Below are 72,089 nucleotides of genomic sequence, written 5' to 3'. Positions count from 1 at the left end.
AGTCTTCAGTTTTGATTATATCTCGATGAAACTTGTACAGTATCTAGATATCCATTAGAGCTTGGTTCCTTTCGAAAACCAGCAAGATCCGCCCATGAATGCCTAGATTATGGGCCATGAAAGTTTTAAAGAAATGCTTTCTATTTTTAGCCAGGTCTGCATGAGCGAATTCTATTTTTAGCCAAGTTTACATGTATATGTTAATTCAAGTCTAGAGTTAAGGGAGACAATTTGCAAGTCTAGGATTTTGAGAGACAATTTGCTTTTTGCTTCTGCAGTTGATTTTGTGAATTACTTTGCCTTGTTCTTGTTGAAAGCCCAAAGGCCATTTTTTAGCTTTAAGTTCTGTAGTTTGCGCATTCATCTTAACAAAATTGGTTGTGAATGTTTAAGTTATGCACCTGGTGTCATTACTGGCCACACCCAGGGTTCACAGGTTTGGTAAACATAAATCTAGAAAGGTTTGAAAATCTTTTTGTGTGTTCGTGCATCCATCTCAGCACAATTGATTGTGAATGTTTGTTCAAATTGATCAATGTTGTCCTAGGATGCCCTTGACTTTGACCTTTTGACCAACTTTTTTTAACTTTTAAAACTACAGAAAATTTTACTATGAGTACAGTTTTGAAAGCATTTTTTTTTGTCAGATGACTTTTACTTGGCACATATTAAAGTAGTTCATGCAACTAATCTGCTTACAATACTTTCTGGGCTCAGATGTTGAACGTGCTACGTTTTCAGGTAACCCAAACACAAAACATAAACTATATGTCTGTTGCCTTTTACCCATACATACATGCTCTGGATTGATATGACCACAAAAGCCATGCCAGTAGAGCATAGGCCCATTTGGGCCTCTTGTTTCATGAATGCCGGAGCCTGGATTAAGGTAAATTAAACAGAAAATAAAATACTTTATCTTTACTATTGAAATATTGTGCATTGAAAGATAGGAAGAATTATATGGATAGTGATGTCTTCTCATAAAAAAATAACTTCAATTTTATTTTGGCCAGGGTTTTTAGGGTCAGAAATAACTATTTCTCCCTCAAGGATTAGATGAAGGCCCTGAATTATAGTTATCTGGTTTTGACTTTACAAAACGAACAATGTTTTATCATAGATTATCTTTTTGTTTCCTATAAAAAGATGATATCTGTTGTACTTGTATTTGTAGCATGAATAAAGCTTAAAGTAGTTTATTTCAATCCCTGATGTCTTATTTACTACAATAGTGATAATCATTGTATGTAGTTATTTTTTTCAGACTTGAAGATCAGAACAGATGATGCATTTTTACTCAGATTCCTGCGTGCAAAAAAGTTTGACTACGACCGAGCATTCAACCTGATTGTGCGCCACTATGAAATGAAGGCAGATGAGCGCAACAAACAGTTATTCACGAATCTTCGTCCAGCCAGCGTCAAGCACGTCCTAGAAGCAGGAGTCACAGGGGTGTTACCTCACAGGGACAAACTGGGCCGCAGAGTTATCATGTTCAGGCCAGGTCAGTGATAGGGTTAGCTGGGGTATTCCAGTACCCTTGGGTGTCTTTGTTGGTATTGTCAGTAGTGAGCTAAATTCAAAAGAAACTTTGTGTTATATATATTTATTAAGAAAATATGCAAATGCCAATCAAGTTCCATAGCCTTGTTCTTTATAATTGTTGAGTTATACTACTCGGTAAAGAAACGAACAAACAGACGAGCCTTTGTGTTCACTTTGAGGGGCTCTTGTTAAAGCGCAAGAGATTGGTAGTCATCATTCAGGATTCTCACTTTAATTTCAAAGAGTGAGGCCCCATAGAACACTTTAGAAAAATAATGAGTCCTGTCTGCTAGACTATGTTCTTTGTAACATATTCAAACAATGGGAGTCTCAACACACAACAATGCGAACTGTGACTTGAACCAACAGTTATTAGATAAGAAGTATCTTCCATGGCCGAGAGTGTAAGATAGGTTCATCCTAACCTGACTGTAGCGTGTTTTGTGAAAACAAGGTTTACTTTAGTGAGTAGTGAAAATAAATTTAAATGGATATGTGATAATTCGTTGTTGTCATGGATATGCGCGTAGTGATTCAGATTATGTTAATTGTCAAAGCGGTCTTTAAATAGTTCTGAGGAGAGTGCAGCATTATTTCTTGAGAGTTGTGTGAAAACTTTTTTATGGTCACTTTTTAAGCGAGAAATAATTCATTAGCATTCTAAATATTGCTACAAGACAAGGTTTCTATGATGCTACAAACAACAAGGGAGGTCATTACAATGGGATGACAATTAAAAAGGAGTTCCATACGGTTACTTGTTTTATCTTTGCCTGTGAGCAAGATAAGAATTTCTAGCATGGTTAAATTTATGGATCAACTTATCTGAGGTGGGAGAAAAATATATCTGGGGGCCATATTTAAGTTGCATATATCCTGTCCTGTCCTGTCCTGTCATGTCACAAAGTATTGTGTTGCATGTAGATAAAAAAGTATTGCTCCTACAAACAGGAAACTTCATACAGATGTTGGCCAAACAGGGAAATCATACACCTGCAATTTGTGTAATATTTTACTCTGTCAAACAGGAGTAATGGCCCTTGACTTAGTAAACTTTATGTAGTAAGTGAATAGTAATTACGTGAAAAATAATGAATTTCAGGACGCTGGGACCCATCAAAATATCCCCTTGATGATATCTTCAAAACCAACTTCTTGACACTATCAAAACTGGTCGAGGTGAGATGATCTTTAATTAAACAATAATTACATAAATGCTCAGATTCAAAATATATAATCACTGCAAGAAAGTAGAACCAATTTTGCTCTATGATAATTAGTGCTATATGTTTTTAATTCAAATTTAAGTTAAATTTCTAACAGGAAATGTTTTATATCATTGTTTTATTGTTTTTACAAAATTTTATTTCAGTTGTTAAGATATATGTTCTTTATATGAAATTAATTCTCAAGTGTAGAAAGGGTGAATTCTTACATGTTTTGATGTGGCGCTAAACAGATGGATAGAAACATGGTGTTACTTACAATATGTAGTTTTTTCACAAGTGAAAGACCTATAGAACGATATACAAATGGCAAAGGTCACTGACCACTACAACAGGAGCATCCACTAACAAGGCAATGATATGAAAAATGCCCACAGGGGAGTAGAGAGACTATGAAAATATTGATTATGGTATGGATATGTTTCAATTGAATATGAAAATTTTAGGAAATGGACTTAGTTAGGAAATGGCATAAACTGTTTAATGAATACTGGCCAACTGGAATTTAATATAATATTACCGGTACATTAAAATAAGACTTAAATATTGGCATCTTATTTTTATCTTACAGAAAGATGAAACTCAAATACTAGTATATGGCATCTTTCTTGTGGGCAGTTGATACCCAGATATCTTGAATCATATCTTATATTACAGAAAGATGAGACTCACATATCCAGCATCTTGCCTTATATGAGACTTAAATATCCAGCACATTATCTTACAGGAAGATGAGAGTTAACTATCTGGCATATTGATTATTTTACAGGAGGCGGAGACTCAGATATCTGGCATCACAATGTTCATTGACATGGCTGATGTCGGGTTGTGCCATGCTACTAACTTCTCACCATTTAATGCAAAAAAGATTGCTAGTCTTTTGCAGGTTAAATCTTTCGTCATGCTGTCGTTCTTTTATATTGTTTGATGAATGCATGAATGTTGTTTTTTGTATTTTAGTTAGATTCAAGAGTTTTATGTCCCTAAATGTGTCTATAGTTTCTCTATGAGGGCCAAGTGTAAGATTATAAGTATCTTCCATGGCCGAGAGTGTAAGATAGGTTCATTCCGACCTGAGCGAAGGGTGTTATGCGGAAACGAGGTTTACCGAGTTTCCACAAAACACCCTGCGCGAGAGTCGGGATGAACCTATCTTACACGAGCGGCTATGGTAGATGCTTTTTCTCCCACCTCAGTTAAACAAAATTAAGTAAAAATGTATTGTTTTTGCTGGAACTCAATAAACCTCGTTTTCGCAAAACACCCTACGCTCGGGTCGGGATGAACCTATCTTACACTCTCGGCCATGGAAGATACTTATAATCTTCATGTAGAAACAGAAGAACTTATGTTTGTCTTTCGCCCAACTGCTGTTCTTGTTTTGTATTTATATGGTTTCGCATGTTGTGAATAGATCATTTGATCTTTTCCTATATTGTTATTTTAAGTTTTAGCTTAACTATTCGCAGAATGAGGAGGGTTTTTCTACTTACTCTGGTGTCTGCGTCGTTCTATGGCAAGTTGTCATTTTCCTTAATACAAGTTATTGCCCCTATTTTTGCCATGCACATATTTGATCAATTAGTATGCTATTCAAGAAAAAAAAGGCATTTAGTTGAGGTTGCTGTCTTATGACAGCTCTTGTTTATTGTAGACGGAACATTGTTGTCCTTTTTATATTGTTGTTGTTTGTTTTCCAATGTAGATACTTGATGGATTGTATAAAGTCTGAATGGAACCTTTTTGTGTGTGTTTTTTTGAAGTCATCTGCCCTTGGTCACTCATGTGTTGTCCATCAAATATCTACTGATTTCATATTTCATTTAATATATTGATGTTGTTTTTTAGTGGAATCAGAAACATATTCCTGGTGTTGCTTCTTCAGTTTAAATACAGTTTCAGCTGGTATAAGCTGGTCTTTCCATGTGTTTAATTATATTCATAAGTTTTTAATTTTAAACAGGTTGTGTGTCTTGGCCAACCTAAATATTGTGTTCCATTTCTTTTCTGATTATTTGGCACTACTTTTCGTTAAAGTCCATGAGGCATATAATTCTTCCAAGTGGAATTGGCATTTTCAATGTGCAGTACAATATACAGCAGATCAACCTTGCCTAGTTTTTAAATGCTGTTGCTCTAAACACAATTTTGCTTTGGTATTTGTAGCTATTTTTTCACATGCACTTTTGTTCACTTAAAAGGGTTATTATGTTCCAACTAGATAGCATGCAGATATTTTGACTGTCTGCCAGTCCATTCAGCCTTCCATCTGTAATGTGGCTGCTGCTTACATATCTGCTACATTATCCCTTGAAGGATTGCAATGAAACTTTGTTCACAATGTTCCACATTATCCCCTGAAGGATTGCAATGAAACTTTGATCACAATGTTCTACATTATCCCTTGAAGGATTGCAATGAAACTTTGATCACAATGTTCCACATTATCCCTTGAAGGATTGCAATGAAACTTTGATCACAATGTTCCACATTATCCCTTGAAGGATTGCAATGAAACTTTGATCACAATGTTCCACATTATCCCTTGAAGAATTGCAAACTTTGATCACAACTGTCTACATTCTCCCTTGAAGGATTGCATTGAAACTTTGCTCACAAAGGTCTACATTATCCCTTGAAGGATTGCAATGAAACTTTGATCACAGTGTTCTACATTATCCCTTAAAGGATTGCATATATTTCTTCAACTCATACATTCTTGAATTGAGCTGACAACACATTGTCAATGCTAACTTGCACCAGACTAAATTGTATTCTAACAAAAACAATCACACAGTAAATTATCCTGAAAGACCGTAAATTAAATAACTACATAAAGGGTGATGAACATAACAAACGTTGCTATGGTATGTTGAACCCAAGCTGATCTAATTGCAGGTCAATGGTTTTGTCCTCATATCACCTACTTTATGACCTGTACTGACAAAACGAGGGTTACAAATTAAAAACACTAAGGAACTCACATTTGATTTTGCTGGGTCAAGGTCATTTTGAGTCTGCATTATGTCTGTTCAACATATCACCACACCAATTACGGTATATTGATCATATACATTGCTGGCCATCATATCAAGTTTTACACATCATCATGATCATGATGTGAATAATTATAAGATTTCATGACTCCTAAATGTACGGTTGTAAATGCATGGGTGGAAGATTTAAGTATTAATATTGAATATGGTATATCAGAAACTATATAGCCTGTATATTACATATTATAATGATGGTATTTCAGTCATGAAACTCGCTATTTGTAGTATTTCTTAATTAACAAACTGTATATGCAACTAAGATTGTGGTGCTTCTCCAAATTGTTGTATCTAGGAAACATAATGCCTTAACCTCCCGTGCAATATTGGGAACACCTTGGCCATTTTCCATTGAAAACAACCTTGGATGTATATGGATGGATTACAATTTAAAAAATCCTTACATTTAACTACGCTGCAAGTAGATTGCATATATCAGTTCCAATTTAGCGGTTAAACTTAAAGACTTCACTCTTGGGAATCTTAATTATTTATGCAATAATTCACTACACTGGCAATGAATTTAAAGTTGATAATTCAAAATACACCTTAAAACACTACAATTGATTAATACTATTATTTAAAATTTTATGAAGTTCTTCTACTGATGACTACCAGCATACATCTGAGGTTGTTTTTGATGGAAAATGGCTGACATGTTTCGAATGCCCGTGCAAATTTGCAAATAATGTGCTGGGAGTCATGGAGATTAAAGCCTGTTTTGCCTTTATTACAAGGCGATGGAATGACCGGCTCTAACATGGCACCTGGAAAGCAATACTTTATGTATATATGCCTTATTAAATGGCATGAACACTGCCCGTACATAAGTGTGTATCTGATGAATAAGCTAAATAATGTCTGTAGGAAGAACCTACCCAAGTGACCGGCATAGTCATGATGATGGACTTGAATGGTATGGGGTTTGCGCAGGCCAAAAACATCTCGCCCTTTTATGCTAAAAGGGTGGCTAGTCTTCTTCAGGTACATCATGTGTAGGTATATAGGTGTGTCTGTTTCCTGTAAGAAGACTTGAACTCTCAACATCTTTACGACATGAGGGATGTTAAATAAGTTAAGTTATATTTTAAAGGGGATATTTGGATAGTATGTTTTTAAATTGAGTGAAATTGTAACACTCACCAATAAAATCAAATCGATAATACAGCTATTAAGTGGCTTAAGTTTCCTACCTTGAAAATTTTATTACCCAGTTTTGGACATTGTTATTAAACAATTGGACTTCTGTTCAGATATATGTTTAAGTTAACAAGTTCGTTAACTTCATCATTGTTAACATTAAAAGCTTTACTGCTATGGCAGTTTAATGTATAAACTGGTGATCTACAGTATTTCGAACAAGAATTGAGATGTACTTGTTTCAATTAAATATTGGAGCTCATCATTATTTATTTCAACTTTAAAGTTAACAATGTTGCCGTTAACAATGTTGTTAACCTTCACAATGAGACCATTATGTTACTACTACATGTATTCTTATCATTGTTAACCATCAGTAAAGGTTACTAGTTATATGTATATTTGGTCGAGGTACAGGAAACAGACATACCTTGAGGCCTTAACAGAGACATATGTTTACATACATCAGGGGTTCTTAGTTCAGAATTGATACTGAAGTCACTGGATAAAGAGTTTTTAACTTCATACTATTTTACAATGGCAAAAATTGTGTTTTGCTTGGACATTTGCATCAAAATCAGTGGGAAGTATACCTTAAAATGAATATAAATTATTTTGGAAACAATTTCAAAAGGTCTAAATCCTGTAACCATGCTTTGGGGATGAATCCCTCATTCTCGAACAGACCTGCGGCAGTTATTCTGGGTTGACAAATATCAGATGTGAGAACCCCTGATGTCCCTGACCTTGGTTATCTTGCTGCTGGAGTGGGAATGTTTGAGGGGTGAATTATTGCAAATCATGAAACTACCATGCCTGATGATACTTAGTATAATTATCATGATTGTTGTCACTGAATAAATTGGTAGCTTGTTTTGTTTTATAATAGTTTACCCCTGTTCTGTTTGCTTGCTTGTGTTAATTCATTGATAATAATTATTTATGCTGGGGAAAAGTGGTTTTCAATGCGTAAACCTAACATTGTCTGCACCTTTTGTTTCTTACTCTAATGTTCTAATCTATAACATTATGCAATTCAAACGTCTTTGCACAATATCAACCAATTATGTAGGTGTTGCATACTGGGATTTTATGCTTTGGATGCCCTGGTAGTTAAAGCAAAGTCTTAATGTGGGGTCCTAGTTATCTTATACATTACACTTAGAGCACTGCACATATTTAATTATTTCTCGGTTCTTACCAGATGTAGCTCTACAAAACTCACCAACATGTTCAACTGGAACTTAGGTTTAATGTTGTTTGAACATACAGATTATGCAACAAGGTGGTGAAGATTATAAATTAGAAGATTTCTAGTGACCTTTATGATCCAACATGCTATTTCTTTATTCATATATGTAACAAACCTTCCTGCCAGAGAGTGTTCAGCTTCTAGGAGCCAGAAAGTTTGACAGAAAGCATTCTAGCTGTTTGTGTGATCTTTGTATGATAACTTTGCTAGACATGACTTATCTGCGTGCATGTTACTGAAATTTTTTTAACCATTATATTTTATATAATTCTTTTGATTTCATACGCCCATTCCAAGAACATGACAAATTATAGTTCACATCTGGGGTGTACAGGCAATAGGTGTCTAGTGCTTAATCATCATCAAATCTGGTCAGAATGTCTATAGGCATTATATCCCTAACAAATTTGTTAACCAGCCATTTCTCTCAAAGTCAATCAACAGTATTAACGGCCCTATAATTATAGAAATTACCTAAAATCAGTCTTGTCCGATCAATAACTTTAGAATCCTTTGTCCAATCATCACAAAATTTGGACAGAATCTGTATGGACAGAATATCTAGGGACAAGTTTGATAACCAGCCTCATTCACTCCAGAGTTATGACCCCTGAAATGTCAAAAACTGTATTTACCAGGTCCACTTTCTAAATTTTAGCTTCGTACAACCAGTAATCTCCAAACTTGGATGTCCTAAAAACAGGATGGCCATATTTAGTGACAGTTTGTCCCTTTTTATAGTAGAAAAGTATTAGTTAAGGTTCTTATTACACATAAACATTATTTTTCAGTCCGCCTGCATTTGTTGCATCCCTGATGTTTCAGATAGAAAGATAAACTGCTACGCTATAGTCTAGATGATAAACAAAACATACATACATAAAATACATGATCATGTTTTATACTTGAAGGAGCCAGAAGCACAAATAACAGGCATAGTTCTAGTCACAGATTTTAAAAGTTTTGGCTGGAAACATGCACGAAGATTGAAACCTTTATATGCAAAACGAATGATTAAAATTTTACAGGTATTTTCTTTCTTTGCTTCTATTGTTCTCTTTTCACTTGTTTAAAAATTTGGGTACATGATAATTATTCATGGAGTTAAAGCTAGAAGATACCAAGCGACATAACAATATTGAAAGTTTTGGTACCTTTTGGTATTAACCCCGCAAATTATATAAACCATTGGCTGATTGTTCAGAACTAATAGTTTAAAGTAGTGTCTGTGTTAAAGGGACTGAACATCAGATGGTTCCAAAATGGGCAAGTAAAATATATACTCAAAACAAGCATAGAATTGCTATTACAAGCTAGTATGAGGTTGATAATGCATCATTTTACATGATGAAAAGAATATTTTGTCACTGTCCCGCTGTCAGAGTTGGCCCAAAAATAGTGGTAATGGTTTCCCAATTTATAGTGTATATTTAGCATGTGAAACTCACATGGCGAGAACAGATACATTTACAGACGCTATATTTAAATTAACTTGGATTTACATTGTAGACAAACCCAGTAAATTTTCCAATTGATAGAATACACAAAATCTTTCAAATTGAAAGATACATTTGTTGTAAGTGATGTGATACATCAGTAATTATGATTCAATGTGTTGCAGTCATCGAAATTAGACTTTTGGATGAACAAGCCCGAATTCATATACTATTGCTTGGCATTAAATTTTTGAACAAGCCCTGCTATATAAAATTCAGAATTTGAGCAAGCCCGGAAGATATTTTACCAGTGCAGGGCTTGCGGGCTTGTGCTAATTTCGATCACTGGTGTTGTACACAACATTATCAATTTTATGTAAGTTTTGACAATTTCCTTTTTTCTTGCAGTTTTATTGGTGTCTAGTCCCTTTAATTACAATTTTGTTACTTTTTAAAATGGAAGTATTGTATCAGGAGATGCTGATATATTCAAACTAGAATACTGCTCATGGGATGTGTAGCCTACGTCATATGACACAAGATTAAGAATTTTGTATGAGTCTGCAACACAAATTAGTGTATTTTTTCTAGCACAGATGAAACAGTTGTCTCTTCATATTTATAAAAAGTAAAGATCACAAGGATGTGTCCATGGAAATGTCCTGGGTAGTAATGATTTGAAAGTCTGAATGATTAGGTCAACTTCAACAAGTTCTGAACAATCAGCTCTGTGTTTTATATTTGCTACACAAATATTTAGTAATGCTTATTAGCATCTTCAAAGATGAATGTATTCTTGCAGAAAAACAAACTCAGCATTACAAAAAAAAAAATCTGCTTTCTTTTGAAACATATTTAAATGATGTTAATAGTAAACTACATGTATGCAGATTGTGAGACATTTTGAATGCAAGACTGCCTTTTCTTTACTCTTATGTTGCTTCTACAAAATATATTTCATATCTTTTTCATGATGGCAACATCTCAATCCAGTAAATCTGGATATGAAGTTTGAAACCATTTAAAGCCCTAAATGGTGCCTCTTTCTGTCCCTATAGGTCAGCTAAGCTTTGCTAGTTTGTTCATAGACATTTCAGTGTTTACATATTTAAACGTCCGGTTCATTTTAGCATTTTCAGCATACGCTTTTTCAATACAATGTCATGTGTATTGCATAAAATACTAGTGAATTTTGGAAGTATTATTGCGAAACTTATATATTTGCTTACACAATGATAGATCAAACACTATCTTAATGTCTAACTGAATGTATAACAATTCACGTTAATGTAGTAAACTAAGCACGTTTTCACAATCCTAACTTGGTGGCAATTTTTACTGTGTCGTATTGATAAACATTCTTGAAAAAACAATGAAAAAAGATCAGTTTAAAATACTTAAGGCTGTTCAATAATAATGTAGAATAACTTATAGCTCAGAATAATTTGAGCCTTATTATAAAGTTTTTAATAAATTTGTATTATTGTTTGTAATGAACACAAATATAGCATCAAGTGTTGGTTTAGATGTCAGTCAGTGTTGCACGCAGAAAAATAATTAATTTGATTTTAAGAGAAACTATTGCTTAATTAATGACAATCAATTCAGTTATGTACAGAATATTTTGCACTATTTAAATTATTCATGTATTCATGAGTGTTTTGTGTTTCCAGGACTGCTTTCCTATGAGATTTAAAGGCATCCACTACCTGAATGAGCCGGCAATATTTGACTATATATTTGCTATTGTAAGGCCTTTCTTAAAGGAGAAGATATTAAGTAGGGTAAGAAATATTTCGCATTATTAGTTTGCACATTGAAAGGATAAAGAGAGCTATAACACTCACCCTAGCATCGGCGCAGGCGTCATCGTCATACCTTGGTTAAGGTTTTGCATGTAAGCACACACAGCTTAATATGTCAGCAACTACTTGATGTATTGCATTGAGATATTATGAAATAGTACTCAACCTTCCAACATACTTAAACAATCAAGTAACTATTTTGCATGTAATACAAATTATGACCCTTTTTAATACACTTAGACAATGTGATTAAAAGCGGGGAAATAGTCAACATAGTGTCTGTGACAACATGTTATGTCTGCTGTTGTGGATCAATTTGACACTATATAAGTTTTTCACATTATTTTTAAAATTATAGGTTTTTAATTTAATCAATTAAAAAAGGGTCAGGTGATGTGGCCTTAATCTTATTGAATGTGTTGTATTGATGCACAATTGTTAGGTAAAGCAGGGATTAGAAAATCCATTCAGCTTGTTTCAAGTGTAACAACTTTCAGGGGCTGATCCTGGATATGACGCAATAGGGGTTGTAACTAAAGGGACATAACCTTTTTTACTTTGCAGCTGTCCTCTGAACTGATATTTATGTGTTTTTAAGAGTTTGGATGGGTGGTTTTAAGAAAAAGGATCAAGTTTCAAACACACTACTGTACATGAAAACTAACTTCCACGCTAACTGATTCTCCTGAATGACAAATTTCATTTCCTTTCAGGTCCGTTTCCATGGCAACAAATATGAAGAATTATTAGAATTTCTGGAGCCTGAACATTTGCCTTCTGACTACGGTGGAAAAGCCCCTCCCTACACAAATGAGGTTCTTTTTTGTTTTTCTTAAAACATGTTCAATATTGATACTTAAATTAATGTTTTAACTAGAACTGTAAGCCAAAGGCTAACGAATACCCCCCAACCCTTCCCTGTCTAGGTTGTTTGCCCTGGCCTTAGTTATGGTATCATTAGAAAGCACAAGGCAATACATTTATTTAGTTTATTTAGAATACCTATTACTGAATCAGGGACTGCCATGGCACTGCAGCAGAGATCACAAAATGGTCACAAAAAATGACCAAGGATTAGGCTAGACAAAGCTGTATAATTTTTGCCTATTTTAACTTATTGAGGGGCCATAATTGGAGACATGATCATGTGATTCCAACCACAATCACAGGGGCAAATGTTCTCACCATGGCTAAAAGTTTGAAAAAGATTCATTCAAAAATGACGAAGGAGTAGGACGAACAAAACTAATTTTACCCAATTTAACTCATTAAGGGGCCACAACTCCACTCAGGATCATGTGACTCCCACCAAATTCATGGAGGCAAAGGTTTACATCATGGCCATTAATATTTGAAAGTTTGAAAAAGATTTGCTCAATAGCTTCAAAGAAGAATCCTGGACAAAGCTAATTTTGCCCAATTTAACTCATTAAGGGGCCACAACTCCACTCAGGATCATGCAACTCTGACCAAATCCACGGAGGCACAGGTTTACATCATGGTCATTAATATTTGAAAGTTTGAAAAAGATTTGTTCAATAACGACAAAGATGAATCCCGGACAAAAAAAAAACGGACAGACAGACGGACAGACAGACAGACAGACGGACAACCCGATTCCAGTATACCCCCCCCCCAAACTTTGTTTTGGGGGGTATAATTATTTGGATAAAAATTGTAACAACTGGTAAAGACAAAGTCATCCTCAAGATGTAAATATTTCACCTAAATTATGAAAATAGCAGTTTCTGCTTGAGACTCCTCACTGACTGTAATGATTACTACAAGGACTATTGCAATCTCCTATGCAGTGTTTTCCCTTGTCAAGCAGTGAAATCCCTCTAACCAAGTACAAAGATACAGCTTTATTTCACTCCTGGTCACAGGAAAATAATATTTTTCTGTGTCCACCCGTGAAATAAAATACGATCTTACACTGAATTCAACAATATCCTCTATATATATTTTTTGTCAAGCCTGCGTGCGGTGAGTGAGACATAGTTGTCACAATGGAGACTGTGTATGTGTGTGTGTGTCCATGCAGTCTGAATCATGTCCGGACTGTATCTTGACCATGCATTATAGGATTTTCAAAAAACTCGCCATGATGGTTCACCATGATGTACCTCTAAGGTCAAGGTCAGGCTTAGAGGTCAAAGGTTGAAATGATACCTGTTTATAGGACTGAAAGTTGTCTGGGCTGCCTCTTAACCTATCAAAATAGGATTTCCTTGAAACTTGAAATGAATGTTCATCAAGATAAGATCTAAGGTCTCATACAATTCTTAGGTGTGTTCCTTAAAGGTCAAGGTCACACTAAGAGGCTTAATGTAAAAAAAGTGTACTGTTGATAGAACTTGGATCAGGACTGAACCTTGCCTAGCCGCATCTTTACCATGAATTATAGGATTTTCAAAAAACTTGCCATGAATGTTCACCATGAGTAAGCATGTCGCACAGAGAACAATGTCTGTAACGTTATGCTTAGCGGTAAAAGTTTGAAATAAGTCTGTGTCAAAGGCTCTTTCGACAGGCTCTACATGAAATTGCCTTTTGGTGTCTAGTGTAAGAATTTCCTTTCTTCTAGTTTTGATTAATTCTTTAAACTAATAAATGTTCCATATATCCAAAAGCTAAACTAAATTTGAAATAATTAAATATAAGATTTTGAAGGTGGTTCCATGTTTTTGATCTTTACCATGTGAGATACATGACAACAGTGATTACTGTACAGTTATTGGAAAACCACTGTGTGGTGTTTGGGGAAAATTTCCTTAAGCTGTCATATCTTCCTTACTCATGCAAGTACCTGCTTAAGGGGTCTCCTGTTTACAGGAAATACTGACTTGTATTCCAATTTGTGGGCTCCTGAACAATGTTATTGCTTTCAATATCGGTAACATAGGTATTGAACATTATGGTACTATTTACAGGACTGGATGAAAACGCTGCTGGAGTCGGATGCCTACTTCGATTCCCAGGAGAAGTTTGGTCTGGCCACTGCGGCAGGAAAACCGGAAACCTCCCGGAAGGAAGATGCGCTTGACTGCCTTGCTGGATCATACAGAAAACTTGACATATAACCTGTTCATCATTATATTGCTTGTGGCCGTTTTTGTTTAATAGAGGGGTTCCGAAATATGGCGTGTGCTTGCTGGTTCATACTCACATAAATCACATTCCTCATGCTATGGCACATGTCATTCTACATTTGTGCAATATACACATATCTGGATGATGTAGTAAATTAGAAGAAGACCACATGTACATGACCAGTAAAACTTCTGTTTCCCAACCTCTCTGATTATTGGTAACATTGAAAGATGCGTTGTCTGTGTTTAATTTGCCTTGGAGTCAAATATTAACTACTAAGTTTAAGTAAGTTTTGCCTTGTAGACAAGTGCAGGAATGGATGGACGTTCGCTTACATGCATAGAGGCAGATACATGCAGTTATAGGATTTTTTTCAGGGTTTGTTTAGGGTCTAAGTTGTGTGGGACGTTTTATGTGAATAGTCGTAACATATCCATTTTTTTGTCCCCAATCACACCGTCCGGCTCAATAACTCGTGTCCGGGCACTAACTTTCCCTTGTATGGACAGATTTTAAAATAACTTGCCACATGTGTTCCACATACCAAGGTGACGTGTCACGTGCAAGACCCATGTCCCTACCTCTAAGGTCAAGGTCACACTTAGTGTTTATTCACAATGGAGTGCTGCATTTAAGGACATAGAGTATAAGTTGTCGTGTCCGGGCTGTAACTTATCCTTGTATGGACAGATTTTAAAATGACTTGCCACATTTGTTCCACATACCAAGACGATGTGTCCCATGCAAGACCCGTGTCCCTACCTCAAAGGTCAAGGTCACACTTAGGTGTTTATTCACAATGGAATGCTGCATATATAAGGACATAGAGTATAGGTTGTCGTGTCCGGGCTGTAATTTTCTTTTGTATGGGCAGATTTTAGAATGACTTGCCACATGTGTCCGACATTCCAAGAAGACATGTCACGTGCAAGACCCATGTCCCTACCTCTAAGTTCAAGGCCACACTTTGTGTTTATTCACAATGGAATGCTGCTTAAAAGGAAATAACAGTGTAGGTTGTCAAGTATGGGTAGGATTTTTTATGTCTAGAGGCAATTTAAAATAACTTGCCATATGTATTTGACACGTTAAGCAAGATCAAATTTTCATGTACTGACCTTGTTCATAGGTCAATGTCACATTCGGGGCATTCGTTACATACTGTGACAGCTCTTGTTTATTCAGAATTCTATGTCTTTTGCCAACAACATGATTTCGGATTCTTTTCACTCAGTTTGGGTATTTTTGAATTACCGTTCATGATGTTTGTATACAATGTTTTTATGGAGAATTTTTCCATATCATTTTGTATTAGAACACATTTATTGTTAAGAGTCAATACCATTCATTCAAGTTCTTGTTGGTGGGTTTTTAAGTAATTTTTAGCTGGTATGTTTTGTTGCTGTTGATATCATCATCATTGTAAAAACTTTTACCATGGCCATGACTTAAAAACCATTCAAGACATTAAAAATGAAACTTGATAGACATGCTTCCAGAGACAATCCACAGTGCATTACTCAGCCCATAATTCTGTCTTAAATTCCCTGTTGAGCTATGTCCCTTTAATTGGGGGCAGGGGAGAGGGCATTTTCCTTTTTTACATGTGAATATTAAATATTAACACCATAGGTATAAATAAACGCCATTCCCGGACAATACCAGACCGATATGCAAATACAGATACTTAGGCCGATACAATAGATTATATGTTTTTTTTTTTTTTAGATGACTGTTGCATGTGTTTTAGACGAAAAACGAACACGATCGTATTTAACACATAGACACCGTACGTATGAATAAACGCCATTCCCGGACAATACCGGACCGATACGCAAATACAGACCCTAGTTAAGCATTTTCATTTTTGTCAATAAAGTATAAGTGGTGGCGGAAAAATGAGGGCCAGGTGAGGATGAAAATTAAGCAATTAATTTATAGTAGCCTATGATATAAATTTTTGTGTTATGGTATTCCGGTAAAATACATATATACTCGTATATATCACGGATAAGTGGAAAAAACTAGGATATAAGGTTGTATTCTCCTTGTGAGTGCATTAGCACTCCGCAATATCATAGGCTTGTGTCTGTAGTTTCCAGATCTATCTGGTATATAGATGCATAAGCCCATTTGGTAACAACCGGTTGTGTATTGCATATTACCAGGCTTATGTTACATCACCATATATGAATAAATGCAAACAGGTCCATTATTCAAAGAAAAATGTCTTATGTGCTGCCATAGCCCGGGTGTCGATGGCTGCAGCAAAGTGCAAAACCTTTACAAGTTGGTCATTACCAAATTATTGTCAATCTATTTCTATGAAATACCATGATAAAGCTGTGCATATGAAAAGCAATCTCCACACTTATACCAAAACTACTTCTTAAGGTATGCCCCTTGACCACCTTCCAAGAACGACAGACGAGCGTAACATCCCTTTTGGACTCGTGTTATTGATTGGCTTCACTCATACTGTAGGATGTTATAACCATTATTTTAGTTGAGCAAGAAATGAGATTCAAAATTGATTTCGTATATTGTTTTCAATGACACACACCATGTTCTTCAAACACATAAAAAGTTATATATTCAGAATTATTATAATTATACATCTTTACTTTTATTTGGATTATTTCACCATGCATATTGTGATAAATACATATAATGTTAGGATGGCCTGTATTTACCTTGGTTGTGTTTTGATGTTAATTTTCAATGTCAGAATTTTGATAATTTATATTGATACATTGATTGCTTATTAAAGGGACTATAGACACCAGATGATACAATTGCATGAGAAAAGAAAATTGTCAAAAACTAACATAAAATTGACAATTTCATTTAGTAAGAATGAATGCTTTGTACACAATGATGTCAAATTTGATATCCAACGCTAAATACTTGAATTTACATGGTAGACAACCCTAGTAAAATTCGAATTGGAAAAAATGTGCAAAAAACTGCATAAAAACATTTGTCGTATATGCTTTTTTGCAGTTTTTTGCGCATTTTTTATCGTATCACCCTGCTTACGACATTTTTTGCTTTTGCTTTTTTGCGCATTTTTTCCAATTCGAATTTTACTAGGGTTGTCTACCATGTAAATTGAAGTATTTAGCGTTGGATATTTATCTGTACTCGTAAACAGATACGATTTAAACTAGGAAACCATTGTGTAGACGGCAATATGGCTGTTGCCTTAATCATTTAAACTATGTAAAGTGTGTATTATCAGCCTCCTACTAGCTCGTATAGACAATTCTAGGCTTGTTTTAAGGAAATACTGTTATTAACAATTTTTGGGCCATCTGGTGTCTAGCCCCTTTAATGGTCATTCGCTATTTTTGTATATTATATTTCTACATGAATCTCTTCTGTTTTTATATGTAATATTTATCACTGCTTTGTTGTTAAAGCGTGCATGTGATTACTTTTCACAAAAGGTGAACTGATAAAGATACATGCCAATAAACTTGTACTGCAGTATGCTTTCTGTACATGACAAGACAATAAGAAGTTTGTATGCATAAAGCAAACTGAATACGTTGGGCTAATAAGTTGCCCTGAAGTGTATCAACAATAGTAATGTAAAATGTAACTACAGCTGCAACTTACAGCCACAGCAGTCTTTCAAAGCACAGCTACAGAGGAAGTTGTATTTTTGGCATCAAAAGTCCTGCTACACGCTAGCCTACGATTGTATTTCAAAGTTGTATACTTTGAAGTAGAAGAAAAGCTATAAATAACATGTTTAGATATAAATTAACAGCTGTTGCTTTATTTGATTGGTCACTGTTGTAATATTGTAACTATTCAGCCACTTGGTATGCCATACTATACATGGTGTCACTACGCAAAATACATTGTAACACCATGCTACCTTGATTTTGTGTCATAATTGTAAAACTCAAAAGTTTGTTTTGCTTTTCTGTTTTTCAAAGAAAAAAATTGAGGCATTATCAAAGTCTTGTTAAGCAGAGTGAGTTTAGCGCTGCACATATTCTAAACTTTTAAAACCGAAGTCCTAAGCTATTTTCCTTATCTGCGCTAATGTTGGACTTGATATGTAACACATACATGGGACTCCTTCAAATATGGTACCACTTCTCTTGTAATCCTTTATATACTGGTACTTTTTGTCACGTAAAGTAAAGCGACCAGACATAATGCACGTGAATTCGGGTCAAAGACTTAAAATGTCAGATATTATATTCCTGAAATTGTTAGACATTCCCTGTCTTCAGGTATGTTTATGCTAGCGGTATGTTAATGTTGCACTGATGTACATTGTTTTTGTTATTATATCTCACAAGAATAGTTGAACATTGTTTTTAATTTATAACTATATATATACTGAGTAAGTACGTAAAGCTATACTTAAACCAACTTTTTTTTATCTTATTTTGGTTTGTTAATTTTAAAGACATCATTACACTTTGTTTAATTCCATGTTAACTTTTATTGCACAGAATCTTGCAAGTAGATACAATTGTTTTGTAATATGGTTTACAAGTATCGCATAGATCTGCTAATATGGGTGTGTCCGAGATGGCCAACTCTTTTGTAAATCATTTCGTAATAAACTTGTACCAAACTTTTGGTTTTATCTTATGGTCTTGCCGCTTGTGTAAGGTACATGTATACATATATGTTTCTAGAATTATAAGACTTATTTTGAGAGCAATTAATAATTAATAATAAAACTACAAAAATGGTCAGAGACGAAACAGAAATTCCATTTGTAAGTGATACAAGTGTAACTTGGGGAAAAATGAGAAAATTAAGTAAATAAATTAATTTCACAAATTCAATTGAAATATATGAATTTAACAAACAAGATTCCTGTTCTGTCACATACTGCTACAAAAATAATGAATATTGATGGTAGAAATTGGCAGGAAATATATCTGTGTATACAGTATATATAGGCTTGGAAAATATAATAGTGCTTTTTCTGTCCCCTGTGAATAACATGTGTGTATAGGTTTCAACTTCAAATGGTTACTGTTAACAAATGGAAACAAATTTCTGGCTTCTTAAAATAAATATATAATTAAGAAACTGCAGATGACCTCTTTATATTAATAAGATAAACAAATATTACAGTCGTTAGCACAAACTGGCTTCGCTCAATGTCCTCATCGGCTCCAACTGGATGTAAAGGCTTGATTTCTTTTCACTGAATGTTAGCAGTCAGGCTTGGCTCCAATTTCCCCAAGCTTGAATTAGTTTTGGCCGGTCCCCGAGAGTTCAAGCCAACAGGGTTTGACTTATTTGAAAATGTGGAAGATATAAAAAAAGTGAGATAGTAATATCTGTCTACCAAAGTGTTTCACAGTTTATCCACATCTTGGTATGAACAGGACAAAACAGAACTATATTTGACATATTTTTACTGCGCTTCAACTTTTATTTCATTTATATCCAAATGCTTGTTAGCTCCAACTTTTTTTGAATCAGTATCAACACTAGCTTTTACTTTTACCAATTTCTTTGTGCCTGCGTTACTCTTGACAAGTACTTGGTGAGTATATTCTCCAACGACTTCAGAATTTATGCATTTTCCTGTGTTCGTCTGGCATTTTAGACAGAAACATGACAGGTGACGTGTTTTCAATTCATATGTTTGCTTGGTATTTCTAACTTGATGAACATTTCTTATTCCTTTCATTGTCTGCACACATGTTTCATCCCAACTTCTGTTGACTTCATCAATATCTACTAGGTGAAAATGCCTCTTCACACCTGGTTCATCAATCCTTAAGTTGTCTTTTGAGTTACACCATTTTTGAAGGTCTTCTGCTCCCGAAACTATCACCTGTCTCCCTAAAATAGCTTTGTTCACTGCTCTATTTAGTGACCCTAGCTCGCCATCTGCCTCACTCTTTCCATGATCTGATCCAAAATAATTCCAGTCAATATCTGTTTCTAGAAGTGACAATGAAGCCATGGATTCTTTACCTTTGTATTGGGAAGCACAACCGTCTGAAAAAACAAACACTTTCATGACAGGAATATGTTCTCTCAGGTAACTTTCCGCCTTTTGAAAATAATGCTGAACAGCAAAATAATCCTGCTTCAGATCATCAGACACAAAAATCATTGTGTCTCGCACTATTAAACCGGGAACTGAGGGAGACTGGTAAAACATCACTACAGGATGCACAGTTACTTGTTTTGCCGAGAAGAAATCAGATTTGGCTTGGTCTTGATGCTGAATTGTCCGATTTTTCCAGTTGACAACCATTAACGCTGATTTAGGTGGAACATTTTTCTTCAACCTGGTGAATTGCATCTGTTGCCATTCTGCCTCAAAATGATGTTTTGGGAAAGAGGCTCCGTTAGCGGGGTTCTCAAAATCTTTTACCAGTTCCTGTACTGCTTGGTTAAGACTACCTTTCTTTGTCGTAAGACGCTTTCGGACAATTCCTCCCTCTTCTGTTCGCTTCCAATGATGCCAAACAACTTTCTGATGTGACTCCAGTTCAAATAGGCGCTTGTAATGCTCACGGATTGTCTGTCCGAATTCCCCACAAGCATTACATTGCTTATAAATGCAACTTATTGCATGGAATCGAGAGGTGTCTGATTTCGCACAAAGAACTATGTCCATAAAGCCAGATATTTCATTTTCTATTTTTGCTTCGGGAACAGAAACCTTCCATGCAAAAGCATTGAGTGCTGTGATTTTGAATTTCACATTTTGGCAGCTGACACAGACGCAGAATTGCCGGTGAGATTTGTTCAGAAGCCTTACATTTTTTGGACGAAGGAGGGTAAATTTCGTAAACCCAATGTTCATATTTGGATGCTCTGCTAGGAATTGTCTGTATGCAGACTTCAAAGTAAGCTGCATTAAATAGGCAGGTCCAAATTTTGTTGCATATCTTTTATTTGGAAGTGGTCTGCTTGTTGCCAGGTAGAATTCGGCTACATATCGTTGGATAGTTTGAGAAAGATATTTCACTTTGGAAATATTAATACTTCTTTTCTTAAGCTTTGATGAAAGCCGTATGCCGTAAGAGATGCTGCCAATGGTATTTTTTTCCTGAGCAGGGTACTTTTTTTGTTTCTGCGGAAGATGCTGTGCATGAAATTGCCTATATAAGGCTTTTTTTGGGGTAGGTGTTGCTATATGCTCTATTACTGTAGCAAATTTGGTTGGTGATTTTGGCAGAACCTTTTTAGCAGAAGAAGCATTGTTGAATAACGTGTTCTTACATCCATACACTGACAGTGCTTTCTGTAAGGAATTCTCACCAGTTGGATTCTTTTTTTTCATCTTAGCTTGTTTATCCTTTTCCCTTAGCCATCGCTTATGTGTATTAGAGAGTTTTGCTCGCCACTTTTGTTTCGCATGTGCCCATTTCTCTCGCTGGACTTTAACCTCTTTCCATGTTTTAGGTTTCTTCTCTGTTTTTTCTCTCACAGGAGTAGGTTCATTATTTGATTCCTTTTTACTTTTTCTGAATTTCTGTTGCCGTAATCTTGCATCTTCCTTATATTTATCTAACTTTTCTTTCTGACTGGGAGTCTGCGATTTACTAAGTTCTGCTCTATAATTTTTACTCCTTCGTTTTTGCTGATTTAAGTACTCTCTATATTTTTCCGGATTTTGTTCTTTAAGTTTTTGCCGATATGACAGTTTACTCTGAAAGAAGAAATAAAAAACCATTTCTTTTGTACTAAACTAAATTTCCTTAAAAGAAATTATAAAATTAGGGCCCTACTCCTATTTTTCATTGTTTCAGTGGAATATATACATGTCCTTGATTCAACACTAGCATTCAGTTACGTAAATCATATATATATACAAGATGCATAAAACAGTTAATTGTGTTTGTGCAAAGTAAGGTTTTCCAGTACAGAAATTTCTTGAAGCACTAAGAAGTGGCTAACATCAAAATATCATATATTAAAGAAAAAAACTCATGTTCTGTCCATGGTAACAATAGGGGGGATGTCCCATTGTAACATTAGCAATAAGAAAATATGTCTTATATGTAACACTAGCATTCAGATAATTCAATATTGTAGAGAAAATTAAAAAACTGTCAATTGTGATAGCAAAGTAAAGTTTTTCAGTAAAGAAATGTCTTGAAGCACAAAATGAGCACATAATAATGGCTTAGGCCACACCAAATTGATATTTCGTTCCTCTGATTTACCGCTCCTACTTTTTTGAAAATGTAAAAAAAATATTTTTATTTTTTTGCGCGCCCGCACCTCCATTTTGATCGCCAAACATATTTTTTTAAAGTAATAATTTATTAAAAGGCTAAAACTTATCAAGTATAATTTTTCTACGCTAGTTTTCGTGTTTTTTTAAAGGGAAGTTACCGATGCGTAGTGTTTTTATACTGTATCTTGATCGGTTTAGCATGGGTTTCAATAAATTCAATCAAAATGGCGGCTTCTGGTATAAACAATCTGGCTCGAAGTTTGGAAATTAAATCTTATTTTTGACAATAAATATATTTTGAGCATGCTTGAAGTCATTGTTGATCGTCTCATACACTAAAGGATCATTATTTAAAGCAATCATTATGCAATAAAGCACGTGTATCTGAGTCTGGTAGCGATTATATTGCATAATTAGTGACTCGTTTTGAATGGAAATTGGAATGATCAACTTAGTACTATTTTATTCAAGTCATAATACAAGGGACCAAAATTTTACCTCGTTACGAAGATGCTGAAGAAGAAAGATCATCTTAACTGGAAGATGAGTCATTGTTTGGTCCAAATTGATGTATGAAGCTCATTTTTGTCAATTGTAACCACTGCCCAGCCCACCCCTTGCTCCAGGGGTATACCGGGGACAGCAGAGGCAATGGGCTGTGTTTTTACCTTTCAGATGACCCCGCAGTGCCTAGTGAATGTGGTTTTGTCTTCATATTGAAAATAGTTGGGAATGGGCCTTACATAGCTATTCGGGTTGCGGGGCCATTTGGCAGGGTTTACCAGCAGTGTGTCCCTGCAGGTCGGGTATTTTACCCGGGTTTTGAGAGACCGGAAGTCAAAGTCCCCGCTATTCCGGACTTGGGGGGGGGGGGGGCATATACAATTGGCTGGTGCATAAAAACATCTAAATAACCAAAAAAAGTACTCTGAAAAATACCCTTGTTCTTTTTGGTTTTAATAAGCACATGTCATTGCATTTCCTGTGATAATAAAAACAAAATTTAGTCTATGTTATATGGAGTCTGATGTTTAATGATGCCTGTGTAAGTGATCATTTTTTACAAATCCAAAATCAATCCGAAGTTATGTCTAAATACAGTTGCATATGATGTTAAACTGATTCAGGTAGATTTATTTAAGTCGTTTCAAAATTTTTACGAAAAGCAGGGTTATTTATTATTATGATTATTATGAATGATCGTAATATTAAAGTACGTTTTAATTATATAAGAAATTAAGATTTATCCATATAATGTTTGTACTGAACACGGATGAATAAATAGTATGTATTCCGACATTTTCCCAATGTCCATTAGAGGTTCAGTTCAAGATGGCATTAAAATGGGTTTAAGGGCAATTATTTTGAACAATCTTTCTTATTCATATTGAATATAAGGAAAAATATATTTTTCACTCTTCGCTTGCTTCGGTTTTTATGAAAACTGACAAAATTTTATTTTTATTTTTTTTTGGCAAAAATCCGAGGAACTAAACATTAATTTGGTGTGGCCTTACATCAAAGACATCATTTATTGTAGAAACAAAACTCATTTTCTGTCCATTGTAACACTAGGGGAGATGTCCTTTTGTAATTGTTAACACTAATAATTCTGTCTAATATGTAACACTAGCATTCATTTAATTAAATTTTTTATAAAGGAAATGGGTAAAATAGTCAATTTTGGGAGCATAGTAAGGTTTTTCAGTTAATAAATGTCTTAAAGCGCCAAATTAGCACACAATATTAACACAAAACAATGACTTACATAAAAATATCAATTGTAGAATCAAAACTCATTTTCTGTCCATTGTAACACTAGGTGGAATGTCCTTTTGTAACATTAGCACTAATAATTCTGTCTAAGATGTTAACACTAGCATTCAGTTAATTAAATCACATTAAGAAAACGTCTAAACCATATTTTTTTAGTGTAAAACTAATATTCCCTGAGACATATGTTATGCAGATTAAAATGAGAACATAACAATGGCTCACATAACAAATAAATGTACCATCCTTATGTCAAACAAATGTCCTTTCTGTCCAATATAACACTAGAAGTGATGTATTTTTGTCACATTAGCACTTGAATATCGGTCTTAGCGTAACATTAGCATTCAGTTGATTCAAAAAAATAAAGATATAGCATAAAACAGTCAAGTTTGTTGGTAAAATTCAGAGTTTTTTGTCGAAAAACAGAAGGAATCACAAAATCAGTACAAAGCAATGATCTTTAACCAGAACAGATGATATATTTCAAACCAAAAATCACATTCTGTCCAACAGTAACACAAGGTGAGATGTCCTATTGTCACATTATGACTCATTTATCTGTCCAAGGTATAACACTAGCATTGGGCTAACTGAATCCCACCAAAGAGGCACATAAAACACACATGTTTGTGTCAAAAATAGGATTTATAAATTAAAGAACACAGTGTATCACAAAATGAAAATACAAATGTTTACTTTCATCCAAAGTTTTCACTCTTCTTGATGTCAAACCCTGTTTCGTCCAATGTAACATTAGGATGTGTGTCCTACCATCACATTAGCATACAAAATTCTGTCCTGATCATAAGACATAACATTAGCATTTAATTTACTCAATCCAATCAATATTTCGTAGTAAACAGTTAAGTATGAGTCTTAAATAATGATTTTCAATTAAAGAATACAGTTGACCATAACAATTAGCACTACTTATGGCTTTTATCAAACATGTGCTTAATTGCTGACAAAAAATCTGTTCCTGTCCAATGTAACATTTGCAATGACGTCCATTTGTCACATTAACATCTAAATTTCTGTCCAATTTGTCACGATTGCATTCTTAATTCTGTCCAATAAATAACGATCACAAAAACGATATAGGTTAAATATAAAGAAAATACTTCATTAATGAATATTTACAAACGATACTTTACAGACGAAAGTTTAATATCCGAATATTGGACTTCGAGAAAATCGACAAACTCACCTATTTTCTCACATTAACAGGCGTTTTGTCTTAATGCTAGCGTGAGTAAATGTTAACGTTAATATATCGAAGGACAGATTGAGCAAAACCTGGAATTGATAAATATCAAAAGTATTTACCACTTTCTTTTCCATCGTAACGTGAGTCTTCAGCTAGCCCGCCATATCAACTATCGTTGCCCGGATGTAAACACTGAGTCGGTATAAATTATTCACGAAAAGAAAAGCTGCTATCGTCACGCAAAAATTGGACAGAATCGATTTTGCGTAACGTTCACAAAAGTTCGGATCTAAAATACTTTAAGATCGAGAATGTCTGAGTTCTTGATACATGCACTACTTGTTTTATCCGACAAGTAGTCGTTGTTTTAAATTATTTTATTAAGGTGTGTTTACGCTAAAAACAATAAGCAGTGTATCATATCTGCTAATGTTACCAAGCCATAGGGAGACAGATCACAGTAACGTTATCACCATGCGCAATCACCGAATATTTATGTATTTTCACATAACAGCAATTATTTTAATTTGATAATTGTTTAAATTTACCTTTTATGCAGTCATTATTAAACTAGCAGCGCCGCAATGCGACGAAACCAGGTTTTTGTTATGGGCAATCAGAAATTATAGCCAATTAATTTGTTGTATGAGCAAGTTCAATCTGCAGCTTCATATAAGCTATATTCACACTAAGATGCATCACTATCCATCAATTCTAACTAAGTTGTTGGGCAGAAAATATATAAGCTACTAGTACCTACACACAAAATTTCGTCAATATCTATCAATCCTAACTAAAGTTATTGGGCAGAAAACATTTTTCTATTTTTAGTAACAGTGACCTTGACCTTAGCTCCACCCCCCTCAAAAGCAATCCCAAGCTAGCTCTTCCCATAAGCTACCTACACACCAAGTTTCATCAATATCTATCAATGCTAACTAAAGTTAATGAACAGAAACCAATGTTTGACGCCCGTACGCCCGCCCGCCCAACGACAACCTCATTCTTATAACCCGGTTTTCGTTGAAAACCTTGTTAAAAATAAACACATTCAAACGTACCAAATGTTACTGAAAAGCTTCATCAAAAAAGTGCTTTTTGGTAGCGAGAAGATTTTCTGTCTTCTCTGTCCAAAATATTGGCATATTCTAACCATTTTTTATTTAATTAAACACAATATCTACATAATTTAATACAAATCACTTCATCTAAGTGTTCTTTATCGGTAGGGAAAGGCAATTGCTAAATTTTTGACGTGCAGTAGAAACAAATTTATGGCCCACATAACTGCCTGTTTTGTGAAATATGCCATATACCCATAGAGTTCAAGGTAAAGATTGGTCAGATAATGTTCAAACTTGGTCGGAATGTTCCCCTGGATGAAATCACGACCATTTGTAATAGTTGGGGACATAGGGTCAAAACCTAGGTAAAATCTTTAAAAAAAATCTTAGGAACACACTAAAAACATTAAATTTTATCCAAAATTTATCATAAATTTATCAAACTTAATAAGAATGTTTTCCTTGTTGAACTCTTGCACAAAAATGGGTCACAGGAAATCAAAATTGATCATTAACTCAACCGCCTATAAAAGTCGGTCACATGGGGTTACAAGGAAAAGTCATTGGATACACTAGAAGCATATTTTTTTAATCAGAATGCGTATGTTTCTTTGATGAACTCTTGGACAAATTCAAAACAGATATGAATAAAAATTAGGTCACTTAATTGGTAAAACTTTAGACCTGTTTTGTCTGTTACCATATCATGAGATTGATTGAGATGTTCAAACTTGGACAAAATCAGAAAATGCTTTGATGATATTTAACTGCATGTTAAAGTGGGTCACCAGTCAAAACCTAAGTCAAATCTATTAAATTATCTTGGGAACATACTAGAGGCAATATATATGTGGTCCAATATATATAAGACTTACATCAGAATAATCCTTTTGATGAAATCATTGACTAGAATGAAACTGGGTCACATGAGGTCAGAAACTAGGTCACTGGAACAAATCTATCATGTGTTTCCGGTAAGGATAGAAAAATCCGACCCGAGGGCACGTGCGTAAGCCGGTAACGAGGCTTGCCGAGTTACCGGTCACGCAGTGTGCCCGAGGGTTGGATTTTTCTATCCGGAACGGAAAAACATGATTGATATTATTTTCTTGAATACCTAAAATTATGAATTTGTGGAAAAATGACGTAGAAAAAACGAACTTTTGTACGATTACACCAAAAAGCGCGTGTGACGTTGTTTTCTGACGTCATAGAGCGCAGTAATTTTAAATAACTAAAAATAGCGTTTTTTTACGATGAATTATTTTTGATTTTAATTAAAAGTCTTTCAAACATATACATTTGATTGCGCTTTTTTGAAATGGCATACTATATCTTTCATAAACCATACTGAAATAAGAAGTGGCGCGTTGTTGCGCGTGACTCATCTTACATGGGGTATGTAAGATGGGTTTTTCCAGCACTGGTCACATGACCAAAAAAACACGTCCGGTATGCAAGAATAAGTGCTACACTCTGTACAATATGCATTTTTTTTTCAAAATATGACAAACTTATCCAGCGTTCATATGAGTTCATCACCTCACGCTGCAGTCGTTTTGCATGCTCCGATCGGTTTGAATATTTCACCAACACTTGTTTTCCATTCTATCCACTTTGCCAAATTACACGTGGTGATACCAATTCAACGAATTTGCTGTTTTAAACGATAGGGCCCGGACTTATAACACACCTGAAATGGGGGACATTTTTGTTCCAAACTCATAACCAATATGACTCACGCCGAGCAGAGGACACACGGTACCATTCATTAACTAGCTGCTGGGCTAGGCAGAGGCCACATAACAATCCTCGTGTGTGGCTCGATCGAACCTACGATCTCCCATACCGTGGGCGGATGTTCTTACCACTAGGTCACGGGGGCGGTGTATATGTTTAAAGGCAGTGAAGTAGTACGATCCTATGTAATGGCAAATCGGTCTTTGTAACAGGGTGGGTGCGAGATATATTACATCCTCAGAGAAGCAGATAATTGTTTGAAATTAAATTTTCTAATAAAGAAAGTCATGCCAATATTAAAATGTGTAAAACTTTTCAGCCTAGCGCAGTTATGCGAACGTTCAATTTTCATAAAGATCTACAAATGAATAAAAACATATAACGGTTGAATTCATAATTATATAATTTGTTTACTGACAAGACACACACCTACAAACGATCATCTCTCCTACCACCGAAATATGTATGCATATGATACTTACGCTTAACTTGGATGTGTTGTTGGTTTCTGAAGCTTTTTCTTTCTCAAGAAAAACTCCCAATGGCTTGTCATCCATACATGACAGTCATATAGTGGCGTTGAATATTATCGCTGGGAACCATGCACTAATTGCCGCCATGTAACAATGTTGAACAGCAGTTAAAGACTACTCCCATAACTGAATTCCCGAATTTTAATCAGGGACGGATTCAATAATTGACGTTAGAGGTGGTAAAACTTAGGCGAACATTGATATTCGCCCCTCTCATAAAATCGATCATTAAATAGAGTGTTTTTTTATATATTGACCAAAGATAGGTTTGAACAAAATCAGTCTAAGGCGAACCAGTATGGAAGAAGGGAAACTCAAACACGTAGATTGAATGAGAAAAAGGGATAATTAAAGAGTTTTATATGTTGGCAGGGGATCCGCTAGTGTTAAAGACTAACAATGCATTTTTCGTTGTTTTATGGCAAGTTATTAGGCCAAAAAAGATGTTGACCTGTGCTCCTTTATAAATGGATGAACGTTGTCATCTGCTGTGCTTCTTGGTGATTCTTGATGCATAGTATTAAAACTTATTGTATAATATTATGTAATGTTAGCAAAAGCACAAATACCCTTGCACTTTGTTCAGCACTGTTACAGAAATAAGACGATAACGTCACCAAACATACAGATCAATATTTTGTTTTGTAACCTTACCGTGTACGGCCAATATATTACCATTTCAAGCAATATATAAGTCACGTTAAACGTCGTTCAATATGGAATTTAAAAGTCGAAAAAAACATTGGTTCAAAATTGATTTCAGCAATTATAAAATCTTTAAGTTTGAATCAATCTGCACATGTCCATTGCATGTTGCTTACCGTGCGCTTTAAATATGCTTCACAGTACCCCGAACAATCGCTGTAGTCAGTTTATCTTCCTTTCAAATTTTGATTTCATTCATGTTAACCGCCTAAATCAAGCGTTCGTTCGTAGTAAAAATCGTAACGCTTATTGATATAAGCTTTTTGCGGAATCAAAGCACATGGGAGCCTATATGCGGGCCATATTCCCGCATATGGCATGTCGTGAGCTATATAATTTATATATATTCATCACAGTACTCCGGGTGGAGGTGTGTAAGTTTATTTATACTCAGTACTCGGCGAGATTTGTTTGGGAGCATAGTTCACAGCCAGAATGTAACCCTAGCTTTCCTGGTTCTTTAATGTGTTATACATGTAATGTATAGCACTGTTACAGGGCCGAAATTTAACGTCACGTCCCTCTCGGTAAGACGATTAGTATTCTTTTAATCATGTACGACAGGGAATCGAACCTGCGTCACCTGGATTGACAGTCAAGGGCGTTACTTGACCACGGCCATGATCCGCCACAACTCTGCATAGAGTTCTTGTGTCGGCTGTATACATAAGGAAAGTGCTCTATATCTATCTCGAGCACCTCTGGAGCTGGCGTAAACTTGCGCCTGGTGTGGGTATTCGGACGGTATTAAAATGAAGGTAGGTGTTGTGCAGATATTTAATGGCTACATATACAGTACATGTAGATGAAGTATTAGGGTACTTCTGCTATATTGTGTACTGTTATACACTGGAGGCGTTCTTTGGGAGCATGTGTAGATGCGGAAATTGAATAAATATATTAACTTTAATTGTATTGATCTTCTATACACAATTAAACAGTATCTTCTATACATTATTAAACACTAACACAGGGGTTATCAGCTTTTTGTCAATTAACATTCTCGTACACCAGAACGATCTGATTCTATGCGTACAACATACATTCATTAGAGTTATCGTTATCAAACCTCTTATAAATGCGAATGTCATTTCCATGCTTTTAACAGTATTTAGCCAATAGTATCCGAGCTCCCGCTTTAAAATGATCTTTTGGATCGTTAGAAGAATCTACTTTAAAGAAAGTAGTTTCGATGTATTCAAAATAATTTAACGAACATATCGCCAAAATATGTGCACGTAGCGCACAAAAAAGGCCGCTTGCCAATGTTGAAATGTGAAAAAAAATGCTTAAAGATACATGTAGGTTGCTTCACAACGCACAATCAGACATCGAGGGGAAAGATAGGCCTTAAGCGCCTAACAGTTTCCCTCAAATACCAGGTACCTTCTATACTTTCTTAATGTAAAATAGTTGTCTGTAACCGAAATATGTTCGGTACAATGTTTTACAGAGCAACACCAGGAAGTAATGGGAGATCAATTAAAAACAAAACAGTTATTCCGTCCTTTCATTAGGTGATTGTTCTTAGATTGTGTCGTTTTGGTAGAAACGTATATTATTTATCTATTTTCATTCGTTCAGTGGTAATGCAAGTTTGACTTTTTATTTCGTTTGATATTTTGTGGTCATTTTTATTACAACTGTGCTCGACTTTATTGTGAATTAAGTGATAGGAAATTAATTCAATAAAATGTTAAATGCACCAGTCAATTGTAACACGAGGCCCCCTCCCCCGTCCCAGGTCCGGATGTAAATCGTGGATAGGTGGGAAATGGGCCATGTTTTTACCTTCCAGGTGGCCTCGCAGTGCCGGGTGAATGCAGTGGTTTTGTCTTCACCCAAATAATAGCGGGGAATGGGCATTACCTAGGGTCCCTTCAGTGCGGGGCATTGGCGGAGATTTTACCAGCAGTGTATCTCCGCTGGGCGGGGATTTTACCCAGGCTCGGCTGGACCGATAGTCAAAGTCCCCGCTATTCCCCGGACTTGGGGGAGCCGTGGTTACAATTGACTGTAGTCTAAAATAATAGACGTGTTATACGGGATTCTTCCAATCCCTAACGTCTAAACGGGAATGTGCAAAAAACGGGGGTGTTTTAAAAATATTGATATTGTTTGTAGTGAAGTATTTTATGGTTGAAATTGATCATAAAGAGTTATTTTCATATTTTACCTTGTAAGTGAAATGTTATTTTGCACTAAACAAGCATTTAATGCATTAAAACAAGTTGTTTACCTTTCCAATAAAACGAAAGTTGACTGACACAGACAACAATTATGTGAAGGGGAACAACTCGATACAATCGTAATAGCTCGGCCTCCTCCGACAAAGCTTCGAGACAGACCTCGTTATACAATCGTAACAACTCGGCCATGGCCGAAATGTTCTGAGCGCTTTAAAACTGTGCCCTAAAGCCTTGCAGGTGCCCTTCATGTATATATCGTTATGTTTTGACAGAATGAAATGAAGGAAAGCCGTCAAACTCATAATTATAAGTTGGATATTTATTTTTTTGTGTACGGAACTAATATAAAATAACATTATCTGGTAATATTTATTGTATTTATGATATTTTATAGACGCTATATGCTTTAACCCGGAATCCTGATCGGAACAACTACCCACTTTTGATACTTAACAATTTGTACGTGAAGGATTTGCCATATCAAAAATCTAAAAAAAATCCGTCAACGTACAATTATTTGGACTACAATTGACTGGTGCATTAGATTACAGAATAATTAACAACTAGGCATTCAAAAATGCTGTCCAGGCTTAACATCATTCAAAAATGAAGCCTCCACGGCATTTAAGAAAGACTTAATTAACACCTAGTGAAATATTTACTTTTACTGATCCTGAGGTTATATTTATTGATATATTAATCTCAAAAAAAAAAATATATCCAGGGCTTCCATTAAGAATTTGGAACTGGAAGTATGAACTCCCTGTGAATCACTTTTGGAAGTTTTACCCTGAAATATGGAAGTTTAAGTCTCCATATTTCAATATCTTTTTCAACTATTTTTCAACAAATATATTAAAAATCAAATAATTTTCACTTTAACTTATATTATTATAATTCATTTTACTTAAAAACACTTAAACTGATTGAAATTATGCCTATAAAAGTAATATTGACAAAAGGTTTTGATTTTTTGAACTTCAAAGCTTTCAACTTTGGAAGTTTCCTTCAAAATTATGGAAGTTTTTGTATTTCCAAGGAATCAATTTTGGAAGTTTTAACCCATTTCTAGGGAGTAATATACTTCCAAACTTCCTTTAACGGAAGCCCTGTATATCTATCTATTTTGCCTGAAAAGGGTATCAAATAGCTTTCTTTTATCAATTTATAGCACTCTTTAAATCTTGATAAAATGTCTTTAAACCATAAGAATGAATACAATAAATACTATTTGTTATCATTTTAAATGATAGTAAAAGCACATGTAATATATTCATTATTGTTTATTTTATTGAGACGATGTTATCTTCTTGTTTACACTGAGTATGCTTTTTGTTGCTCGATAAAATCAATATATCATGGAAACTTACAATTTCATCTGTTTTGTTATCTACAAATTATATTAAGATAAATAAAGTAAAAACTAATACTCATTGGTGGAACTGAGCCTTGAAGCCCTGCACTGGTAAAATGCTATCCCGCTTTGCTTAAAATGTGGATCTTATATGATAGCAAAGCTCCTTGAAATATTTTATACCAAGCAATTTCAAAATTGTTCTTTTTGAAGTAATATTTAATTTTTCTGTTTCTTTTTCAATACAGACCAATTTAAATGAGACCAAGGAACAAACTGCTGACCACAACCAAGAATCAACCATGAGTAACAATCAACAGCCCCACACTGTCCCAGTTAGAACTCCTTCTAAGATGGTAAGCCAAGCATTCAGCTTCCTCAGCAGTTTTGAGGAAAATGGAGATATGGACAATTACGACACCAGGCCGCAAATTGATACAGAAAAGAGACATGTTCAACATATATCTGTGAATAGAAATGGCATGAAACCTACAGTTGAGAATGGTTTACATACTCAAATAACACATGATGACAAAAATTGTATGAAAGATGGACAAACAAAGCCTGAGTTTACAATAATAACATACGTTGAAAATGGGGATAGCAATGAAAATCACACAAGCTTAAGTAACTCTAACCATGCTAGAGATGATTCAGGATATGCTGAAATCAATCCTGTGTATGAAGTAAATGATGAGGATGATATGGGTTCGGATAGACAAGAGTATAGGGCGGAACAATCTCCTGATGGAACTGTTTCAATTGATAATCAGGGTACTGAACATAAGGCACAAAAACAAGCTCAAAAAGATTCTGTTTATGAGGGATCAGACAATGAAAGTGTTGAAAAGACCACACATTCTGACAGAAACTCGGTTGTTATTGAAGGAGAGGTGGTGACTCTGAGAAAGCCTTTATCTCCCATAGATAGACAGTCAAGACTACCTACATGGAAGGTCAATCAAAATGTTGTCAGTGAAGCATTTGGATTTTTGAAGCTGGAAGGAAATGTTGAAAATGTTGATGCAATTCGTGAGAGTATAACTGAGGAGCAAAATAGCACAAAACAGGAAGAAAATAATAGAAGAGCCTCATTAGAACAATCAGATAACATCAAAACAGCTCATACAACTTCAGTCATTCAGGATGTAGCTAGTGCAAAACAAGATTTTCAGAATGATGAAGCTGAGACACTTAATGGTGAAAAATGTCTTGTAGATGCTGCTGGTGAAGTGTGTATCGATAAAGCAACTGCAATGCATTCATATCAAGACGGAGATAGTGACAATGGGAGAAATGGTGACAATGGGGATGAAAATACAGAGGGAGACATACAGTCAGCAGATACTACAGGTGACTTGTGTGACACAGATGATAACCTGGAGAGTAAAGACACACTTGGTGAACTTGTTAGGAGACGAAAGAGAGGTGGGAAGAAGTCGAGTCAGTCAGACAATGCTAACGATGATGATGGTGGATCGTCAGATGAAGACACAGGTAAGAGTATATGGATACAATAGATATATATTGTATATTTCATTAACAAAGTTTCTAATGTGACAAAGCTGTGAATTTCTGTTAGCTTTGAGCGAAATAAAATAATTATTTACAAATTCAAATCACTGTTTATTTAAATTAGAAGATAAAAATGTTAGAAATTCGGTACTTAAAAATGGAATGCATTAATACATGTATATTACTTGTCCTGGTGAATGTATAATGCATACATGCAATGTACTAATGTGTTATTCCTAATCCAAATGATATATGTAGGGGTGTACCGGGAGAGTCTTCGGAATTCAATCTGGCTGTATGTGGGTGACGCTGAGGAGAGAAAGCAGGCAGCTAAACAAGACAACTACGTGTCCCTGGCTGACCTGGGCCTCGATGCAGATAATGGTATGTAGATCGAGGCTTTGATTTGTATTATTTTGTTCATTTTTATGTATCTTAAAGTGAAACATTGTAGTTTCTCTTTGCCTATATGCAAAGGTATACGTCATGTGAAGGTCAAACTTCTGGGCAATGGTTAGATTTCTATCTTAATTCAGGCAATCATAATTTCTTTGTTAATTTTGTCAGTCACGAGATGGAAGTGATTATTATTAAAAACAGATTATATACTGTGGGTAAATTTAATGGTAAATTGCTCAAGTCAGTGCATTAGTAATACAGATTAAAGTTGATATATTAATGGCATTTCTTTGAAGTTTAAAACATCAAGCAAAGGTTTGAAAGTAATGTTAAGCAGAATAATTACAAATATTACAAACACCAGTCTTCCTTTTCCCAATGAAAAATACATAAAAAGGTGAGTTATTTATGGTGATTATGAGTCCTTTCATTGTGTTGAACTCATCCACCATATAATTCTAGAGGATTTGCTACAATTTTTCATATATTGAATTGTTTTTCTATCATTATCTCCATCAGATAGCCTGTTTGGTGATCCTGAGGACACTGGGCCCCTGTCCCCCTTCCCCACCCCTGGCCACAACCGCAACTACTCCACCTCAACCACCGTATCGGAGAAAGAGTTTAAGAAAGGGTATAACAAGTAGCGATTAAATAATAATTGAGTACATGTTCCTTCAAAATTAAAGACCAAGGTTGCTGATAAATAGTTTATAGTACAAAAATGACAAGGTTTCTATATTTTAAGCAGTAATGTGATAGCCTTCGTGGCGTTGTTGTCAATGGCGCTGACATTGTGTTTGCATTATACAAAAACTTAAGACATGATTAAGAAAAGGTTGAAGATATTCAAATGAAATTTGATACACATGTTGCCAGAGACGATACGTACATGTTTGGCATGGCTCCTAACTCTAATTATTGTTTAATTAATAAAACAGATGAGTGTTAGCTTTTGCCTTTGTATCAATTAAGAATAAGAGGCCAAACAGTATTTGGAAATCATACCGTCTAGTTTCACAATTTAAAGATTTAATTCTTAATTTTGTTTACATCAAGCATTTGTCAAAAAACATCTGCCATTATCTCTTATGATGTACTAGTAACCAAACTTAATTTCCTAGGTATCACTCTATCAGCAAGCGGGTCATACAGCGGGCAGACAGCACCCAGGAGTACAAGAGATACACAACCACCAGATATGGTAGGTACATATCACACAGTAGCCTTTCTACTATACGATCTTTATTGATGAATTCCTAAAGCAGCTTGAAAGGTCACAGCATGGTCTGAAGGTAAACTGCCTATCTGTCTTGGCTCCAACTCAAAGCAACGACATGACCATTTTTTCTGCCAGTCGATATGGCCTTTACCAGATGGTGGACATGTGTCATGAGAACACTGGGACATGGTGACTAAAGTACAAATAGCTGGGCCTTTCATCGTACCATTTTTATGCTTGATGCCCCTATTCAATTTTGCTACCGTTTGAAATGGTAAAGGTTACTGATTAGTATGTAAAATAAAAGGTTGGAAATAAATACATATGAATCCAACTGTATATTTCTGTTCTTTATTTCAACTAGAATTAGATGCTAACCAATATTTGCAATTTTCCAGGGTCAAAGAAGAGTGATTGTATCATTTTTATCGATATAATATTAATGTTATTCTCCTCTGAACATATAACCCTTTCATATGACACTAAAATGATATAGGATCATAAGGCATGCAGAATTCATAAAAATGAACATGTGATACTTAGTTTAAACATTATATATTTTACAACGATTGTGAAGAAAGCTATGATAGTTTATACTCGGTCACTCTCGTTGGCACGATGTTGCGCGAGATTGTGGTCTTGTGTTGTGGGGGAAACCGGAGTACCCTGAGAAAACCTACTTGTCCGGCTTGGTGACCACTAACCAAACTCATATGCGCCCAGGCCGGGAATGGAACCCCGGTCGCCTTGAAGAGAAGCGAGTGCGCTAACCACTGCGCTAACCAGACAACATGAATGAACATGTGATACTTGAGTATGAATGTTTCAGACAACGTGACAGTTGTCACATTGGAGAAGGAGCCTCAGACGGAGTTTGGTCTGCACATCCTGGACTGCAAGCCTGCGGTCATATCAGGAGTGGACGCTGGTAAACAACACGCCTTGATTTCTCCAAACTTCTTAGGCTTAACAGACTTAAGTAGCTTATTTTGTTTGGCAAAATTTCTTACTTTAACCTGATTTTGATAAAAAACACTTAGTTTTTCGTGATTATCATACAGATAACTTTAATAAACCTAAATAGTTTACAAACTATAGAAGAATGAAAAGAAAATGAGTTTAGCTTAATTGTTTTATAACAGATTTAAGAAATTTCATGAGAAATCGGACCCAGGAGTTACCTGTGATTTTCTTAGTTGTACATCCCTGGTACTTGATTGAGCATACTCTGCTAAATTCTCAGCCATAGATTATTTAACTAGATAACAGATAAAAAATATTTTAGCCTTTGTAAATGGAGTTTTGAATTTAAGCTTAGTTGCCACCTATTCCCCAGTTAAAAAAACCAAAGCCAAAATATATTGATATTTTTTGTATATAAACCATTGTTTTTGTTTTTATCATTAAAATCAAATGTGTCAAGCATCACAATGCATTATAATCAATATGTTTCTTTACTGCATATGTATTAAATGTAAATTTATATTGTTCCCTTTTAAATAAACTTAACATATCAGTTTTTCTTTAACAACAGGCCCAAATTTCTGCAAAAGACTTCTGAAGTCCCTTGTAACAGGAAAAAGCTAAGCTCACAATTTTTGTTTTAGTTTTAAAAAAAATTGTTTTCTAGTTTTAAAAAGTCATGTGACATGAAAAAATACAGGAAGTTATTGTGAAGATGAATGTTATAAACTACCTGTTTGTTATGATTAATCATGTGTGACATTTTTCTGAATGAAATAAGGAACTTAAACTGTTACAATAAGTTTCAAGAACTTGGCGTCGGAGCTGAAATAAATTGACATGACACTAAAATCAGATAATGTCAGCCCTCTTTGTCTATCCTCATTGAGAAATAGTTTGTTTTGACATAAAAGACTCTTTGTCTGCCCTAAAAATATTTGATAACCGGTAAATCGAAATCCATTGAAAGTCCAGACCTCAAGATTAACAGGATTAAATGAAAAATTGTACATTGTGATAATTTTACAGATATTTCCTACTGAAGTTTTAAAAAGACTTAATGAAATAGATAAGAAACTAAAAATAGAAATCAAAGATTGTGAGCTTACCTGTCATAAGAATATTAGAGAAATTGGGGTCTGGGGTCATTTTCAATTCATCCAACACAATCTTAGGCATACTGAAGGATATAATAATTATATTGATGCTGTAGGGCTTAAATGTATTTTCATTTCTTGAATGTTTATAGATATTAAAGCTGCACTCTCACAGATTGACAGTTTTGACTTTTCTCTTATTTCTTGTCTCAGGATCAGCTGATTTTGGCATCAATGCCTTCAATTGAGTCATATCAGATAACTCACAATATAATAGATCACTATTTTTTGGAAAACTGCCGTAAAACTTGCGTTGATAACACTTTTAGCCATAAAACATCGATTTTCGATCATAAAGATGAAAATTGCAATCTTATCATCTTATATCACATACAATCTGTGAGAGTGCAGCTTTAAACTCCGGGTCCCTTGGTATAATTGAAGTTGATAAAACCTGGCAATACAGGAACATCTAAGATTGATTACATGACTTGACATAATGTACAAGGCTATTATGGTTATAAAATGATATATAGGAATAAAATGGTACTATTTTTTATGAATTTTGATCCATTGTAACTGGAAACATTACAGAAAGCCCAGCAGAGAAGGCAGGTTTGAGGGAAGGTCAGGTTCTCATCTCCGTGAACGGTGTGAACATTCTCGACACGGAACACACAGATATCATCAGCCTCGTGCAGAAAGGTAGGACATTTTACAGGACACTCAGGCATCTTCAATATTTCGTGGAGGTGCAAAGTTGAAAGCTCAAAGCCTGTGTTTGATTTTTACTGAATAGACAATTTGAGTTTGGTTGCATGTTTTAATCACATGACCTTTGTTTATTCCTTCAATACTTCATAGTTCATACCACACAAACCTTCGGCAACGTTCATACCACGCAAACCTTCGGCAACATTCATACCACATAACCTTTGGCAACGTTTACACCAAGCATACCTTCGGCAACGTTCATACCATGTAAACCTTCGGCAACCTTCATACCACGCAAACCTTCGGCAACGTTCATACCACGCAAACCTTCGGCAACGTTCATACCACAGAAACCTTTGGCAACGTTCATACCACGCAAACCTTTGGCAACGTTCATACCACGCAAACCTTTGTGATTTTGGAAAGTTTATTGTAATAACCATAACAGTATTTCCTTTTTAAAATCTAATAGCTTTTATTGAAGTTGATATTACGCGAATTAAAGACAAAGAAAAATAGTGTGATTTGCTTAGATCTGTTATAATGGACTTAAAAAGTTTCCATAAAGATGGGCCAGGTGTGTACAGGGGTTCTAAAGTTCAGGATTAATTTTGAATTCAGGATTCAAAGCTTTTAATTTGAAACTATTGTACAGTTGTAAATATTGGATTTGCACGTACAATTGCATAAGATTTTGTAGGAGTACCATGAAATGAATATAAATGACTTTGGATACACTCTCAAAAGAACTGTAAGCCCCTTTACCCTGCTTTGGGCATGACTCCCTTATACTCAAACTGTCTTCCCCCTTTCTTTTCAGAATTGAAAAATATAAACTGTTAGAACCCCATGTGTAGAGTTCTTATCTTTATCTCTTGTTTATCTCTATATGAGACTGCAGGGATGGGGGTTGGATAGACCCATGTTTAGAGTTCTTATCTTTATCTCTTGTTTATCTCTATATGAGACTGCAGGGATGGGGGTTGGATAGCCCCATGTGTAGAGTTCTTATCTTTATCTCTTGTTTATCTCTATATGAGACTGCATGGATGGGGGTTGGATAGCCCCATGTGTAGAGTTCTTATCTTTATCTCTTGTTTATCTCTATATGAGACTGCAGGGATGGGGGTTGGATAGACCCATGTGTAGAGTTCTTATCTTTATCTCTTGTTTATCTCTATATGAGATTGCAGGGATGGGGGTTGGATAGCCAGCCCCATGTGTAGAGTTCTTATCGTTATGTCTTGTTTATCTCTATATGAGACTGCATGGATGGGGGTTGGATAGCCCCATGTGTAGAGTTCTTATCTTTATCTCTTGTTTATCTCTATATGAGACTGCAGGGATGGGGGTTGGATAGCCCCATGTGTAGAGTTCTTATCTTTATCTCTTGTTTATCTCTATATGAGACTGCAGGGATGGGGGTTGGATAGCCCCATGTGTAGAGTTCTTATCTTTATGTCTTGTTTATCTCTATATGAGACTGCATGGATGGGGGTTGGATAGCCCCATATGTAGAGTTCTTATATTTATCTCTTGTTTATCTCTATATGAGACTGCAGGGATGGGGGTTGGATAGCCCCATGTGTAGAGTTCTTATCTTTATCACTTGTTTATCTCTATATGAGACTGCATGGATGGGGGTTGGATAGCCCCATGTGTAGAGTTCTTATCTTTATCTCTTGTTTATCTCTATATGAGACTGCAGGGATGGGGGTTGGATAGCCCCATGTGTAGAGTTCTTATCTTTATGTCTTGTTTATCTCTATATGAGACTGCATGGATGGGGGTTGGATAGCCCCATGTGTAGAGTTCTTATCTTTATCTCTTGTTTATCTCTATATGAGACTGCAGGGATGGGGGTTGGATAGCCCCATGTGTAGAGTTCTTATCTTTATGTCTTGTTTATCTCTATATGAGACTGCAGGGATGGGGGTTGGGATTAGTATCATGCTAGTATCCGGTCTTGAGTGCTGCCTTTTCAACACTGATTTTTATGGGATTCCTTTTAGTGTTTACGTTATTTATCAATGAATCATTAATGTATTTTATTAAGGAACTTACTGTATTTGCTAAAGAAATTTGAATGATGATGTCCTTTCCAGAACGAAGCTTCAGCAATATTTTTTGTAGAAAGGAAAATGCAGTTTTGTTGGTTAAAACAACAAACAGTGTGCTAAAACATGGAATTATTCAAAGGAGGCATAATATAAAAGGAATATTAGGATAGAATACTTCTGACGCCCTGAATCACTTTTTTTCCAGTGAATAAATTAGCATATGCTTTGACTGCTTCACGTAAATGTGTTTACGCACCGAACTCAAAATGATACAGGACATAGGAAAGCATCCTTTACTTACCCTAACCTTAACAGTGTCTTAGTCTGAACATGAAGGTGATGATATAGAACAAGGATGATTTGAAGATTAAAACTTCAACTACAGATTTGATATACAATAATTCCTGATCTTAGGATATTTTTTCCTACGTTTGTTGATAACATGATCCCATTATTTGTGGAGATGCATTTGCATGAAAACATTAATAATGAAACTCCCTTTAATATATAATTCGGGATTGTAGTAGCATTCTTTATTGTAGTTTGAAATAATATGCATTCCTCATTTTCAACACTAATTTTCTAAACATTAGAACTGTATCAATATACTTTCACCATACCGCCTATGGTTTTAGTTTCTTCCCATAATGCATGTGTTAATTTCAAGGCACTAAGACGCTAACAATTCAAGTAGGCGGAGGGGACTATTTGAACATCACCGACCTGCAATATCCGGTTAAAACCGGTTATCTTAACAAGCAGACGACGGCAGCCATATTTAAGACTTGGAAGAGACGATACTGTATTCTGAGGAAGGATTCCTGCTTGTATTATTACAAAACCGAACAGGTATTGAAAAGTTATTCAGTGACCTTTCAAAAATGTTACTTGGATTTGTTTGATGATAAAACATGGTTTGGGATTCTTAAAGTTGCACTCTCACAATTATACTGTTTTTACAACTTTTTAGCTCACCTTATCCGTAGGCTGAGGGTGAGCTTTTAGGATCGATGATTGTCCTTCGTCCGTCGTCTGTCGTCCGTCCACACTTAGTTTGTTAACACTCTAGGGGTCACATTTTTGCTCAATTGTCATGAAACTTGGTCAGGATGTTTGTCCCAGTAAATACTCGGATGAGTTCGAATATGGGTCATCTGGGGTCAAAAATTAGTCACAGAGCCCAAATATGGAAAAACCTTGTTAACACTCTAGAGGTAACATTTTCAGCCCAAATATCCTGGAAATTTGTCAGAAAGGTTGTTTCGATAATTTCTAGCTCAAATTGAAATATGGGTCAGTTGGGGTCAAAAACTAGGTCACAGAGCCCAAATATGGGAATACCTTGTTAACACTCTGGAGACAACATTTTCAGCCCAAATATCCTGGAAATTTGTCAGAAAGGTTGTTTTGATGATTTCTAGCTCAAGTTCAAATATGGATCATCTGGGGTCAAAAACTTGGTCACAGAACCCAAATATGGAAATACCTTGTTAACACTCTCGAGACAACATTTTCAGCCCAAATATCCTGGAAATTTGTCAGAAAGGTTGTTTCGATAATTTCTAGCTCAAATTGAAATATGGGTCATTTGGGGTCAAAAACTAGGTCACAGAGCCCAAATATGGGAATACCTTGTTAACACTCTGGAGACAACATTTTCAGCCCAAATATCCTGGAAATTTGTCAGAAAGGTTGTTTTGATGATTTCTAGCTCAAGTTCAAATATGGATCATCTGGGGTCAAAAACTTGGTCACAGAACCCAAATATGGAAATACCTTGTTAACACTCTCGAGACAACATTTTCAGCCCAAATATCCTGGAAATTTGTCAGAAAGGTTGTTTTGATGATTTCTAGCTCAAGTTCGAATATGGGTCATCTGGGGTCAAAAACTAGGTCACAAAGCCCAAATATGGAAATACCTTGTTAACACTCACGAGGTAACAATTTCATACATCAGAGAAGCCAAATCCCTTTTATTGCCCTTTAATTATCAACAATTCTATAGCACAAAGTTTTACTGAGGTGAGCGATATAGGGCCATCTTGGCCCTCTTGTTTTATTTCTTGTCTTGGGAAGAGCACATTTTTACGTAAATATCTGCAAACCAATGATAAAAGAATGCTGACAAAAGATCGCAGATTTTCATATTTCTGTTAATTTTTTTTAATGTTTTATGGCTTAAACCGTTACTTAACGTTTTAGAAAAATGCATAAAACAATTTTTTGAACTTAAATATAAAAATCTGTGATCTAATTTTTTGTCAGCAGTCTTAAATAATTGGCCATGCATTATCACAAAAATTGGTTTATTCCAAGACAAAAAATAAAAAAAGTTGTCAAAACGTTCAATCTATGAGAGTGCAGCTTTAAGGGTTGCGATTTTAAACCACAAGTGCATTGGTAGGTGTGGAAAAAAAAAGATAAATTTAATTGTTTGAATGCAAAACCAGGTTAACTTGTTATGGATTTAATATAAATTAATTAATATGTAAAATATCACATGAAAATCTTAATTTTTTACTTATTTTTTATCTTATTTACTTTTTTGTTATTTTTTATATTAATTTATTGTCACTTGTAAGGTTCTCTTGTTCAAGCATGTCTTGTATATTAACCATTGCATGTTGCAACCAGGATTGAGAACATAGTGCCTTTGAATGCATGATTTGTAGCCCAGTAGTGGTGTGTCTGCTTTGAATTAACATATACTGTAGGTTTGAAATCTTTCTCTTGGAAGTATTTATCCGATCTCCCTAAAAAACAAACCCTCAAGAGGCCATACCCTGGCTAGCCAAACATGTATGAGACTTGTAGATATGGGCAAATGGCTGTACATAGCTGGGAAAAGTTCACCTGTACATTGTATATTTTCTATCCATCTAGGAGGCAGATACACTAGGGACCATCCTCCTGACCTTGTAGGAAACAGACCCCCTTGATGTCATTCCACTGCCTGGCTATACAGTCAAGAGACATGTGGATATGGGCAAGTGTGGATTACAGCTGTATATTGTATGTGCTTGACCTTGTAGGAAACAGACCCCCTTGGCGCCATTCCACTGCCTGGCTATACGGTCAAGAGACATGTGGATATGGGGAAGTGTAGATTACAGCTGTATATTGTATGTTCTTGACCTTGTAGGAAACAGACCCCCTTGGCGCCATTCCTTTGGCTGGCTATACGGTCAAGAGACATGTGGATATGGGCAAGTGTGGATTACAGCTGTATATTGTATGTTCTTGACCTTGTAGGAAACAGACCCCCTTGGCGCCATTCCATTGGCTCGCTATACGGTCAAGAGACATGTGGATATGGGCAAGTGTGGATTACAGCTGTATATTGTATGTTCTTGACCTTGTAGGAAACAGACCCCCTAGGAGTCATTCCATTGGCTGGCTATACAGTCAAGAGACATGTGGATATGGGGAAGTGTAGATTACAGCTGTATATTGTATGTGCTTGACCTTGTAGGAAACAGACCCCCTTGGCGCCATTCCATTGGCTGGCTATACGGTCAAGAGACATGTGGATATGGGCAAGTGTGGATTACAGCTGTATATTGTATGTTCTTGACCTTGTAGGAAACAGACCCCGTTGGCGCCATTCCATTGGCTGGCTATACGGTCAAGAGACATGGAGATATGGGCAAGTGTGGATTACAGCTGTATATTGTATGTTCTTGACCTTGTAGGAAACAGACCCCCTTGGCGCCATTCCATTGGCTGGCTATACGGTCAAGAGACATGGAGATATGGGTAAATGTGGCTTCAAGTTGGAAAAGTACAGCTGTAAGCCCCTCTACTTCATGGCCGACAACAGGGACGATCTCACAAGGTAAGGAGAGGTAGTTTCGGGTTTTGAGTGTGTCTGTTTTGTTTTCTAAATAAAAGTTGAGGTATTTTTCATAGCCTTGGACATAACACCAAAACCGTATAGGATATTCTAATGAAATATACTGATAGTTCACATGTAACAAGTTACTGTGCAGAAATGTGTAGCAAGATCGAAAACTTAACTCTTGCTATATAAGTGTGTTATTGCCCCCGAGCAACTTTTGGAGATAATTTGGTTTAAAACCCCTTGCGGTACTCTTAAAACTTGGTTCTATAGACAGTCCTGCTTTGTTTATTTTCAAGGAAATTGAAAAAAAATGACAGACATTAAGGATATTAATGGTCGACTTTAAATCAGCCTCATATGCAAGTCACGGTTAATGATTAAGAAACTGGTAATACAGTGGAATGTATTACTGGTACAAAAAAAATCTGTTTTATTATTGTATATTCACTATTAAGCGTAGGAAAAGGGTTGTATAATGATAACTCTTCCTTTCATTTCCAGCTGGGTAGGAAAATGTTCTATAATGATACCTTTCCCTTGATTTTCAGCTGGGTTGGAAAATATTCTATAATGATAACTCTTCCCTTGATTTTCAGCTGGGTTGGAAAATATTCTATCATGATAACTCTTCCCTTGATTTTCAGCTGGGTAGGAAAATATTCTATCATGATAACTCTTCCCTTGATTTTCAGCTGGGTAGGAAAATGTTCTATAATGGGTAAGAAAATGTTCTATAATGATAACTCTTCCCTTGATTTCCAGCTGGGTAGGAAAATGTTCTATAATGATAACTCTTCCTTTGATTTCAAGCTGGGTAGGAAAATGTTCTATAATGATAACTCTTCCCTTGATTTCCAGCTGGGTAGGAAAATGTTCTATAATGGGTAAGGAAATGTTCTATAATGATAACTCTTCACTTGATTTCCAGCTGGGTAGGAAAATGTTCTATAATGATAACTCTTCCCTTGATTTCCAGCTGGGTAGGAAAATGTTCTATAATGATAACTCTTCCCTTGATTTCCAGCTGGGTAGGAAAATGTTCTATAATGATAACTCTTCCCTTGATTTTCAGCTGGGTAAGAAAATGTTCTATAATGGGTAGGAAAATGTTCTATAATGATAACTCTTCCCTTGATTTCCAGCTGGGTAGGAAAGTGTTCTATAATGATAACTCTTCCCTTGATTTCCAGCTGGGTAGGAAAATGTTCTATAATGATAACTCTTCCTTTGATTTTCAGCTGGGTAGGAGTCTTAGCAGAGGCATGTAAACAAGACACTAAGAAGGTATTAATACGGTTCTTTAGATAGAAATTACATTTGTGAAATTTTATTGAATTAATATTTCGCTTTTTATTGCATTAGGTATGCAAATAAGCACAGCTTATATTTTTAGGCCTAACTCAGGTTATATGTGGAAAGTGTTGAAGTATTCTTACCTTTTACTCCCACCCCTCACCTTCAGGACCCTTGGATGGATGTGACAGCCCAGAATGTGGGTCTCCCCGCCCTGTCTATCCGTAATGCGGACTGTGTAGGGTACTTGTACAAGCTTGCCCGTAAGACACGCCGATGGAGAAAGAAATACTGCGTACTCAAAGACGCCTGTATCTACAACTATAAGAGCTTGAACGCCAAGGAGGCAGAAGGTTGGTTACTATGAAATTTTAAGTTGTGACATTTATATTACATTTTACAGTCTGACCCAAAGTTAGGTTGGCAATCTGACAGCTTCATTAACTACTATGTTAAAGATGGATTCTTTATAGATAAAAATGTTTGAAATCCAGTTTTTAGCTCAACTATTCGAAGAATAAGGAGAGCTATCCTAGTCACCCTAGCGTCGGTGTCGGCGTCGGCGTAACCACTTATGTTAAAGTTTGCGTACCACCTCAAATATTTTCAAAGTCCATTGACATATGGCTTTGAAACTTTGCACACTTGTTCACCATCATGTCCCCAACCTATACACAGGAGGAGGTAACTCTATCAAGCATTTGACAAAATATTGTCCCTTTTTCTACTTAGAATTTACGTTAAAGTTTGCGTACCACCTCAAATATTTTCAAAGTCCACCATCATGCTCCAAACCTGTACACATGAGGAGGTAACTTTAATAAACATTTTGACAAAATTATGCCCCTTTTTCTACTAAGAATTTACGTTTAAGTTTGCGTACTTCCTCAAATATTTTCAAAGTCCATTGACAACTGGCTTTGAAACTTTGCACGCTTGTTCACCATAATACCCCCAACCTGTACACAGGAGGAGGTCACTGTATCAAGCATTTTGACAGAATTATGCCCCTTTTTCGACTTAGAATTTATGTTAAAGTTTGCGTACCACCTCAAATATTTTTCAGTTCAATTTATGTAAATATCTCAGCACATCATGGATTGTATTGCGTTGAAATCTAATCTAACAGTGATCCATGCATGTTTCGCCAAAACTTTTCAATCCATACACCGAAAAGCGGCGGAATGGTTGAGCGCGCTGTCTCTGTGACAGCTCTTGTTAGTCTTTGTTTTTGAATTATACCAGTCTTATAATGGCACAATTTTAGCTTGACTATTCGAAAAATAAGGAGAGCTATACTTATCATCCTAGTGTCAGTGATGGTGTCGGTGTCAGCGTCACACCTTAGTTAAGGTTTGGCATGTAAGCACCTTTAAGTCATTATCTCAGCAAATGCATCATGTATTGCATTGAAACTTAAATTATGTTTACCCAACTATCCAATTTTCATAATTAACGAAGTAAGATAACGCCCTTTTGAATATAACTCAAATTATGTTCCTTTACTATTTGAATTAGAACTTCTGGTTAAAGTTTTGAATGTAAGCACACATAGGTTAATATCTCAGCAACTACATGATTTATTGCATTGAGACTTCATACAACAGTACACAACCATCCAACCTACTTAAATAAACAAGTAAGATAACTCTATTTGCATAAAATGCAAATCATGGCCCTTTATTATTCGACTTAGAAATGCTGGTTAAAGTTTTGTATCTAACCACATTTGAGTCAGTATCTCATTTTAGTCTCATCATATTTTGCATCAAAACTTATGACATGTGTTCCCAACTAACCAACCTAATTAATTTATGAGGGAAGATAACTCTTTCTCCCACCTCCGATTAGTAGATCCAAAAACTTAATCATCCTAGAAATTCTTATCTTGCCCATGGGCAAAGATAAAACAAGTACAGTACACTGAACGAGTTAGACCCACTTTCTGTTTTCCTCCACGGATTTACGCTATCGCGGCCAACGCAACAAATTTATCGTCTGTCCGCGTTTCTTGGATTTGGAATTTAAGGACCTGGGAGGGTGATCAGTCGGCCGAAGAATGACGAATGCGGCTTCCTCGGAGGGGTAACCCCCGCGAAACTCTGCAGACACTTGATAAGAATCTACGCTTAAGTTATTTTTTTTATTAAAAACTTCCATCGATAATGACGGCTTCAGTAAATTGCTATTATTCTTTTTCCTCTGCCCGTTTTACATGAAGTTAGCTTACCACAAGAATGCAGTCGTATTTCACTATTTGCACATGCATCTTATAAACGTGTATTTTACCAATGACTGAATACATTGATAAACACATTTCACCCAAAAAAAGGCTAGGTTACTTATTACACATTTTCAAAAAATCAGGAGGTCAAACATGCGTTCAAAGTTAACAGCGCATGGTTGAAGCCTGCTTGCCAGGATTTCTTTGGAAAAATTCCCTAAAACGTGATAGCTATTTTTAACCACCAATAATAAAAAGTATATTCTATATAATGTATTGATCACGCGCGTGACGTCAGAGGTCATGGTTCAGAATCGTGTAAAATGTCAGCTGTTTTATGATGCAATACAATTAGTTGCAATTTATCAATGATTCAATGTTTACTATCAACAAGTCAAGACAATATTCAATTGGTGTTTTCGAACACAAATACAAATTAAACGCTGGTAAGAATCTTGTAATAGTGTACATAAGCATAAAAAAAAACAAAAAACTTCTGAACAAGAGTGATTTCTTGCTTATCTTATTAGACACGGAGTTCAGCCAAGGGGTCATAAAATCGGACAATTTTCAACGCTATCGATTATATTAAACTCGGCGGTAAACCAGCCACTCCGAGGAACTCGGCTGGATTTTAGCGAGGGCAACAGTTTTACCCTCGGAGGAAGTCAGCGATCATCGACTTTATCCCTAGGAGTGAGTGAGGAAAGTGGGTCTAACTCATTGAGTGTACTGTACGCACAAAAAAGTTTCAGCAAAAAATATATTTTTACTTAATTTTGTTAACTGAGGTGGGAGAAAAAGCATCTACCATAGCTGCTCGTGTAAGATAGGTTCATCCCGACCCTCACGCAGGGTGTTTTTGCAGAAACTCGGTAAACCTCGTTTCCACAAAACACTCTACACTCGGGTTGGGATGAACCTATCTTACACTCTCGGCCATGGAAGATACTTATAATCATGCATATAATTCAAATTATTTTTTTACTTAAAAATTCTGGTTAAGGTTTTGCAAGGAAGCATACATAGCCAGTAGGTTAATATCTCATATTAATACTTCAATTTCTTCATGTAGACTTAATATAACAGTACTTAACTATCCAACCTACTTGAATAACCAAGTAAGATCATTCTTTTTGGAATATAGTGCTAATTATGGCCCTTGATTACTTACTTATCTGATTTTACAGTGATCCTTGCATGTTTCACAAAAACTTTGCAATCATTAAATTTTGAAGCATCGTGATAGTCGAGCATGCTGTCTCTGTGACAGCTCTTGTTTTAAGGACTAATAAGCATGTTTGTTTTTTTATTTAGGAAAAATATTCTTCATATTCTTTCCCTGAATGGAAAACAATTTCAAATGATAGCAAAATAAGATGGTTAAGTGGCATTTGTGGCAATTCACATATCAGATATCTTATATGATTTGGTTGTAAATCATTCTGTAAAAAAAATGAAAATACTATAAAAACTTGTTGCTACGGTGGTAAAAAGTGAAGCGTTGTGAAGCAGGTCACATTACACTAGAGGGTTAAACATAAATTTACATACATTCACTGCTACAGTAACTTATAGAGGGGGAGGCAGCACGTTAAAGTAGAGGGTTGAACATAAATTTACATACATTCACTGCTACAGTAACTTATAGAGGGGGAGGCAGCACGTTAAAGTAGAGGGTTGAACATAAATTTACATACATTCACTGCTACAGTAACTTATAGAAGGAGAGGCAACACGTAACAGTATAGGGTTAAACATAAATTTACATACATTCACTGCTACTGTAGAAAAATATGTTTTTAATATATGTAAAATAAAGGTAACCTTATTCTTGGTGTAAATCTTGCAATCAGTATATTTATCTCAGAGTGCATGTGCAGATCTCTGCTTAGATATTGTGTTAAGACTGATACCATCTGTCATTCATTGTCCTTTACTTCAAGGCTTTATGTTTCATGGGAAGTGTTTCTTTATACATTCAGAATACAATAAGGCAATTATTTACATGTAGATCTGTGTATGAACTATGATTTTCATTATAAGGAAACTGACTTGAAATTCATACTCAAATACTTATAAACTTATCAAAGCTCACTGACACATTGACACACAATCAATGACACAAACCTGAACCAAGCCTGGTTGTGTAAAAGAATCTTTGTTTCCTTATAAAAATTATGTTTAAATATTAGAGGTTGTTGGCTTAACGTGCAAAAATTATTATATTATAAAAATGTAGTATTTGAGCTTGTTTAATACAATGTTAATTTTCAGTGCTATCAATGAACTTTATATCTCATCATTCACAGGAGTGGCCCATCTCCATGGTTACACAGTGGATGGTTCCGATGTCTCTGGGAAGAGATTCAGCTTCAGTCTGCTGCCACCTGAGAGTCAGATGAGGAAGTTCTGCTTCTACACGGAGAATAACACCGATAAACTCAGGTGGGTAGAGCTTGATGATTACACGGAGAATGACACCGATAAACTCAGGTGGGTAGAGCTTGATGATTTATCTTAGTATTTCTACACAGAGAATGGCACCGATAAACTCAGGTGGATAAACTCAGGTGGTTAGAGCTTGATGATTACACGGAGAATGACACCGATAAACTCAGGTGGGTAGAGCTTGATGATTACACGGAGAATGACACCGATAAACTCAGGTGGTTAGAGCTTGATGATTACACGGAGAATGACACCGATAAATTCAGGTGGTTAGAGCTTGATGATTACACGGAGAATGACACCGATAAACTCAGGTGGGTAGAGCTTGATGATTACACGGAGAATGACACCGATAAACTCAGGTGGTTAGAGCTTGATGATTACACGGAGAATGACACCGATAAACTCAGGTGGTTAGAGCTTGATGATTACACGGAGAATGACACCGATAAACTCAGGTGGGTAGAGCTTGATGATTACACGGAGAATGACACCGATAAACTCAGGTGGTTAGAGCTTGATGATTACACGGAGAATGACACCGATAAACTCAGGTGGGTAGAGCTTGATGATTACACGGAGAATGACACCGATAAACTCAGGTGGGTAGAGCTTGATGATTACACGGAGAATGACACCGATAAACTCAGGTGGTTAGAGCTTGATGATTTATCTTAGTATTTCTACACGGAGAATGGCACTGATAAACTCAGGTGGGTAGAGCTTGATGCTTTATCTTAGTATTTCTACACGGAGAATGACACGGATAAACTCCGGTGAGTAGAGCTTGATGATTAATCTTTGTTTTTCTACACGGAGAATGACACCGATAAACTCAGGTGGGTAGAGCTTGATGATTTATCTTAGTATTTCTACACAGAGAATGACACCGATAAACTCAGGTGGGTAGAGCTTGATGATTTATCTTAGTATTTCTACACGGAGAATGGTACCGATAAACTCAGGTGAGTAGAGTTTGATGATTTATCTTAGTGTTTCTACACGGAGAATGGCACTGATAAACTCAGGTGGGTAGAGCTTGATGATTTATCTAAGTGTTTCTACACGGAGAATGACACCGATAATCTCAGGTGGGTAGAGCTTGATGATTTATCTTAGTGTTTCTACACGGAGAATTGCACCGATAAACTCAGGTGGGTAGAGCTTGATGATTTATCTTAGTATTTCTACATGGAGAATGACACCGATAAACTCCGGTGAGTAGAGCTTGATGATTAATCTTAGTTTTTCTACACGGAGAATGACACCGATAAACTCAGGTGGGTAGAGCTTGATGATTTATCTTAGTATTTCTACTCAGAGAATGACACTGATAAACTCAGGTGGGTAGAGCTTGATGATTTATCTTAGTATTTCTACACGGAGAATGGCACCGATAAACTCAGGTGGGTAGAGCTTGATGATTACACGGAGAATGACACCGATAAACTCAGGTGGGTAGAGCTTGATGATTACACAGAGAATGACACCGATAAACTCAGGTGGGTAGAGCTTGATGATTACACGGAGAATGACACCGATAAACTCAGGTGGGTAGAGCTTGATGATTTATCTTAGTATTTCTACACGGAGAATGACACCGATAAACTCAGGTGGGTAGAGCTTGATGATTTATCTTAGTATTTCTACATGGAGAATGACACCGATAAACTCAGGTGGGTAGAGCTTGATGATTTATCTTAGTATTTCTACATGGAGAATGACACCGATAATCTCAGGTGGGTAGAGCTTGATGATTACACGGAGAATGGCACCGATAATCTGAGGTTGGGTAGAGCTTGATGATTTATCTTAGTATTTCTACATGGAGAATGACACCGATAATCTCAGGTGGGTAGAGCTTGATGATTTATCTTAGTATTTCTACACGGAGAATGACACCGATAATCTCAGGTTGGGTAGAGCTTGATGATTTATCTTAGTATTTCTACAGGGAGAATGACACCGATAATCTCAGGTGGGTAGAGCTTGATGATTACACGGAGAATGACACCGATAATCTCAGGTTGGGTAGAGCTTGATGATTTATCTTAGTATTTCTACAGGGAGAATGGCACCGATAAACTCAGGTGGGTAGAGCTTGATGATTACACGGAGAATGACACCGATAAACTCAGGTGGGTAGAGCTTGATGATTTATCTTAGTATTTCTACATGGAGAATGACACCGATACACTCAGGTGGGTAGAGCTTGATGATTTATCTTAGTATTTCTACACAGAGAATGACACCGATAAACTCAGGTGGGTAGAGCTTGATGATTTATCTTAGTATTTCTACACGGAGAATGACACCGATAAACTCAGGTGGGTAGAGCTTGATGATTTATCTTAGTATTTCTACACGGAGAATGACACCGATAAACTCAGGTGGGTAGAGCTTGATGATTTATCTAAGTATCATATACTCATCTTCATAAAACATTGAAGATTGAACACATGGACTCAGGTATTTATAGTCTGATCTAGTATTTTGGTGCATAATACAAATAAAAACAATTCATGAGCACCCAACCTCACAACCAAAATCTAAGAGTTTGGATCATAATGGCAGACGACTAGATGTGACAAACATGAGCCACTCAAGACACAGAGAAAATGGAACTCTAATACAAAAAGGTGTCTATGTTTATTTAATTGGGATGCATAAGGCAGATCGGTGGTCTAGTGGTTACACACATTACTGTCAATCCAGGGGTCGCAGGTTCAATAACCCGCTGCACCATTAAAAGAATACTAAGTTTCTTCTCTAACCAGGGTTAAATTAATCTTTGCACTATGCTCCAAAATCCTAAAATGACTAACAATCTTATAAGATCACTCGCCAAGTGCGAGAATGAATAAGCTTTCACCCACACACACCTATGTGTGCTTAATATGAGCAATCCAATGTTCATGTTATGTTTTCGTTTTTCAGATGGACACAGGCCTTCAGCACCTCCATAAAGAAATGGGTCAAGGTAGATTAAGTAGGGGAAACATACCCGGGATCAAATTTTCCTTCCTGCCTGTTTAACCTCTGCTGCTAGATCAAACTGCAGTGCCACTGCAGCATCCACAGGTCAAGGCTGACTTAAGCAGAGTGTTTTCATGGAAACATTTTGCTGATTATATTTTCAAACATGATAGTTGACAAATTATTGTGTTCTTTTGCATTTTTTCCAGTATTGCGTATAGAAAGTTTGGTTGGTGTACTATTTTTATACTTTTTTGTTATACATGATAGTTTGTGCAGATCTGTTTATTATATTATATTATATCCTAAATTTACGACAAAAGAAAATCACTTAAACTAGATTTTCTTGTTTTTCTATTTTATCTGGTGTGTTCTTGATGCCAAAGCTATTGTTTTGAATAAGATTTATATGTTAATGGGACTCGCTCATGGTTTGTAAAAAGCACTTTTTACGAAAAAAAAATTGTACTACAAAATAAAGAGTGGCAAATCATGAGGAGTGTTAAAACTAAGATACTGACAGCTGGAACCCTTCAGCAAATGCTGATATTTGCTCAAATATCATCTTTGAAGACCACAATACCGTAAATAAAATGATTCAGTGATTCATTGTAGAGTGAAAGGTTGATTGACATTATCACCTGATGTTATCAATGTATTCTGAAAAGGTGAAAAAATCCAACTACTTTTGTATAAGGGGTCCTGGCCTAGTAGTTAAGATGTTGTTTTTCATTACTATTCATGACATGACCGGGGTTGGTTCGCACCCGACTAAAATCAAAATATTTTTTATACTTTATTTGTATTTTTTTTCTGCAATTTTGGTATCATAGAGTAAAATATGTATTTCAGATGAATTACTGAGAAATGCATGAAATTGTGATGTGAACGAAACATTGTTATTTGTTATTTTAACTATTTATCAAACTGTTTTATATTGTGCAATAAGTTGTATCAATATATTTAATATAGAACTTTGCTTTACTGAAGTTTTGCGAATACCTTTAGATGAACATGTTTGTATGTTTAACATGTGTTTTGTTTGAGCATTTATGCCAATGCATAATATTATAAATTTGAAAACTGTTATGTATGTTAGCAACTCTCAGCAAGACTGTGGCGTTTATAGTGTTATTTGTTTTGTTTTTTAAAGAAAGCAATCTTTTCATTAGTTTTCCTTTCACTTTACTCAAATTCCCATGAAAAGAGATAATTGTTATTCATTGAATATTGCAAACTTACTCGCTTATCTTGTATTCATTATTCATACATAACTGGGAATATTTTTTGAAATTTCACATTCCAAATATCTACAGATCTCATACAGCCCCTCACAATTGACCTGACATGTACATCTCTGAAGCTACAGCAATAAAATTTGAACCATGTCTACAGTTTTTTAAACAGAAATCAATGTTGCTGGATGACATTGACTGTGACGTTTTGACCAATTTTCTTATTTTTGAAGTAACAGCAATGAAATGAAGTAACAGCAATGAAATTTTGACTTTGTCTAGGGTTTTGAAATCCAATATCAAAGTTGTCCTGTGATGACCTTGATTGTGACCTTTTGACATACTGTTTTATTGTTTAATCTGCAGTAATGAAATTTAGACCATGTGTACAGTTTTCAAAACAATTATTAATGCTATCTTTGGATGACCTTAACTGTTACCTTATAACCTACTTTCTTGTTTTTGAAGCTACAGCAAAATATTTGGACCATGTTCACAGTTTTTAAAACTATTATCAATGTTGTCCTTGGATGAGCTAAACTGTGATCTTTTGACCTACTTTTTATTTTTAAAGCTACAGCCACGCAATATGGTTCATGTGTAGAGTTTTGAAAACAAATATCAATGTTTTCCTCCGATAACATTGACTGTGACCATTTGACCTACTTTCTTGTTTTTGAACCTATAGCAATGGAATTTGGACCATGTCTACAGTTTTTTTAAGCAGATATCAATGTTGTCCTTTGATAACCTTGACTTTGACCTACTTTGTTATTTTTCAAGCTGCAGTTATGAAATTTGAACCATGTGTACAGTTTTAAAAACAAATATCAAGTTTATCCTTGGTTGACCTTGACCTTTTGATCTACTTTCTTTTTTTGAAGCTGCAGCAATTCCATTTGGACCATGTGTACAGTTTTAAAACAAATATTAATGCTGTGCTTGGATGACCATTATCGTGACTTTTGACCTATTTCCTTAATTTTGAAGCTACTGTAATGAAATTTCAAGCTTGTGTAGAGTTTTTAAAACAAATATCAATATTGATATTGTCAGGTGACCATTTGACCTACTTCCTTATTTTTGAAGCTACAGTTTTGACATTTAGACCATGTGTACAACTTTGAGAACAAATATCAAGCTATAGTGATTACACAGGTAAAACACTTTTACTCTGGTGAGTGATTCAGGGTTGTCATGACCCTCTTGTTTTGATAACCGTTGATGATATATATAAGGCTGTATGTGTGATTTGGTAGAAGAGGATTTCTTATATAGCACTATCATAGTTCACACAAAGACATGCATAATAAGAACATCAAAGTAGTCTGTATTTTGGATTTTCATTTCAATGTAATACTTATACTAGGAAATATCTAATTAGATTAGTGTTTTGTTGTTATGCAGAATATAATTTGTACATAAAAAATGGAAGTTATTTGGGAGTACAGCATTCTGTTCACAAGGTTGTGAGATTTTTGTAAGGTTATTTTGTCTTCTCTGTGTTTGTTTTTCACTCAAAGAGCTTTATAAGTTCTGCTTTTGTGTTTCATTTTGCTGTTGTTACTTTGAAATTCTATATTATACTCACAATTGTTAAACAGAAATAGAAGGTGACTATTCACTATAGGGCCATCTTTCAAACATGTGTATGTGCCAGTATGTGTATGCCCATATGTGTATGGTACCATATGTGTTTGCGACCTTATGTGTATGCCCATATGTGTATGATACCATTTGTGTTTGCGACCTTATGTGTATGCCCATATGTGTATGGTACCATATGTGTTTGCGACCTTATGTGTATGCCCATATGTGTATGATACCATATGTGTTTGCAACCATATGTTTATGCCCATATGTGTATGATACCATATGTGTTTGCAACCATATGTATATGCCCATATGTGAATGCTCATATGTTTGTGCACATATGTGTATGATACCATATGTGTTTGTGACCATATGTTTATGCCCATATGTGTATGATTCCATATGTGTTTGCGACCATATGTTTATGCCCATATGTGTATAATACCATATGTGTTTGCGACCATATGTTTATGCCCATATGTTTAGGCCCATATGTGTATGCTCATATGTGTATAATACCATATGTGTTTGCGACCATATGTTTATGACCATATGTTTAGGCCCATATGTGTATGCTCATGTGTGTATGATACCATAGTGTATGTGCAGTACTCAGTTGTATTGATTTGAAAAAAATGTTGTTGTTTTTTTAACTTTTTTATCAATGTTGCCATATACAGTCCCATGAATGCTGAACATTTTATATTCGTCTGAATATGTTTTGAGATTAAAAACTTTATAGGCAGAGTGTAATGAAAAAGAGAATTATTAGACTTTATAAAAACATATTCATAAGAATGGTGTTACAATCTTATATTTTAATTTGATGCTGGCTAAAACTTACACATCTTGTTTCGACTTACTATATATACATTGTTTGTGTTGTCATGTTATCATTGTTGTATGTTTTGACGTATTTTGTATTTCTTCTATATTATGTCAGTATTATGTATACTGTGCAGGACACAATTTGTCACTGTTGTTTTTTGAAGCATATGACTACAAGTATGGTGTTGTATGATTCTGCAAGTAAAATCTGGGTCTGGTTTTACAACAAAAATGTAAGTTGTATAACAGATTTAACTCTGTTTATTTCTGCTAAAAGGGTTGATAATATAGTATTTTTACTGTCTGATCGGGTTACAGGATTAATGGCGGGAACCGGATTCTTGTCTTAGTGTTTTATGTGAAACCAGGTGATTTTGGGCTATTTTTGTGTCGCCTGAAAAGACGACATATAGGGGTTACTTTTGTCGGCGGCCGCGGCGTCCGCGTCCCATTTTCGCTTGTCCGGGGTATATCTCCTAAACTATTAGTGGTATCAACTTGAAACTTCATATGTAGATAGATTTAATTGAGGGCAAGTGCAGTGCACAAGAACTGTTACTCTTGCTTCCATATTTTTAGAGTTATTGCCCTTTGTTATTTTTCATGCTTAAAGTTTTGTCCGGGGCATATCTTGTAGAATATAAGAGTTATCAACTTGAAACTTCATATGTAGATAGATCTCATGGAGGGCAAGTGCAGTGCACAATAACAGTAACTCTTGCTTTCTTAGTTTTAAAATTATTGCCCTTTGTTAATTTTCATGCTTAAAGTTTTGTCCGGGGCATATCTTGAAGAATATAAGAGGTATCAACTTGAAACTTCATAGCTAGATAGATCTCATTGAGGGAAAGTGCAGTGCACAATAACAGTAACTCTTGCTTTCTTAGTTTTAAAGGTATTGCCCTTTGTTAATTTTCATGCTTAAAGTTTTGTCCGGGGCATATCTTGAAGAATATAAGAGGTATCAACTTGAAACTTCATAGCTAGATAGATCTCATTGAGGGCAAGTGCAGTACACAAGAACCGTTACTCTTGCTGCCATATTTTTAGAGTTATTGCCCTTTGTTAATTTTCTTGCTTAGGTTTTGTCCGTGGCATATCTCGTAAACTATAGGAGGTTTCAACCTGAAACTTATTCCGTAGGTATATCTAATTGAGGGTTCAAATGCCACCTACACTTGAAAGTTAAATGGCAACATCATTGTCTATAAATGAATAAAATGCCAATCTAACAGCTATAATGTCAACAGTAAATAATTCGTCAGGCGACACATCCGACTCGCGGAGTTCTAGTTTTCTTTTCATAACTACTGTTTGTGTATAACCTCACCAATCAATTAAGCACAGCACGATCATATTGCCAATTTACATTGCAAGGACAGTCAATTTGAACAGCCTCCAATGTCAGCTTCCCACAGTCAGTTATAACACTTCAAAACTGCTTTGTTCTCACACCACGTCATGTGTGAGCATTATTTATAGCAAAGAATTAATTGGTCGACAAATGTAGACTGTAGATGTATGCTTTATGTCCATTGAGTCCACCTCTTTGGTCGTCTATTAGTGCATGTATATGCCCGAATCATTGATGCCTGTAGTCGGTGTCGTTTGATCGGTGAAATCTTTTGACAGGTCGTAAACATTCAACACAATTTGAAATTTTCTTTGTAGTTTTGGGTGGAGCTAAAGTCACGATCAACCAATGCTTCAAAATCTTCATACTTCATCATTTGCATGCAGTTATACCTCATTGAAATGTTATCATTAACAGTTTATCATGCTTACAGTGATATTGCTAGTATTAAATGTTGTATACATATAGATGACATAAATAAAATATAAACAAGGGACAAAGGGACAAAAACAATGTTAGCCAATAATCAATTGCAGGTAAAATTGCCTATTTTCTTTTATTTAGCCTTTTTAGCTTATCTGTATTTCAAAAATAAGTTGGGTTATTTGCATAGCCTTTGGTGTTGTCATCGGCGTCATCATTTTGTAAACCTCTTTGACCTTGGCCATAACAACAAAACTGTTCAACATATTTAAATCAAACTTAAAGCACATTTCGCCAGAGACAATACTCATATGTACAACAAGGCTAAACACACTAGCTTTAATAATTGTTGAATTAATATCTATCGAAAACAACCTGAGATGTATATTTACGCTTTACAATGTTAGAAATCTGTACACTTTAACTAAGCTGCAAGAAGGTCGCATAGTCATTTCAATTTTGCGGTTAAACTCAATTTCTAACTCTTGGAATCTTAATTTAGTTTGCAGTAATACATTTCATTGGCAATCATTTTAAACTTGGACATATATAAATACGTGTTAAAACACTTAATTAATAATAGCATTCAAAATTTTACGAACCACTTCTGCTGACGAATATGAAGAAAAATCCTTGACATTCTTGCCATCTTATCCCGGACATGTAGACAACGTTATTGGTTTAGGACAGCTTAGTATGCTTTATTTTGTGCACACCAAAATGTTTGTATAGATAATAGATTTTTGAATGTTTTTGTTTTATATCTGTGTCCCATTTGTACATGGGAAGTCATTGGGGTACTAGTATTAATTGTTGACCTCTTCATTCATTATTACAAACCTTTACATATAAATAAATAATAAATACGTGTAATACTATTTACAATGTGCCATATATCACTTTAATCCAACTAACTGTTGTACTGTCACACAACAAGTTCAATGTGTTCACCTTTGTGGGTGTGTTTGATTGCACTAGATATATCATTTGTTTACCACATTTAGTTTCATTTGTTCAAACCCACATGTATTGATATAACAAGCATTTCAAGTCCAAAAATAATTGCAGCTGTATTAGTTCTTCGAGCTTCTCCGATGTTTGTATGTTCTATATGGCAATGAGTATTGTATCAATTAGTACATTAAACATATATATGTCATACAAATTTTGCTCCCTTGGAATAAGATAGGTCATATAGATTTGCTAATGTCAAAAGGTCGATCAGTCTGTCGGTTGGTAGACCACTGAACAATATTTATGCAAAAGCCTGATGAAATTCTGTCAATATAAAAACTCGGTTTGTCGAATGAGCATGAACGTTCATTGGTAGATTGACTTTGGCAAGTTCATGACTCCTATTGCGGTCAGTAGGTCAATAGTCTCATGAAAACTTTATCAACTTGATTAAGGACCATAAAATGGTAGTGGTAGGTTGACTGACTATGACCCCTATGTTTTGAGGTCAGTGGGAAAAAGAACATGGTTAAAGTCAGCAGGCATATTGAAACTTCTCCGGCACAATATCTCAGCATCTGTTTAACGTATGGCCACGAAAACGTCAGTGGTAGGTTGATCTTGACCAGTACATGACACATTGGTTTTGGGGTCAGTAGGAAAAAGGACGTCAAGATATAAGCCAGCAGTCATATGGAGACTGTCGGCACAGTAATCCTACATCGATTTGACTATCACAAATTTAGTGTATGTTACAATATGCTGAATTAAACCTTGACCGGGTTATGATTCTTGTTGTTTTTGGGTTAGAAGGGCAGAGGTCAAGGCCACAGAAAATTGTTTTTATATACTATAGGATTACTGATGTAAAAGGCATGTTGCCTATTTATAAGCAATAAATTAGCTCCAACTAAGCGCCAAACAGGGGGCATACTGCTTCACTATCATCTCTCGTTACTTAAATTTATATTTAACCTTCGTACCTTTTGTTATATTTTCAAAGGTTATTTGTATGTTGAATTTTATGTCTTTATGTATATTTGTTTTTCCTTTACTATGAAGATACTTATTTTTGGGCGTCCCTTATTGTTATACATTATTTTATATATAATTATGTTATAACTTGTATACAGAAGAATGTTGCACTGTGTTTATATGGCGTTTTATTTCTAAATCGTTTTCACATTGATTTTGCTATATATACAACAATTAACGGACTATTGTTTTGTAATAAAATCAATCTTACAGTAGTTTTGTTTCCTTTCTTTTGGAATATTTTCATTTAGTTTTTTTGCAGAGATAAAGTAAACTATGTTGACACAATTAATACCATCAGCAAATGTCTGTTTAATTGTTAGTTTTGCCCAAAATGACATAGATACAAAGAGAAAGAATAAATCCATTTTACTAACAATGTTTGCACATACTGATAATCATTTTGCTGTTGTTGTGTACAGTTGGAAAGCAAATACTTGTAACACAAGTTTACTTTTCTAACTATTCATTAACTATCCATGCGTAAAAATGTGCAGATTTAAACCAACTGCTGCCCAATAATAACCGAATTGCGTTAATAGTGTACCTTGTTGGGTCAAAGTGGCAGCGGATATTCTTCCATTATCTACTTGTGACGGGCAAAGACACTTGGCTGTCAATCTCCATCTCATCACATACAATATTAATCGTCGCACAGGAAGAACGTTAAACGGGGATATACAGTGGGCGAAAGAAGACCCAGGGCTACACTGTCTGTGAACTATGCCCTACAGTCTAATGCATGACCATACACCCTTTGGGCCCCGTCGCCCATGGATATACCAGTGGCGTCGTTAAAAACGCGACCCACTGTGCCAAACTTCGTAATATAATGGCTAGCAGCATACTGCTCTGACCTTGAGATATGTTTACACTATCAGTATGCATTCAGGTGAAAGGCATTTTTTTTAATCAAACACTACTTTTGATGTTAAAGTATTTTAATCCTGTTTCATTGCATAAAAGATATACAGATTTGAAATCTTATATATGATAAAGGGTCAACTGTTTAATCAATTTGCTTCCACATCACTTTCGACTTTCTAACAAGAGCAATCAATACAAAGAGCATATACAATAGAAATGATATGATTGAAATATTATTGATGAATAATTTGAAAACAAATAAGTAATCGACCTGAATCACAAACATAACACTGGGAATCTGAATCCGTGTGAATATGTTTTGGCCGCAGTCATTCACCCCTCTAAACAATCTTCAAAATAATCAAAACTTGTTACCTCCCCTTCTAAATATTCTGGAGAATGACTGTAGTCAAACATTTCGAAGTCTGTTGTCAAGGAGTCCTTCAATGTTTTCATCAGCTGTTCAGGAAGACTTAAATGCCTTCAATATGAATTCTTGTCTGTTCTTTCTTTTCTCTGCCTTTGTTCCAAGTCTACTCAACCGCAACATATCGTTTCTAAATATATATTCAGTGATATTGTAAATGTCCGTGTTGTTGTCATAGGGAAATGACACTGATTTACTAATAATTCCGCGGCCTTGGAGTCGTTTAAACGTTCTGAACAGAGCACATCTAAATGTTACACCGCACTCTTCTATCTCTTTTTCCTGCATGAACACCCACTCGGCCAGTCCTGTTATAGCATCCATATTCGCGTCTTTTTCAAAGTCCGGAGTCTTTACTTTTTCTGTTAAATTCAGTTCGTTTAACAGAAAAATTGTCTCTTCTTTTAATGTTTCATATTTTCCAATATACTCGTAATCGAAGGTACACGGCAAGCAATGTTTGTAGTTTGGCGAGAAATGTTCATCTAAACAGGTGCTATTTTGCTTGAACCCAACAACGTATGATATAAACTCCTCAAAGGAAACATCATATCCACAATTAACAGTTTCTTTATCATTGCTTAGTGATCTTTTAAAAATATGAACTGCACCGTTTGTTTCCCTTTCAATTGAATCTTCAAATTTCTTTTCTGTTGTATTTTTGGCGTAAAACCTCTGTCTGGTTACAATATTTGTACTACCATATATCCAATAATACGGGTTCGGTGAATAAAACTTGTCTAACCAAGCTGAGAAAAGCCGGGTGAAAGGATCCCTTACAAACATCACTGTTTTAGAAAACTCAAGAACGTCTCTGATCTCAGTAAAGTTCTTATCTTCCATTGTTGAGAAACCACCAACTTTGTCAGCATCCTCCGATCTGATCTCTATCGGGTTTGTCGTATTTCCCTAACCACCTATCACGTGCATAACTCTCTTCCAAAATGTACTTCCGGTCTTGGCAATCGCACAGTATATAAGGCCGCCATCTTCTGCATACTTTAAGTCAAACTTTGTCTTTTTTAGTTCGCATGGTAAATACTTGTAAACAGTTGACTCATATTTAAAGCAGGTTTTATTCAGCATCCGTCTTCTTGTTTCAAAGCGATCACGTATCAGCTTCATCTGAATTGAAACTTTAGTGGGAAATATAGAAAACTATAATTGTAACTTCAATGTATAAAGTACAAATAACTTAGTTTATTGTATACAAGTATCAGGAAAGACCATTTTCTGAATTAATTTGGGAGAAGCTGTTTACCAAGTTATCAACACTGTGAATCCATAATGATTTCAGTACAAAAATCACTTACTGATCATTTTTCTTACTTCGAGTAAGTTTCTGCGTTAGAAGAAACATTGGTTCAATAGAAAGAGTAGTTGTTTACCTTATCAATAGATAATGTCCTTTGATTGCTCGTCTGTTTATTTTTGACATTGCTGTTGACGATTTTTCCAGTTTTGTTGCCCTCCTGATGGAGATGGTGTTTAACTTCGAATACAAATGTAAACAAATCATCGTGTTACGCGTGTGAGTGTGGGTACTCGTGAACTCATGAACTGGATTAACCTCCCCAAACAAACTCCCCAGTATGTGTTTTTATGCTTACCATTCCAAGGCGGTAACCTGAACATATATTAATTAGGCTATGTTCATGCATAAGATGTCTGTTTCGTTCTATACTTTGTGTGTATCGACTTCCGGATCGTTATAAGGGTTGAATGTTATAGTATTGCGGTGTATTAACGGTCGGGTGTTTGAAGAGTGAAGAAGTCAGGACCTTTGAATTCAGTGTAGTAAATCATTTCAATCAGAAGTAAGCGAAGTAGTTAGTACACCAATTGTTAATCTATTTGCAATATATTCTACAATAACAAACGACAATGATCATTGTTGAAATTGGAATAGTTTTTAAATTGACACAAATGGTTTTTCCTTTGTTACTTATAACTGTTAATACATAAACAAGAAGTGGTTGGTATATTTTGAATAGTAATGTTATAATGTATAATAATCGAACAAATATCAATATTTTATAATACGTATCATTGTCATTACAAGAGTGCATGATCAAAAGAGGGATTTGAGACTTCTTACCATTAATTTTCTCAACAAACATTCCACTTTGATTTCCCCTGCAAGCTGTTCGAAGCCAACAGCTTTCCTGTCTTGTGTGTTATCGTTATCTATATCTACTTCTCGAAAGCCTTGGTCCTCAGTCAGTGTGAACTGTTGTGGTAAACCTGGAGGTGAGTTTCATAGGTTTGATGGTGTGCATGCAAGGGAACTAAAATTAATTATCATTTGATAAAACAGTTCTTGTGACTTTTTTCTGTATTTTTATACCCCCGAGGGTGGGCATATGAAAATCGCACCGTCCGTCCGTCCGTCCAGCTTTGTTACTTTCCCTTGTATGGACAGATTTTAAAATAACATACCAAGACGATGTGTGGCGTGCAAGACCCGTGTCCCTGCCTCAAAGGTCAAGGTCACACTTAGTGTTTATTCACAATGGAGTGCTGCATATAAGGACATAGAGTATAGGTTGTCGTGTCCGGGCTGTAACTTTCCCTTGTATGGACAGATTTTAAAATAACTTGCCACATGTGTTCCACATACCAAGACGACGTGTCGCGTGCAAGAACCGTGTCCATACCTAAAAGGTCAAGGTCACACTTAGTGTTTATTCACAATGGAGTGCTGCATATAAGGACATAGAGTATCGGTTGTCGTATCAGGGCTGTTACTTTCCCTTGTATGGCCAGATTTTAAAATCACTTGCTACATGTGTTCCACATACGAAGACGACGTGTCGTGTGCAAGACCCATGTCCCTACCTCTAAGGTGAAAAATACACTAGTGTTTATTCACAAGGGATTCTTAATATAAGGACATAACAGTGTAGGTTGTCAAGTATGGGTGGTATTTTTTATGTTCAGAGGCAATTTAAAATAACTTGTCATATGTATTTGACACGTAAAGGCAAGATCAACTTTTCATGTACTGACCTTGTTCGTAGGTCAATGTCACCTTCGGGGGCATTCGTCACATACTGTGACAGCTCTTGTTTATTCTATTATTGAAACCGAAACTGAAATGAAAACTGTTATGCTTACAAGAACTGCGTATTGAGTCCTAAGGACGATAAAAACGAAAATAATGATAAAAACATTGCATTGTTAACATGTTTAATAATAATGTATTATAGCGATATTTACCAACAACGCTTTTTGATCATGTAAGATATTTAAATAATGCTATATATTTGTTTGAATTTGCTGGAAGTTCTATTTTACAATACTTCATACCTGCATAAACTACAAACATAATGGCAATAAGTCCACATGTAAACATACACGATAAAACCACTCTCAACTGTAGTCGAATCATTTTCGTTGATAAATCTCATAAAATGATGTTGTTTACCGAGTTTAAGTTGAACGGAATTGTTAAAATACCACACTAAGGTCCTTCCCGAGCTATTCTTCTTATTGGCACTCCCGAGGCTATTCCTTTTATTGACAAAGCTCATTGATATAGATTAATCTGTGAATGGTAAAATTTCAAACAAAATAATACAAAGCTATCCATAATATCTACACTATATCTGCCTAACGAAACATGTCTGACTTTGTAGATGCTTTGAAGTGTATGCCATGAAGACTTTAGAAGTATAGGTTAGGCGAAAAGGTCATTAAACTGATTGATAAAAAGTCATTATGTACGTTTGGATAAGATGCTGCTATCTATTTAGGCCTCAAGACGGCTTCTTAAAGGGGCTAGACACCAGATGATACAATTGCAAGAAACAAATACAATTGTCAAAAACTTACATAGAATTCACATCCTTGTGTATCATACTTACCGATGTCATGTAATGCACTTAATTCAAAGAACATCTGTAAACTAGAGTATTGGAACGGACATGACAAACTCGTATGGGTGAATGAAAAACGACCTGCTTTAAATGAAAAGATCAGTATATAATTTGGTCACCTGAAAATACCCCATATAGTTTTGAATAGGTTATAAAAAGATTTTTCAAAATCGGTTGTTATTCACGCAGACAATTACAAAAAAGTAATATGTATAGGAGCACTTTATACAATAATAACATCAACTAGTTTCACCGGCTGTATGTTCACACATGCACGCACGTACGCTAGCACGCACGCGCGCACGCACGCACGCACGCACGCACACACACACACACACACACGCACACACAGTTCCCCTTGAAATACCACTGTACAATGGCTAACGTTCTTTGAAGAATATAAAGTAAGGATAATAGTAGTGTACATTTTTAACAGCAAAGGTGTAAGCATAATGATGTACACTGTTAATTGCAGTATGGTCTAATATTGTGTAGTTGATAAGAACAAAGTTTTAGTACAGCCTACCTCATTTTTCGGAAATTATGTCGTTGAAATTGTGTTCTAGCCCTCTGCGCATTATGTTTGAACCGGACGGGACAGCGGGCTAACATTTCAAAACGGTGACATGTATCAATTTGTAATTCACTGATTGAAACAGCGGAATATAAAAAACCGAAATATCTTTGTATAAATTTCCGGAAACCATGCAATATAAACAGTCCAGGTGCACTAGTGCTCACTGGCATGGTTATTTTTAAAACATGGTAACGACTTACATCAGACCACCAACTAAACTCACATTACCACAATACCATAGACATTGTGTTGTTTCAACTCGCATTTCCATACATTTTCTTTATCTTATACGTCTAACACATAACTTGGCGACAAAGATACAAACAACTGCACATTACCGCTCAGTAAACTAATTACTATATCAAAGGTTTACTGTATCAAATGGTTCAATTTTAAATACGCGGTTTGTTTGTAAAATAGTTTCTCTCTTAACCTATGAGTGTGGTACCTTCTTGTGTCTAGTGGCATTATGTGTTTGTTAATACACGATAAGGACCAACTTAAGAATATCGCAAGGTAGTGAATTCAGTGATAAGAACCAAAGAAACAATTATTACTTTATCTCTGTAAACAAAAATTTACTGCCGAAGTTATTGGACTGTTTATTCAATCGTTTATATTTACGGTATCCGAACAGTTTTATTATTCATATACTTTGATTCTCTAAACGCGTACTTTAAGACTGGCAGTCATGGGTCCTGTTTTAATAAAGATCAGAGAGGATTAAGGACATTTATCGCACAGATTTTGCTCATACCTTACGAGTGTACATGAGTGTAAGGTTTACGGCTAAATTATCTTATTGAAACGGGGACCTCACTGAAATACATTTACAATGTGGACACCAGTGCTATACGTCTTTATACCAATAGACTTAAACATAATAGTATGTAAGTAAATCTAGCCCCAATCAGTATTTTTGTCATGGTCTTTTAAACAGTACATCAATTAAACTATACGAGAACAGACCAGTAATTTATTCACGTAAACTATACCGATTCCTGTGACATGTAAATACAGTTAAACAAATCGAACTACAAGACATAAGGCAATTGCACATAACTTGAATGGATCCTATATAGAATATATGATTTAAAACATTTCACCAGGTAAATGATATATATTCCTGTGACATGTAAATACAGTTAAACAAATCGAACTACAAGACATAAGGCAATTGCACATAACTTGAATGGATCCTATATAGAATATATGATTTAAAACATTTCACCAGGTAAATGATATAAATCATATTCACTTTACATATGATTGGGTTTGGGGTCAGTAAGAAAACGGTCAAGATTAAAGTCGGCTGGCATATGGAAACTGTCGTCACAGTAATCCTACATCGATTTGACTATCACAAATTCAGTGGTAGGATGCTAAATGTTGACTTTAACCTTGACCAGTTTATGATTTTTATTGCTTTTGGTCTAGTAGATCAAAGATCAAGGCCACAATAAATGTTTTTATATACTATAGGATTACTGATGTAATAGGCATGTTGCCTATTTATAAGCAATATATTAGCTCCAACTAAGCGCCAAACAGGGGGCATGTTTTGATGTATATTTCTTTCTCCTTTACTATGAAGATACTTATTTTTGGCGTTCCTTGTTGTTATGCATTATCTTATATATAATTATGTTATAACGTGTATACAGAAGAATGTTGTACTGTGTTTATATGGCGTATTTGTTTCTCTATCGTTCTCACATTGATTTTGCTATATTTACACCAATTAACGGACAATTGTTTTATAAGTTAATCAATCAGTTTACAGCAATTATAATTACAGCAGTTTTGTTTCCCTTCTTTTAGGAATATTTTCATATTTTTTTTGCTGAGATAAAATAAACCATGTTGACAATTTAATACCCTCAGAAAATGTCTGTTTCGTTGTTAGTTTTGCTCAAAACGACATAGATAAAAAAGCAAGAATAAAACCATTTATTAACAATGTTGGCACATACTGGTATTGATCTTGAAAGCAACACGCTCGTAACACATGTTTACTTTTCTAACAATTCGTTTTACCCATGTTTAACAATGTGTAGATTTAAACCAAATGCTGCACAACATTCGAATTGCGTTATTAGTTTTCCTTGTGACGTCATCATGTCTGCTGATATTCTTCAATTATCTACTTGTGACGGAGCCTGTTGATGTCGAAATACACTAGACTGTCAGCCCAGGAGTGGCAGGTTCGATCCCCCATCTCACCACATACAATATTAATCGTCGTCCTGGAAGGGATCCACGTAAAAGACCTAGGGTTACATTGAGGGATGAATGCGAAAAGGTTCTAAGTGACATTAAATAAAGTAGCAAATAGAACATTTTCGCTTTCACCCCTCGACATGCTGTTTGTGTACTATGCCCCACAACCATGGACCATACTCTCTTTGGGACTCATTGCCCATGGGTATGCCAGTGGAGTCGTTAAAAATGCGACGACCTGCGCCAAATTCCGGAACTTATTGGCTGACACCATACTGCTCTGACCTTGAGGTATGTTTACATTATTAGTATGCAAACAGTGTCATGGCATTTTTTTAATCAAGCACTACTATTAATTGATATCTAATGTATTTTTATCCTGTGTCATTGCATAAAAGATATACAGATTTGAAATCTTATATGATTTTCATAAAGGGTCAACTTTTTAATAAATTTGCTTTCACATCACTTCTCGACTTTTGATAACTTAACTAACAACAGCAATCAATACGAAGAGTACATACAATAAAAAATATACAATTAAAACACTTACATATTATTGATAATTAATATGAAAACAAACAAGTAATCCAACTGAATCTCACACTTGAAACCCGTATCTGGCCATTGTATTGGCCACAGTCTGTCATCCCTCAATACAATCTTCGAAATAATCAAAACTTGTTACCTCCCCTTCTAAATATTCTGGTGAGTCACTGTAGTCAAACATTTCGAAGTCTATTGTCAAGGAATCCTTTAATTTTTCCATCAGTTGTTCGGGGAGACTTTTAAATGCCTTCAATATGGATTCTTGTCTGTTCTTTCTTTTCTCTGCCTTTGTTCCAAGTCTACTCAACCGCAACATATCGTTTCTAAATATATCTTCAGTGATATTGTACATGTCCGTGTTGTTGTCATAGGGAAATGACACTGCTTTACTAATAATTCCGCGGCCTTGGAGTCGTTTAAACGTTCTGAACAAAGCACATCTAAAGGTTACACCGCACTCTTCTATCTCTTTTTCCTGCATGAACACCCATTCGGTCAGTCCTGTTATAGCATCCAAATTCGCGTCTTTTTCAAAGTCCGGAATTTTTACTTTTTCTGTTAAATTCAGTTCGTTTAACAGAAAAATTGTCTCTTCTTTGAATGTTTCATATTTTCCAATATACTCGTAATCGAAGGTACACGGCAAGCAATGTTTGTAATTAGGCGAGAAATGTTCATCTAAACAGGTGCTATTTTGCTTGAACCCAACAACGTACGATATAAACTCCTCAAAGGAAACATCATATCCACAATTAACAGGAGTTCTTTGTGTCGTAGTGTTGACATTTTCAGTTTCTTTATCATTGCTTAGTGATCTTTTAAAAAGATGAACTGCACCGTTTGTTTCCCTTTCAATTGAATCTTCAAATTTCTCTTTTGTTGTATTTTTGGCGTAAAACCTCTGTCTGGTTACAATATTTGTACCACCATATTTCCAATAATAAGGGTTCGGTGAATAAAACTTGTCTAACCAAGCTGAGAAAAGCCGTGTAAAGGGATCCCTTACAAACATCACTGTTTTAGAAAACTCGAAAAGGTCTCTGATCTCAGTAAAGTTCTTATCTTCCATTGTTGAGAAACCACCAACTTTGTCAGCATCCTCCGATCTGATCTCTATCGGGTTTGTCGTATTTCCCCACCCACCTATCACGTGCATAACTCTCTTCCAAAATGTACTTCCGGTCTTGGCAATCGCACAATATATAAGGCCGCCATCTTCTGCATACTTTAAGTCAAACTTTGTCTTTTTTAGTTCGCATGGTAAATACTTGTAAACAGTTGACTCATATTTAAAGCAGGTTTTATTCAGCATCCGTCTTCTTGTTTCAAAGCGATCACGTATCAGCTTCATCTAAATTGAAAATTTAGTGGGAAATATAAAAAACTATAATTGTAACGTCAATGTGTAAAATTCAAATAACTTAGTTTATAGTTAACAAGAATCAGGAAAGACCATTTTCTGAATTAATTTGGGAGAAGGTGTTTACCAAGTTATCAACACTATGAAGCCATAATGATTTCAGTACAAACATATCTTACTGATCATTTTTCTTACTTCGAGTAAGTGTCTGCGTTAGAAGAAACATTGGTTCAATAGAAAGAGTAGTTGTTTACCTTATCAATAGATAATGTCATTTGATTGCTCGTCTGTTTATTTTTTACATTGCTGTTGACGATTTTTCCAGTCTTGTTGCCCTCCTGATGCAGATTGTGTTTAACTTCGACTACAAATGTAAATAAATCATCGTGTTACGCGTGTGAGTGTGAGTACTCATGAACTCATGAACTGGATTACCCCCCCCCCCCCAAACAAACTCCCCAGTGTGTGTTTTTATGCTTACCATTCCAAGGCGGTAACCTGAACATATATTATTTAGGCTATGTTCATGCATAAGATGTCTGTTTCGTTTTATACTTTGTGTGTATCGACTTCCGGATCGTTATAAGGGTTGAATGTTATAATATCGCGGTGTATTAACGGTCGGGTGTTTGAAGAGTGAAGAAGTCATGACCTTTGAATTCAGTGTAGTAAATCATTTCAATCAGAGGTAAGCGAAGTAGTAAGTACACCAATTGTTAATTT

General features: G+C 35.5%; 4 protein-coding genes across 11 annotated transcripts in view; 2 read left to right on the top strand and 2 right to left on the bottom strand.

The window, feature by feature from the left end:
• The window catches only part of LOC128205360 (alpha-tocopherol transfer protein-like), a 23,627-nt gene extending 4,473 nt beyond the window's left edge, over positions 1-19,154 (top strand). For 2 of the 4 annotated variants that reach the window (XM_052906935.1, XM_052906934.1), the window contains exons 3-9: positions 1,268-1,507; positions 2,651-2,727; positions 6,695-6,811; positions 9,131-9,247; positions 11,329-11,439; positions 12,174-12,275; positions 14,394-14,601. In XM_052906935.1, coding sequence (XP_052762895.1) covers positions 1,268-1,507; positions 2,651-2,727; positions 6,695-6,811; positions 9,131-9,247; positions 11,329-11,439; positions 12,174-12,275; positions 14,394-14,543 — 914 coding nt within the window. In that variant the 3' untranslated portion in view covers positions 14,544-14,601. Of the gene's footprint in view, positions 1-1,267; positions 1,508-2,650; positions 2,728-6,694; positions 6,812-9,130; positions 9,248-11,328; positions 11,440-12,173; positions 12,276-14,393 lie in introns of all 4 variants that reach the window. The other 2 variants (XM_052906936.1, XM_052906937.1) reach the window with 2 other exon arrangements.
• LOC128205359 (uncharacterized) lies at positions 19,137-25,906 on the bottom strand. The gene is made up of 2 exons (XM_052906933.1): positions 25,844-25,906; positions 19,137-22,210 (listed from the first exon to the last, which is right to left on the bottom strand). The coding sequence occupies exons 1-2, from the start codon at positions 25,856-25,858 to the stop codon at positions 19,952-19,954; spliced, it is 2,274 nt and encodes a 757-aa protein (XP_052762893.1). The 5' UTR covers positions 25,859-25,906; the 3' UTR covers positions 19,137-19,951.
• Positions 25,907-31,210: 5,304 nt separating this feature from the next.
• Positions 31,211-61,703, top strand: LOC128205629 (uncharacterized). 5 transcript variants are annotated; one of them, XM_052907418.1, is made up of 13 exons: positions 31,211-31,283; positions 33,558-34,806; positions 35,083-35,208; positions 35,743-35,857; positions 36,348-36,427; positions 37,275-37,373; positions 39,100-39,210; positions 41,947-42,128; positions 44,974-45,116; positions 46,361-46,406; positions 46,585-46,768; positions 50,952-51,087; positions 54,028-61,703. In XM_052907418.1, the coding sequence occupies exons 2-13, from the start codon at positions 33,612-33,614 to the stop codon at positions 54,077-54,079; spliced, it is 2,469 nt and encodes an 822-aa protein (XP_052763378.1). In that variant the 5' UTR covers positions 31,211-31,283; positions 33,558-33,611; the 3' UTR covers positions 54,080-61,703. The 5 variants fall into 5 exon arrangements, with proteins under 5 accessions (XP_052763378.1, XP_052763382.1, XP_052763383.1 ...); XM_052907420.1 differs by having other exon boundaries at positions 31,239-31,352; XM_052907422.1 differs by lacking the exons at positions 44,974-45,116; positions 46,361-46,406; positions 46,585-46,768; positions 50,952-51,087; positions 54,028-61,703 and adding an exon at positions 44,754-44,870.
• An 8,400-nt stretch (positions 61,704-70,103) lies between these two features.
• LOC128205939 (uncharacterized) overlaps positions 70,104-72,089 on the bottom strand; it is a 2,798-nt gene continuing 812 nt past the window's right edge. Inside the window, exons 3-4 of the mRNA XM_052908004.1 lie at positions 71,848-71,864; positions 70,104-71,357 (exon numbers count right to left, since the gene is read on the bottom strand). Coding sequence (XP_052763964.1) covers positions 70,104-71,357; positions 71,848-71,864 — 1,271 coding nt within the window. The remainder of the gene's footprint in view (positions 71,358-71,847; positions 71,865-72,089) is intronic.

The sequence above is a fragment of the Mya arenaria genome, chromosome 10, assembly GCF_026914265.1.
Source record: "Mya arenaria isolate MELC-2E11 chromosome 10, ASM2691426v1".
In the NCBI taxonomy this organism is placed as follows: Eukaryota; Metazoa; Mollusca; class Bivalvia; order Myida; family Myidae; genus Mya; species Mya arenaria.
This window is presented reverse-complemented; position numbering and strand designations above follow the sequence as displayed.

Bases quoted from the DNA above. Each gene is read 5' to 3' on its own strand.
- LOC128205629 (XM_052907418.1), top strand. From the start codon at position 33,612: ATGAGTAACAATCAACAGCCCCACACTGTCCCAGTTAGAACTCCTTCT. The intron at 37,374-39,099 runs GTAAACAACACG...GAAACATTACAG, and splicing joins CATATCAGGAGTGGACGCTG to AAAGCCCAGCAGAGAAGGCA. The intron at 46,407-46,584 runs GTATTAATACGG...CCTCACCTTCAG, and splicing joins GTAAACAAGACACTAAGAAG to GACCCTTGGATGGATGTGAC.